This window comes from Chamaea fasciata, unplaced genomic scaffold (genome assembly GCF_029207755.1).
Source record: "Chamaea fasciata isolate MVZ Bird 193981 ecotype frontalis unplaced genomic scaffold, bChaFas1.0.hap1 SCAF_8, whole genome shotgun sequence".
Lineage (NCBI taxonomy): Eukaryota > Metazoa > Chordata > Aves > Passeriformes > Sylviidae > Chamaea > Chamaea fasciata.
The window spans coordinates 13473704-13538858 of record NW_027094093.1 but is presented as its reverse complement, the minus strand read 5'-3'; the positions used below and the strand labels follow the sequence as shown (position 1 = coordinate 13538858).

At 42.6% G+C, this 65155-nt stretch overlaps 1 protein-coding gene across 4 annotated transcripts; it reads right to left on the bottom strand.

The window, feature by feature from the left end:
- Positions 1–18132: 18132 nt before the first annotated feature.
- Positions 18133–64248, bottom strand: INO80D (INO80 complex subunit D). Of its 4 annotated transcripts, none has more exons than XM_066189739.1 (13): positions 63901–64247; positions 62532–62601; positions 54668–54763; positions 54314–54560; positions 48015–48763; positions 44644–44752; positions 38425–38649; positions 36387–36496; positions 34394–34527; positions 32707–32924; positions 32169–32326; positions 30012–31204; positions 18133–23962 (listed from the first exon to the last, which is right to left on the bottom strand). In XM_066189739.1, exons 4-12 carry the CDS (start codon positions 54529–54531, stop codon positions 30036–30038), a joined length of 3090 nt encoding a protein of 1029 aa, XP_066045836.1. In that variant the 5' UTR covers positions 54532–54560; positions 54668–54763; positions 62532–62601; positions 63901–64247; the 3' UTR covers positions 18133–23962; positions 30012–30035. The 4 variants fall into 4 exon arrangements, with proteins under 4 accessions (XP_066045836.1, XP_066045838.1, XP_066045840.1 ...); XM_066189741.1 differs by having other exon boundaries at positions 18133–19463; XM_066189743.1 differs by lacking the exon at positions 54668–54763 and having other exon boundaries at positions 63901–64248.
- Between the last annotated feature and the right edge of the window lie 907 nt (positions 64249–65155).

Sequence of the window (65155 nt, the reverse complement as noted above, 5' to 3'; positions counted from 1 at the left end):
TGGTGCCAGAAATCCCAGCAAGAGCCACATTAGTGGCTGGTCTTTCCACTGCCAGGAGCTGTGCCGTCTGCAGGAGAAGACTTCCATTTCAGAAAGCACCTGATGGCCTCCAAGCTAATTTTCCCTGCTCCCAGAGATAAAGGCAGCCACAGATGTGGTTGGAACTTTGATTATTTTTTTTTAAATCATTTGAGAAATCATCTTGCCAGAGAACAGTTGGAAATGATAGTCCTAAGCAGCTCAGAGGCAGCTCAGCTGGCAGACTTCAAAATAAGGCCATTGTATTAAGCATTTAAACTGGAAAAATTAATGGTTTGGCAGTGAGACACTAGATCAAAAACTGACGCTGTCCTGGGGTTTTGCAAGCAGTCAAGGACCAAGGGCATGAGGTGGGGCTGAGCTGGCCCAGCATGCTGCTCAGGTCTGCAGAATGAGGGCTGAGCCAGGTAGGGTGTCCCTGCCACGGGCAGCTCCGACCACAGCCAGCAGCACCCCATGTCACTTTGCCTTGCTGCATCCTGATTCCCTTCACCTGTCTCCAGGGTCACCAGCATTCTCTCACCCGGAAGCACATTCAGACATGAAGTGGGAGAGGATCCTGCCTAGCAGGTCGGGGATCTCAATCCATGCTGCAAAATCTGGATCTTGATGCTGTTGTTTCTGGGGTGTGTGCTGGCTGCAGGGGCAGCAGCAGGCAGCTATAGGCACCTGAGAAACCAAGCATGTGAGGCAGTGGTTTGGGCAGACCGCAGGGGACTACTTCTTCCTTTCCTTCAATTCCTAGTGGGGAAATAGAAAGGCAAGTGTAATCAATTTGGCATGTATCTATTTACTATGAGCACATACAAAAGACTCATAACAGATCTCCTCCCCCACCTTTGGCAGCCAGCCTACATGTTGGCAAGCAAAAGATGTTATCTTAAAGATTCACTGCAATACCCTGAGTCATGCTGGAAGTTTGAATCCACCAGGAAGCCTGCTGAAGTCAAGGTCCTAGTGCAGGGACGCTGCCTCCTTTTGTATTGCTCACAGCGATGTCCACCGGGTCGAATGCTCCGCACCAGCAGCACTGAGAGGGGTCAGAGAGAGCAGCACTTCACCCGTCTGCTCCAAAGAATGGGAGAGATGAGCGTCCAGTCCTGGCCCAGGGACCAAGATTACAACAGCACCGTTCCACCGAAGGTCTGCCTCAGCCAACTGGGCTTTAATTGGAACTCCAGCTAAACCTCACCTTCCTTTGCACGGCCCCTGGGGGCAAGTGAGGTTGCTGAGGCGGCTGCCTTGGGGCGCCAGGCTGTGGGAGACACTGCAAGCCGGGGTATGTGACAGAGGAGCAAAGGCAGCAGAGCTAAACTGATTTACATCAGCCGAGGAACTACCGCACGGTTGGGCGACAGAGCATAGCCACTCAAGGGAAGAACAGCAAATTCAAAGCCCAGCATTAACACAACGCTCAGCTGAGCAACTCAAGGGCTCCGAGGAGAAGAAATTCAAACCATGCAGCTGCCTTAAATCAGGTGGATTTGGAAGCTGAGAGTTTTTTCATGTCCCCATCAGGCAAATTCGGACTTATGCAGCAGAAACTTGAACTTTTCTGGGGGAGGAGGACTCCTCCCAAATTTTCTGTAAAAGCAGGTATTTGTTTTCACTGTTCAGTGACAGTCACTTTTCAGAGTAACCAGAGTTCAGCAGAAAAAAAGTCCTATGGCCTCTGCAGATGATGGGATACTGCATACCTCAGTAGTCCTCAGTAAACAGCAGAGCCTGGACCACAAAACATGTTTTAACCAAACTGTGCAGCAACAAGTTTTAGCCATCCCCGGACAGAAAACCAGCAAAGCAAAATGCTGCTTCACTGAAATCCATTTGAAGGAAAGGGGGCTCGCAGGGGGTTCTGCAATCTGCAATGGCAGAGGCCCCAGATGTACATCAAAACCACATTTTGGGGAGAGGCGGACACAAAATATATCACATTATGGTCATCTGCAAACTACCAGATGGAATTAGCACATTTGTGGCAGCTGTTAGTTATTGCAGGGAGATGTATAGATCTGAAGGCTAAAGGATCAGATAAAATCATTTCATATGAACTTCTGCAAGACACAGGCCACAGAAACACAAGCCCATAATTTCTGTCTGACCCCAGGCTTGTCTCTTAGAGAGACCTTCAGTCTGGATTTGAAGATACCGAAGGATGGAAACTTTTCCATCCTTCCAAATACATTAGTAGGGAATCTTAGCATTAAGGGAGACACCCTGTTTCCAGCTGTTTTCATCTTTCAGGCATTGTATATTGTTATGTTTTTTTCCTCCAAATTAAACGGCCCTGTGCTCCCAGAAGGCTTATTTCTAAATAAGTACTTAGAGATGATGATCCAGTCACCTCTTAACCTTTCCTTTGTTATGCTAAATTAGTTTAAACTTCCTTCATGGCTCCCTTCAGAGAAAGTTTTCCAGCCTCTGAACCTTCTTCTCTCCCAAGGCAACCCCTGGCAACCCCTCCGGCCCCACTGCCACACCAAAGGAGCTACTTAATTGAGCAGGAAGCCAAAGCTGATTAAGTAAATCACTCTGGAAGGTAAGGAAATACGCTGTTGGACACACCCCTGGTGTCCTGAAGCTTCCACAAAATTCCTTTTCCCAGACTGGATACGCTGATACCCGACCATCATCCCTCCATGAGTGCCCTGCCAGTGGCCCCCTGCCTGGTGCCCCTGCCGCTGCCATCACCCCAGCCCCATGGCCCTGGCTTTCCAGCACCAAGGGCACCGGGAGATGCTGTGCACAGCCAAATCTGTTAAGCAATTAATTAACAGTGATAATTAACCTCCTCGATTACTTTTATGCCTTCCCAACAAAACTCTGGGGTGTTTTTGTTTACTTGCTGTGTGGCAACTGCTTGATGGATTTATACAAAGTAAATTAATAAATAGGAAGTACCCATGGAAAGAAATAATTGGAAGGACTTAATGTCACTGATTAAATTATCCATTCCAAAAGGAAGCGTTTCAGCAAAGCTTTTTTCTTCTCTCCTACATCGGCACATCAGGAGCTCAGTGCTTGCCAGGCCACCTCTCCCCGCGCCGACACATCTCTCCTTGAAGCCCATCTCCGCCACAGCGCTTCAAAGGCACGTGGCGGTGGCTGACAGCGAGGATGACATTTGTCACGCTGACCTTCACCACCGCATCATTCCCCCTGCTGTCCCGACACCCGTCCTCTGCCCACACCTCCGTGGCTGCCCCCCAGAGCTCCACACTGACATTTCCAGCTCCCCAGCGCAGGGACTGTCCGGCTTTAGCAGGAGAGCGCTGGGCGCAGCCTCGGGCCTGGCCGGGCCGCGGGGAGGGCGAGGCTCCTCGGGCTCTGGGGCTGGCACGGCCGGGCCCCGCGGGCTCTGGGGCTGGCACGGCCGGGCCCCCGCGGGCTCTGGGGCTGGCACGGCCGGGCCCCGCGGGCTCTGGGGCTGGCAGAGCTGGGGCCCCGCGGGCTCTGGGGCTGGCAGAGCTGGGGCCCCGCGGGCTCTGGGGCTGGCACGGCCGGGCCCCGCGGGCTCTGGGGCTGGCACGGCCGGGCCCCGCGGGCTCTGGGGCTGGCACGGCCGGGCCCCGCGGGCTCTGGGGCTGGCACGGCCGGGCACGGCGGGGACAGAGCGGGGCCCGCTCGGTGTGTGAGCCCCGAGCTCCATCTAGCGGGGCCGGCAGGGGCCGCGTCGGGCCCGTCTGTAGAGCCCCGCGCTGCCGGCGACACCGCTGCCTCCGGGGACACCGCTGCCTGCGGGGACACCGCTGCCTCCGGGGACACCGCTGCCTGCGGGGGCTGCCACCCCCCGCCCAGAGCCCCCGCCGCCGCTCGGCTGCCCAGAGGGCCCGTGTCCGTGCAGGGAAGACCAGAGCCAGCAGAAGGCTCGGGGAGTTATCTCTAAGATGAGCCCGTAATGACAGGCAAAGCGAGCCCGTGCTGCCGAAAGGAGCGGGGAACTCGGCCGGGGAGAGTGCTTTGCGGTGGCAAGGGGCTGTCCCCGCAACACGCGGCCCCAGAAGGAATGGCGTCTAAAGGACCATCCACAAATATCCCCCCGGGCACACACACAGGATGCAACAGTGCATCCCGTAGGGCCTTCCCGGGCAGAGCAGGCACGGGGGCTGGTGTGGCAAGGTGTGATAACATCAACCCCAGATGGCTGCTGTGCCTGGGGCAGAGCAAGCACATCCCAGGGTCAGAGTTTAGCCAAGGAATTCAGTGGGGTGAGGAATGTTTGCATCTTCCCCCCTTTTCTAAACCCCAGTGCTTCATTGACATAAAGCCGGCACTGGTAACAGCTGCAGGCTTTCTAAACCACTCTCTACCTCTCTTCTCTTTGGCTCTTTCTTTCAAAGATTCCTCACTAAAAGACTCACGGAAAAGTTCACAGGTTGCTTTCATGAGTAAGTTACTCATAATCTGCTGGCTGTTCAAGCATAGTTCCCTAGACTTTTTAGATTTTAATTTCTCTGTAAACTTGGAGAAGGGATGCAGACAGATTCAAGGCTTAGGTGATATTTTCAGACACTGCTCTGCTCCAGAAATCACGAGGTTTGAGCTTTGCACCCCGTTCTCCATGGAAAATTAACACGTCCCTTCCACCAAAGAGAGAAGATCAGATGGTCACTTCTAGCATTACTTTTTGCCCAAACGCACAGTACTTGGTGTTCCTGTGGAGTCCTGAGAGCACACTTGGCAGGGGGTGAAATGAGCTGCTGCCCAAACCTAGTGTCCAGGTGGTGTTCAAAGCCCATACTCCAGCTGAGAGGGAGGTGGATCAGCCCTTCTTTTGGCTAGGTCTCCTTTCCCCACCATTTACCAGTGCTTAAAGAAAACAAGGTTGCAGCACAGAACATCGTGAGATTTGCCCTAAAAAAAATTAAAGAAACCAACAAAAGTTTACTTACCCTCTTTATTTAAGTCAATGGGGCAAGAGTTCAGTTTTTTTCTCTGCAACATTGGGAGCAGCCACCTTTCTCTTTTTTAAGGAAGAGCAGAGTTTGTCACTGAGGCTTTAGGGAAAGTTCAGCTCCTAGGACTGGTAACAGAGGCACCCTGCTTCCTACAGGATGGAGAAAAGCTGCAACCACCCTCTGTGTTTCTCCAGTTTTGTGCTGACATTTTTATTTTGTGTTGCTCCTTACTAGCTCAGGGCCAGCCTGGCCCACTGGCAGCTGATGACATTTCCAGTCATCATCATCGACATTTTTCCAGTTGAGCTGAGATTAAGCCAGTGTCTTCTCGTAAGGACTTGTACATTAGAGGACTGAAAGAGCGCTAACAGCTTCATCAACGACCCAGGCTTTCTCGTGGTCTCCTAGTACCTCTGCCATCGTGCCTGCTGTGTTTCAGAGCTGGTGCCACCTGCACCTGGAAAGGTTCAGGGAGAGTTGATGGCCCAGCCAGCAGGGTGCTGTGCTGTGCTGGCACACAGACCTCGGGCACTGCCAACACCGACACCGTGGCTGGCTGTTTCCACCTGGCGAAACAAATGAGTCCAGACATCACCCACCTCTTCTGCCAGAAAAAACAGAATAAATTGTAAATCAGGGTCTGCAAAAGCTTTGCCAGCAATGCTCCTGCCTGTGCCCTGGCTGCCCACCTGTTGCAACAGGGTTGGCTCTGACCCTCTCTAGGAATAACTTTGGGCACCTGATTCCCAAATTGTATTCAATGGCCCAGGGCAGAAGTCCATACAGAGGATACCAAATGGTCTTACTCAGCTTTTCTGCACCTGAAAACATCACCACTTTAAACTCTTTTGGTTCTGACTTTCCCAGGATATATCAAGAACTTGACTCAAAAGAACACAGCCTGCAGCCCTGTGAGACACCAAGCCTTGGGTATATAAAAGTGTATGGAGAAACACATTTCTTCATGTATTGAAACTTGATTTTATGTAGCCTGGACATTGCCTTATGGAGGAAAGGACAAGACAGGTAAAAAATGGCAGTCTGTTTTATGGATGTGTGCACACACACCCCACAACACACCTTGCTCAATTCATTCTGAGAAATCCCCTGTGAAGGCGCTCACATTGGCACTTTGGCAGGGGAAGCTGTGGCTTGCTCAAATATGTGTCCACAGATGCACAGCTAACAAACTAGGTACTGGCATTTAGGAGGGCAGAAAAAATGGCATGTGTGTCTTGGCAGGTGTCTGTATTAACAAATAACAGTAATCATAATAACAAAAATTACAATAATCATAAGAAACAGTAATAAAGGACCCTGCATGCTGCCAGCTGGACTGAACTGCCTGTGCAGAGCAGTCCACAAGCTCTCTCCACTCAGAAAGCAGAGATGTCACATTATCAAACAGTTCCTTATCTGGAGAGAGCCAATGAGCGTGGGCTGCTTCCCCTGGTCTCTTTACCCCCAACAAAATCTTCCACTAGCAGTGCACAAATCACTTACATCATAGGCATTCACCAGAAATCAAAGCCCTGGCAAGTTATTATTGCCCTGACACTCTTCCCCAGAGGAGGTTAATGCTGAGTTCTTTATCCCTTCTGTACTCCTGCTTTCCCTGACAACCTTGATTTTTTTGCATTTGCAGGCAGTTCTGCTCTATTTGACACAGCTCGCTCGCCTGTCTAATGACTTCACATCGTCCGTCTGTCCTGCGGAGAAACCGCCCCCACGGCAGCTCACTCTGCCTGTCCCACCTGCATGCTCAACCTGATGTTTCCTCAGCAATTCGGCTTTGGAAACACATTTCCTTCTTATCCAGTGCAAGGGATGAGCTGAAGCTGTGAATGCCAGCCTTGCACAGCATGCCAACAGCTGGACTATGAGGAAGTGGCAGCCTCAGCCCTTTCTGAGAGGTGAGGAGATGAGGGCAGGTCAAGGAGGGCAGCTGGCACCCCCTGGCAGGCACAGGACTGATCTGCAGATGCAGAAGGAACTGCAGGCACTTCTTCAGCTATACCCCTATGGGATGGAGGGCAGAGGAGCTTGGGAGTCAGGCATCTGCTCCTGCAATTGAATGTTAGAATTAAAATTAGGATTTGCCATGTGTTGTACTTCATGTGTCCCTGGGGCTTCTGGCTCCTGGCTGGGAAGCAGAGAGCCCAAGAGATAGGTCAGTACCATGAGCCTTGCCACCCAACCACAAAGCAACCTGGCAGCTGAGGTGCCTAAAATATCATTTGGTTTCCTAAGAAGAAAGTTTCTATTTCCCCAGGAAGACCCCTGGGCTACACCCCAGCAGCCCCATGGGCAGTATTTCAGGGCTGCCATGGGCAAGGCTTCAACAATCTGCTGCCTTGGCCGGCTGTGCACCCCTGCCCCAGCCCACTGCTGAAGCTCCCGTTGTCACTGCCTGTCTCTGAGGGGCACAAAGGTCCAGGGACCAAGCTCCATCCATATTCCCCCAGTGTGACATCCCACTGGATGGGCTGTGAGGGTGTTGGAGTTGCCTGAGCTCCTGCCAGCCTAGGAGCATTGTAGGAGAGCTCTGCCTGCTGACCCAAGCCCCAGGACACGACAGAAGCCGCGTGTGCTGACAGAGAGCATGGCAATGGCCTTCCTGTGTGCTGTCGGGATGAGGGTTTGGAGCTGTTATGTTTTTGGTATACAGTGAGATCAAAATATGAGCTTTCAAAATGACTTGAGAATAGCTGGAGGGAAACAACAGAGAGGGAGTGCACAGCACATCCCTGCTTGATTTAACTGCTTGCACACCACTGCCCTTCTGCAAAGCCCAGGCAATGTAGCCCTGGTGGGCTCCAGAAAATTGCACCCTTAGCTGAGGAACGTGCGTCCTCTTCATAGAGGACCAAGGCTGTTCTGGGCTCAGCGAGGGCCAGGCAGGTCCCCTGGGCCTTAATCTCCCCTTCTGGCTCTGGTACAGGGGCTCAGCTGGGCTAGGGTACCCTGGAATGAAGTGATCTTGAGTCCTCAGCAATTATCAGGTGTGCTGAAGAGAACCATAGAGAGTTGTTCCCAAAGCCACTGGAGGACAGGGGGAGAGCAGGAGCTGCTGTTTTGGCAGGGATCACCAACATTACATGCACGATGCTGGACATGCTGAGGAGCCATGCACAGCACACTGTACACAGCCACAAACAGCCTGCCTGCCTGTCAGCCAGGCAGGTATTCCGAGCAAATTCCAGCTGTTTACATGCTTAAGATATGCACATACATGAGGCACAGGCCTCAGACACCAAAATACCTCATTGTACTTGCAAATGAAGCATCTCAGTATTTAAGTGCACAGAATTTGCAGGTGCCATTAATTTTCCCCACAGTTTGGTGTCTGGTGTTAACTGGAAGCAAGAGAGTTGTCAACAGGAGAGCACACCTGCAGTTTGGAGGCTGCCTTAAAATCAGTGACAAAACAGCTACAAAAGCCAGAATCAAACTCGGGCAAGCTGATGAAGCCTGCAGAAGAGCCATCCCAGCAGGACAGGGCAGCTGTTGTCACCTGTGGAGCCAGGCAGGCACAGTTGCTGTGTCCCTAAAAGGACCATGAGACCCATATACCTGACAGCCTGTTAGCGCTGAAGCTGCTGCCAGCCAGTCTGGTCTCTCTCCTGAAGAAGAGCCCAGGTGATAAATACCCAACAGGAGCTTTTTCATCACAAAAGAGGAAAGAAATAATCAGCAAGTGATACGCTCTTCTAGTAAAGCTTCTTTCCCATCAGACTCTCATGGGTAACTGCCAAAAATTGTTCAGAGTGGAAGATGAGACAAGGAAAAGCTTAGAGAGGTTCATTGCACCTGAAAATGAGATACATGTTCAGGGCAGCGGTTAGGAAAGGAGTGGCATCAACATTGTCTGCAGGTTTCCAGCAAATTCATGCATCTTACCCAGCGTCACCAGCAAAGGGCTGGTAAAGGAAGTGGACACTTCATGGTAAAACATGCAATTCTTGGTGGGATATGGTGAAAAGAAAGAGCCAGGAGCCTCTTACTTCCCAAGGGAGGCTGGGGCGAGTCATGTGCTGGCATTCACCTAGAGCCAATGGAAACTGAAAACAAGGAGGATCACTCGGCTTGCGAGTGGGATTTCTGCAGCAGATGGATGACTGGCTGCATCAGGACAGCCCCTAGGAGAGGTGAGATGGATGGCAGTCATGACTCTTGTGCAGGTGAAGTGAAGCAGTTTTGAAAAAAAATGGGTTTAGTAAGGTCTAGGATTCAAATGCAGGGTTTTCATTAAGTATAAATAGTCCCTCATGTTGGAATAGTATTTTCTTCTTGTGAACTAGTCTGGATTTCAGTCTTGGCTGCCTCCTCCATCACATGGCATGGCAACACCTCACAGTCACATGCTTCCTCTTCAAGATATTCCCAAGAGGTAGGAAAGTGCAATTAGCAGCCTACAGCATCAAGAAGCACGTGCAGGAGCACAGGACATTTCTGGTTTAGCCATGGGATGACCAAATATCTCAGCATGGGGCCACTCTCCCCCTGGCCCTGAGCCTCAGAGGACACCACAAAGCACTGGGGAAAGTTTCTGAGCAAACCAGCAATAATGAGGGCTGTGCTGGCTCCTCCAGCTGCTGAAGTGGAGGAGGCTCAGGGAGCATGAGGGGTCAGAAAGGGGAAGCCCATCTTCTTACATGCACAATAATAGTGCAGAGGAGGAAGGAAAACAGTGTTCAGACACTGAGGTTTGGTCTCATCTGTATTTGGTCATAAGTGAAAGCTCTCCTAACAGCTCTCTGTAAAATAATCTCTGGTGTTTCCTGTGGATAGGTTAAATGACTCTCAGATTAGAAAGTGCTGAGCAGTGCTCCTGGTAGTTTATCTTTGCTAATGCTTCCTTTAAGATCCTATTCCAGGTAATGCAAGTGATGACTCTTTTTATAAAACTTGGCCATAGAAGTTAAGTTAGCACAGGACAGGTAGTACAAGCTCACCTATGGAGATTGCCATGAGCCTGCAAAGCCATGTGTTACCTTTCAGAGAGGGGCCTGTAAACCAAGTGTATTTTAAAACTTCACAATTGGTGTTATAAATTGTGTGCTGACACTCAGCCTCCAGTGGCAGACATAAGAAAAGTCCCAAATAAAAGGTCCTCCCTAGGAAGGATATGATAGATGATAGAGAAGCCTCAAGGAAAAAAAGGTGTTTGCAGAGATGCAGGAGCTTCACCCAGTGAGTCTGGAGCTGACAAAATACAGGTTGTCAGGATAATTGAAGAAAAACAATTTCTTAAAGAGTAATGAGCTAAAATGAAAGAAATGTATTTCCTCAGCTCTGGAAATAGGATATACTGTTTCACATAGTGGAAGAGCCTAGTAAGACATTTTGACATACATACATATATTGAAGAGCTGCAGCCTCTTTAGGAAATTAAGTAATGAGAGTGAATAAGAATAAAGGGAAGTGCCTCTTCAGAGCAAATGAAAAGACTCCAGATGTATACGTGGCTGTGACTGCTTCATATTGTTTGGGACTTTCAGTCCTGAAAACAAGAGAGACAATCCTAATGAAGTATGTAAGTCTTCACCTGAAAGCTACAAAGACAGAATCAAATCTAATGTTAAAGCTCAAATACAGAAAGGAAATGCAAGAGGAAATGAAAAGTGAAAAAGAACCTCCTCTTGAAAAAACTAATAAAGATATTCCACTTCCCCATGCTCTCCCTTATCTCACATCACTTGGGGAGCATTGATTCTGCTCACATGTGAGCTTCTGCACAGACTACGCCACACATTTCAGGATGTAATTTCTTGGTTTGAAAAGAACAATTGGAACTGAGAGCCCTGTCATGCTTGTCAGCATCCCCAGCTCTACAGGTCACACACACACTGTCACTGTCATTGTCACCAGGTGCTCCCTGGCAGCTCTGTCATGGCCACTCTGGAATAAACCCAGCACAGAACAGGAACTACCTTGGGTTGATTATTAAAAACTCAGGCTACACTTACATTTCAAAAACCTCTTACAGTGGTCTGCTGCTCCTTACAGAGTCTGGGCAATGAAATGAAATCAGGAATGCAAAACTAAAGGTGACGGACCAAGCAGGTCTAGTCCTCCTCCATGGCAATCTGCAACATCTTTGCCCAGCCCATGGCCATCCACGTGGTTTCTCATAAATAGCTTCTTCCAGGACCTGGCACCATGTGCAGCACTACCCACACACTTGCTGGGACCTCACTTCTGAGGTCCCTTCAAACAGCCCTGTCAGATTGGCACAGCTCTGGTCTGGAGGACACAGCTCCATTTGGGTGTAGTTCAGGCATGGAAGGACTAAGCAGGAGAGCCCCTGCCAGCAAGGCTCATTCAGCCTGAATCTCAAACAAGAATATCCTACAGCCCTGCCTTAGCTGTAGCCAAGTCTGTGATGACAGCACTCTGCACTCTTCCACCACTGCACAATTCCTGCAGGAACAAGCAGACTGCTCCCACCTGGATGGAGAGCAACTCAGCAGGCACTGAACCCCCAGGCCCTGCCCGGCAGCTGGGGCAAACACTCTCATCTCTGCAGATAACACTGCTAACATCAGATTACGTCCTTTGAGACACCAGGGCTCTGCTCCACCACATGCTCTTGGTGTGACTGCAGAGGAGAGCACCACTGCCTTCATTCTGCACCTCCGCCCTAAAGAACAGCATTTCTCTCCTGCACAGATGATGACAGTAGGATCATTAGAAGGATGCCATGCACTCAGGCCATTAGCAAGGAACAATCCCATGGTAAATAATTAGCAAATTACCTGTTTGAAAACAAATGGAGAAAACTTAATTTTTGATTGTTAACAGTCTGGCATCTTTCACATTAAAATTACAGCCAATAAGCAATTTCACATTGAAGTCCTTGCACAGTAATATTTTCCTTTGCCAGGCCATTTTCCCAGAGTAAACAAAAACCTCTGAGAATGCTTATCTTAGTATAAAACCTTGCAAGAAAAATAAACAGAATTATGTCCAAAATGAAAATTAAAATAGCATCTGTTGGTTTTACAGCACTGGGAAAGCCATAAAACTTAATACTCCAAGTGCAAGAGGTTGAAGCTCTTTGCTGTCATTAGTGTATCCCTTCTATCGAACACCATCTTCCACTGCAAATCAAGTCCCAAACAGCTGGTGGAAAAACAAGAGGCAGAAGGAAGACAAGGCTGAATTGTGAAGTATATGGATGATTTGTTCTTACGGCATTAGAGATGACCAAAGTAAAAAGACGAGTTTCTTTTATAGTTCTGATGTGTTTTAAGAATTTTGCACCACAGGCTACATTTCAATTACAGGACCAGAGTGTAACAACAGATGGGACATGATGTGTAAAACCCACCAGTTTTCCAGACAGGAAGTCTCACACCAGGATGGCCACCCATATAGGACAGGGTAAGTAATGTGGGCTGGGGGCCTGATAAGGCAGAAAGAGAACTAAAAATATCTCTCTGTCACAGCTGCATGGACTGCAAACTGGAGATTTGGACAAGAGAGAACTGCAAGAGTTGGATCCACTGGGATGCTGGGATCTAAGACAGCAAAATCTGCAGTTTGTCCACCAGAGACAGTCACTGAGCAGCACAAAGGCAGAACAAAGACAAGGAGGCAGATGTGGAGAGAGTATACAAGGTGATGGTGAAGCCAGCTGTGCTGCCAGGTGTCACAGGGATGCTGAGGTGCATGGGATAATGGGCAGCCTCTGAGATGGACTTCCAAAGTCCATGCAGACACCAGAACAGAAAGACAACTGAAAGAGAGGCTTTTTGCGTCACTCACTGATTCTGAACATACCGTGTTAAATTGAGTCACTGGCTCTTTTCTGCCTATATCCTCCATCATTTTCTGTACAGTTTAGATTATATTGCAAACAATGCATAGACTAGAAGATCTGTGCATTGTTTGTCTCATTCATACTCAGCTTAGACCAGCCTGATGGGGATTTTGGCATTGGTTAAGAGCACCAGTCATAAAATCCACCAAGAAGCAAGAAGAGACAGATAGAAAGTGGATATTAATTGTGGACAAATATCCCGTGTTACTGAGGTGAAATAAAGGAAAAGAGTGCCTGCAAGTATTCAATTAATTGCGAGTTAAGCTGCCACCCAGCAGCCCTGTTCTCTGTCACCTGGCAAAGGCAGATGGCATCAGTGCTGCCTGTGGGCAAAGTGTGCCCAAAGCCAGGGACATACTCAAAGAGGGCCAGCACGATCTCTGTGAAACACTTTACTCCCCATAGCACAGAGCTGTGTGAAAGCAGCCAGCATCACAGCAAACCAGGATGAGCAAGACTGGTGGCTTTTAAAGCATTTTTAATGGGAAATGGTGTCTGATAAAGACATCATCTTTTTGGCATGTCATCACAGAAAACTTGCTACAGGCAGCCAGCTTACCAGGACAAGCGAAATATCAAAGAAGCTTTACTGATTTTTTCTAAGATTGTTTGTCAACATCCTCATCCCCATCACCTTTGAAAGGACCAACTGAGACCTTGCCTGATTCTAATTTCATAATTAGGGATATTCGGAATAGCTCTGCCAAGCAAGGTCTCATACCTGGGCAGAGCTGGTAGAGATAAAAGAGATGAGTGAAGAGGATGAGGTTTGAAAAGAACAATTCTGAGTTCTAGAAATCTAATTTTGCTTACCGGAATCTCTTCAGCAACGATTTTAGTTGCAGTCCGAGGGGAAAGGAGATGGAGAGGACAAGACAGAAACATTGTACAGAATGAGCAAAACACTGGGAAAAAAGGAGGAGAATAAAACAACCTAAAAGCTATATTAAACAGTAGGACCCAAGGGAGAACAGAAAAAAAAAATGAGATTATTAACAGAGGAAACTGGCTGGCTCCACTGAGCAAACGTAAGTAAACAGAAAAATTAAATTCTGCAGGATTAAACAAGGCATTAAACTAGTTGGGGAAAAAAAAAGAAAAAAAAAAGAAAAAAAAAAAGGAAAAAAAAAAGAAAAAAAACCCCAACAAAAACCCAATAATCACATGCTCTCAGAAATAAGTCAAATGGTTTTACTGACTTGAACACTCAACTGGACTAAAAAAGCTTTTTACTAAAGCAACCATAGCAAATGAATGCAAATTGCTGAGAACACAAATTATAGAAGAATGCACATTTAAGGAGGTATCCTCTGCTGATGCTAATACTTGTCAATTGATTCAGACAGCAAGTTTAAATGTCTGCAGTCACAGGCAACAGGAACATGCAGAGAAGAACCCTATGTGTCTTGGATTTCACCCATCCATAAATTTCCGGGCACTTAAAGAATCACCCCTTAAACCTCTCTAGCCATCCAGCTGGGTTCTTCCTAATGGGGTGATGGCAAAGAACATTTTCCCCAAGCAAACGGAAAATAAAATCCAACAAAGGTTATCTTTAAGACCTGCCAACACTGGTTGAAAGAACTTGAATGCCCCTGGAACTCAGGCAGCCCTCCTAACCCTGAAAGGGACTGGCACCACCATGGAGAGATACAGGGAAGCTGTAACCATGTACCACATGTCCCATGTGGAAATGGCAACAACAGTCACTTTGGGAAATTCTGTGAGCAATTCCAAGGTCTGGTTGTTCTGCACAAATTCCACTGGCACAAATGAGGACCAGCTCTGCCAATGTGGCAGTATTATAACTGAGACTCACAGCTTGAAATCAAACCTTGGCAGAGTAGTGGCCCAGATCTGACATAAATCAGCCTCTCTGTTCTTGCTGATGCTTTGGCACAAGTTGGCTGAGGAAGAGTTGTTGCTACCCCTTCAGCTAGAGTATGCATTCCCCATGCATTCCTTCCTGAGCACTGCCACTCTCAGCACATGCAAAGCCTTGGTGCAAGAAAGCCACAGGTGGAGAAGAAAGGTTTCAACACACTTAAAACCCTACAAAAACAGGATAGTTTTCATCTGTGAAGTTCTTTTTAGCATGAGATGTATGCTGTTATGCTGTAGATGCTCTGACACAGGACTAGACAGCCACGGAAGGGTGCCATATCAGATGCCAGCTGCGTTCCTGACGCAAACCTTTGCCCTCCCTGGGGTCACAGCACAGGCTCATGGCACTGGGTCTGCAGTTGGGAAGACCCTCTCCCTTCCCTGTCACCAGAGCACTTTCTCTCCTGCTGCAAAGGGCCATCACTACATCCAGCACAGTTGCAATGGGGAAACTGCACGTGTTTGAAGTCCATGACACCCTCCCAGGAAACATGGGCGTGCTGAACACAAGGGAGCTGTGAAAAGCGCTGTTCAATGTGGCAGCATTTAGGGCTGTTTCAGCTGCCAAGCCAGCGTCAGCTGCCTGGCAGGCACCACAGTAGGGCCCCACAAATCAGATTTGCAGAAGTGCCCTGGGGCTGGCTGATTACAAAGAGGTTTTTCCACCAGAGTTGTATAGTGTGAAAGTAAACACTTTGAGCAGGCAGGAACCTGAAGCTGGTGCACAAGCTGAGCAGAAACAATCAGAGCCAGACTGAGTTTACTTTGCAGGACTCTCCTCCGCACTAAGGAGGAGATGTTGGCTACCACAAATGAGGTGTGGGCGGTGAACAAGACCTGAGTCTCTTGGTGCTAAGGACATCTGTCAAGGGAGGTATTGGATATAGACACAGAACTTCTGTACCACTGTTCCCCTACAGAAGCACAAGAATTCACCTGAATATCAAAGGCACTTTGCTTTCAGGGACATTTCCAGCACAATACTTCAATTTTTTTTCCTTAAATTCAGTGGTACCAAGACTCTTCACTGGCGCCTTCCACAATTTATAAATTAGCAATAACAATAAAACAATCCAGCCGTTTCTGGGCTGAACCTCACGCCAGCTAACATGACAATCACCTCTTAGCCCCTTGAAACAAGCATCCTGTATCTCTAGTTCAGACTTGAGAGCTGCAGGGAGTACTAGCCCTGTGCTTGGGGTATAGGCTCCAGGGGATGCTGTGGAAGATGGTCCCCATTATTTCCTGCAGATGGGACAATTGCCTGTCACGATGGTGGGAGAAAGGTTCCTTTGCAGGAAGCCAGCTCCCAAATTTAATGAAGGTTTCTCCTTCCAACTGCTTCACTGAATACCAGAGAAACACTTGCTCTTGTAACAAAATGTCACTTGCTTTTCAAGTACAAAATAAATGAGCTTTCCTGAGAAAATAATTGCCAGCTATTAAAAAGCTACTGTTGGAGCTTGAGAGAACTATTAAAATACAAAGAGAAATGTACCACATTCTTCCTGAATTGATACTTCAAACAAAACCTATTTTTGTTTTGAAATGTGGCACTAGAACAATGACCAGTTGCTTTTGTAAAGTTTCAGACTGAGACCCATGTAATCATTTTCTAAGAGCAGCATTCCTGTGTTGTTCATGAAAATAGTGGGGAAAAAAATCCACAGGTCAGTCAGTCTCTGCCTCAGGCAGCAGAGGAGTCTCAATCCATCTCTCAAGTCCACAGTGGGGAATGTCCCACTCAGGACCACAGTGGACACATCTGCTTCTGCCAGGGAGTCATCCCCAGGGAAAAGCCCCCATTTTCCTAACTTCCACCTTCTCAGTCCTCATTACAGCCTCAAATCTTACACCAAACAGCAATTTACTGTTGCTGTTTTCCTAAAAGCAGATTTTAAACAAGTATTTTCTCCGTAAGAATCAAATCCTCCTCTTGCCATTTTAGTGCTACTTGAGATGGAGCATTTTGAAGGAATCAGCTTTATAATATCCACATGCACAGCCAGACTTGCATCAGTAACAGCTCAAGACTGTCTCATCTCTCTTACCCCTAGAGCGTCCAATTGCCTCAGGCCCGTAACCTTGAGAATTCCCTAGAAAGGACAAGCTTGGGGTAGATTTTCTCAAGCCATATTGCACTGAACTTACACTGCTGCACTCTCCTTTTGTTGACTTTAAGCATCTGTTCTTTTCTGTCATCGCTCTGTCTTGATAAAGGTCTGGGTGCGACACTTTCAGTGTACTCCCATCTCCTGGGAACACGAGGTATTAAAGCAGAGTTTCATCTTTGCCACGAAACCTTTGCAGCACATGTTGGCATGAAAGACTACACCATTCACTGACACTACTTACCCCTCGGCCTGAATTACAACCAGGTACTGTGAAATGCTGCCCTAATTACACTGTCTAGAATAGCTGGGCCACTGTTCATTAAAAGAGAAGTCAAATCACTGAATCTCTCATCAATCTCTGCTGGTTGTTATTCCGATGACCAGGTCAGCATTGAGACTGCTAATGAAAAACAGCACCCAGGAGATGGCCTCACCAAGGACACAACTGCTCCCCCACAAGTCACAACCTCAAACACACTGGAGATGGAGACGAGCAAAGCAAACACCACTGGAAGCACAAACCCTCATGTCAGAAAGCAGAGGCAAAAGACTTCACAAAACAAATTGTGAGAAGGAGATGCAGCAGTCATCTACTTACCGCAAAGTGTCCAAGGGCTAGTTCTGTCTAAAGAGAGGACATCCTTCAAGGTACTGTGGAAACACCACTCTGGAAGCTCAACCCCAGCACTGGAAGGGCAGTGGCAGCCAAGTCAGTCCTGTTGGCACCAGCTGCAGCAGGGTGGCACAAACAGCAGCTCTATCTGAACGAGCTGGTGGCAATTCCCAGTGTCTGACCAATATAGGTAATATCCATGCCTTGGCCTCGCAAGCTGGCCTGAGAGCTGTCCAGAGCCCCACAGCACCACCATTTCTCATCCACATGCTAATCACCAAATAATGCCAAACTCCAACTTAACCAGTTTCGTTGATGAAGCAGGTATATATTTTTTAAATCTCAGAAAACATAACATACATGAGAAAATTCTATTCTATACCCCTTAAATTAGACTTCCTCAAACCGGAAAGCAGAATGAAGAAGATCTGGTCTCCAGACCAGTGATCCAGAGCTAGAAAGCACTATAATTAGAATCAGGACTGAGACTGAAGACCCCAGGTTGTTTGCAAAACTAATTAGCTAATGTCATTAGAAAGCAACAGAGAATAAGCAAGAGCTGACTCAGACTCTACAGCAATCTAAGCAAAGGACAGTTTAATAACTGTACTTACGATATGTACTTACGATATGTTTTAACAAAACAAAAAAAACCCTAAACACTTCATGGAGTAGATTTCATCCTGGGCAATATCCATACATCTTGGACTTGGCAAAATGGCTTGGAGAAGAGGGCTTCATCATAGTAAACACAGCTACTTCACAGCAAGATTTATTAATACATCCAAAAGAAAGAAAGAAAATCATTTTGTCACACTATATACAGATAATACATACAGTGTTTTATACACATATTACATCAGTTTTTACACAAGAAAAATATACATAAAAATGTAAACTTTTGTATACAAAAACCCTTAAACAAATTAAACAAGGACCAGATAACAAAAGGAGACCAATCTATTATCATTTAATTGATTTTTTTTTTTAAATGGTAATACAGTACATTCATTGAGAAGTATGAGGAACATGTGAGCCAACCTTTCCTATTTAAAGGGAAAGTACAAACACAAGCTTTCCTCCCCGCCCCTGGAATGCTGTCCGTGAGCCTCCAGCACTAGAAGCAATGGTGTGAGTTGCCATTGCTGCCAGGGACCCTGCAGGGAGGGACCCTTCTTCTCAGGCACCTGCATGCACCACACTCTCCCAAAGCGACACATCCACAGAAGCGAGCTGGGCTGGGCTGTTTGTGCGTATTAGCCAGTCTGCCAGCTAATACCATGAGACGGGACGCGGCAGTGCCCGTTTGTATGTTCCCTTTAAGCAGTCATTAAGTGGATTAGCGTTGCTGGAGGAAGTTGCTTATTTTTCCCAATGTATGGTATGCTGAACACATGTGTCAGGGATGAGAGGGAAGAAGGAAGGGGTGTAAGAGACTGCTAATCCTTGCTACCATGCAGTTACTTCAAAATCAGGTACGTTTGCAAGCTACAATTCACTGGTTCAAAATACACTGCCTCACCTTTGCTTTCCCACTGCAACTTGTTTACATTTTAAACTCTAGTGACCGAACAACTGTATGAGGCTCTTTGTTACAAGGCTGTTTCTGATATCAAAGCATGATCAAGCTACCTTTAAAATGACACCAAACACAAACTTCTCGGAGACAGCCTTAAAAAGAGAGAGCATTCCCTCTAAGCACTTCAGATTGTCCATTTGCCACCTTCTTTTATTAAGTCTAGGATAAATATATTTACCCTTAACTGCAAAAAGGATATTGGTTGAGCTTCTGACATCTGTTTTGCTCCACTTGTAGATAAACATTTTTGGGAATTGGAGGGAAAAAAACCCCAAAAACAAACCCAAATTTTAAAACCTCAGGCATAAAATAAGAAGGGAATGATTTAACATGTTGGTGAAAAAAACAGTTGCAGAAACTTGAACTTGTTGGAAACAAACAGACGATAGATTCCAATGAAGGCTTCTCACATTAAATAAGTTAGACGGGTTACAGACATCTTCAATAAAAACATCCATCCTCCACAAAGTATGTTAAAATGAAACACAATAGTGATGCACTGGTATTTCTCCTAAAAAGGACAGAAGGACATGAAATCTCCTTAGTGATATCAGTACTATTGAATGTAGGAGGTGAACAATGATTTACGAAAGTATTGAGGGAAAAAGAAAACCATGAATCATTAATTATAATTGGACAAAAGGGGGATAGGGCAGAATGCAATTACTGTATGCCTCAGAAACACCTGAAGGAAATAAACACTTAGAAACTTGTGTTTTCATTTCTTTCACCTAAACAATGGTGAGAGTAAGGGCTTGCCTGCTTGCTTTTGTTTTTTTGTTTCTTTTTTTTTCCTTTTCCTTTTTAAAATAACAACCCTTCTAGTAAAAATTCAAAAGACAATTACAAATGGCTTTAGATAATTAAAAGTCTCCTTTTTAAAATAAAACTTTGATAACACATTTCTCCATTTCTTCTATATAATGCAGCTTCAGTGAAAATAAGTAACAAGGGACAGCAATTTGCAAAAAAAAAGGTGTGGAAAAAAACTGCCAACCAAGTTTCGTAACATATACATATGTATATGCAGGACACCTACACTCTATATACATATTTAATATAGGTATGCATGAGTATATATCAGGAGATAACCAACAGGTACATTCTCCACATACATAAACTGAAACAGCATAGTAGGCGTGTGCGTATCAATCTCTATTATCCACACGCAGTACACAGACATACCCATACACACGCCCCAACATATGTATCATAGAAGTTGTGTATGACTGCATGAAAGCTCAGATGGAACAGCACACCAGTTACCTTTTTCTAACAGAAATGCAAGGAAGACAAAATTCCATGGCTGAATTGTGGCCAAGAAAAATTGTGTCATAGCCATATTGAAAACATGGAATCCAGTATGGCTCGATGACAGAACTGGAGCAGCATTCTCCTCTGAAACTGAAGCCTAAGTTACACAGCACTTCAATGTGACTGAGCAGGTTGCTGACAGGTGCTTTCTGCTAAAAGGATATAGAAGCTCCATTTAGCCAGAAAACAGAAAATAAAACACTTAAGCCCATAATTTACTTGCAGAAGCAAGATCACCCAATACACAATTAGATGCAAAGTGCTAGCATGTTAATGGTCAACTCTGCAGTCCATTTTAAAATGTTTTATGGTAAAGTGTAACAAACTGTGTTTCTTTTGATATGTTTTATGACAACCCCATGGCTCAGAACAAAGTACAGGGCTGCCTTCTGCTTAGTGCCTGTGTTATGGGAAACACAAATCAAACTTCTTTTTTCTCTCTACCGCTGAAAATTGGAAGGTAGTATTTGGTGGGTGCAGTTTTCTCATTTTGACCACTTAAATATAATGCTGGGTTAACCTTTTAATAAGCTAGGAAGCTTTGCATCAGGTTCCATGAAAAGTTTGTATTCATCTGCAAATCAAGCACAGTCCTACTGAATCACAATTGAAGCTGGGGAAGTTTGCATAAGTTCAAGCAGGTGCTCAGGGCCCAATTCAGCCACCACTCCAGTCACCAAAAGAATTTCCTTCATGCATAAGCAGAGCTGGAGTGGGCCATTTAAGCTGATTGCTGCTAGCAAGAGAAACTGCAGAGATGCAGGGACAAGGAGCTGGAATGGAGGCAATGGAGCAGAGAAGCAGAAGAAGTTGGCATTTTGCAAGAGGCCTCAATGAGACTAAATATAAAACAAAAGCAGAGACATAGCAAGGAAACTCCACTGCGAGGGCTTAGGTAACACAAACCAATGGTGGCCGAGCTCAGATCAGTCTCTGAGTCATTCAGACCCCTCAGAAGAATTTAAAACAACTTATCTGGCACAAGTGCTTACCTGTAACACATATGCTACGTGGATAGTCCCTCTCTTTAGCTCACACACTCACTCACGTTACAGCTAATGTACAGGTGTGTGATACAAGTTATATTCCATTTATCAATCCGTATGCATGTATATATAGATTTAGATTGATTGCATTCATACATATTTATTGTACACCATGAGGGCAAGTCCACATTCAGCAAAATGCTATCTCATATGCAGATATAACTCTCTGTACAGGTATACACAAAAATGGGTCTATTCTCCTCCATAAAGGCATTAAGATTTATGCTCCTAATTCCCATTACCACCAAGTAAGCAGAAGGAAAGGCCTCTGACAACTTCCATCTCCCTACCCTTTCGCCTGTATGCATATGTGCCAGAAACAAATTGTGGGGAGAAGGAAAGGAAAGGGGGAGGGATGCCTGAGGGAGTATCAATATAATGATATGGAGGGGAATACTAAAAAAAAAAAATTGCAAAAAAATCAGATTTCTGTTCAATATTGGAAGCTCTGTTTTTCTAAAAAGGTTTTTAAAGTCACCAGGATCATCATGCTTAGAAGTGATACTGTATGAATAAATAACGATTAGGTTACTTTCTCCAGCCTAAATAGAATAGTATGAAGAGTAAGCAAATCTGAAGAATGTTTCTGACTTCTCACAATTTCAAGTGAGAGCTCTCATAAAGAAATCTTCCTTCTCCAATGACAAAAAAAGGATAAGTGGTCACAATCAAATTCAGAATTTCACAGCCTAAATGAAACTCCCTTGACTGAATGCGTATTTTGTTCTGCAATCCCACAGCAGCAGTTTGGGGGCAAAATTGATATACACAAATATCCTCAGAAGAGAAAAAAAAAAAAAACTGCTTTGAAGACAAGATCCTTTTATGGAATGGAGACCACTGCACAAACAGTACCCCTTACAATATAATTGGAAAACACAAGTATGCTGATTGACAACATCTTCCAAGTCAGACCATAGGAGATTTGGGTATTAATTTGCAAAGATACAGCAATTCTCATGCCTCTTCATCCCACTGAATGCAAACCTTCCCGTTCAGTTTGTCCTGAAAAACTCGTTTCTTCCATCACTCCTCCTCCCCTATTTGTTTTATTTAAAGGCTGTCTTTGGGAGCTTGGTATTTTCATGGCATTTTAAACAGGGCTCAAAGCAACTCATTTGAAAAACAGTAAAATTGACATGATATCAGAGTTAGCCTTATAACAGAAGATTATATAGTAGAGAGTTTCAGTTATTTATACAACAGTGAGGACATAACAACCCCCTACTAAATAATCACATTTCTACAATACATTCCATCACCTCTTGACTACTTTTCTCTTTACAAAACTATGACCTACATACAATATACACATTCATATCGCACATACATCCCCCCCCAATGCATATTTTTTGTGTGTATATATAATACATACATGCACACAAGCAGTCTAATTCTATTTATAAGTCACAGTGGGAATTCCTTTGTGAGGAAAGGAGGGGAAAATTCCTGAATAAGACACTGTAGATTCCTAATGTTCCAACTTTTCAAATTCCAACTCACAGAGCTAACTGGAAATAAATACATTTAAAAAAAAGAAAAGGTCTTACAAACTTGGTTCACAACTCCCAGCTACAGTAGTTGGATTTTTAAATTTGATCTATTTACCCTGTAACTAAATTTCTAATCATAGGTACAAACCACGGATAAATTATTGCAGAATGTAACACTCAAAATTTAAAAAGAGTTATAGGAACAGTAATATAAGGGTTAAAAAGAGTTCTATACTTGTTGATACAGGATACCATTTTATTTTATTTATATATATATCTATATATAGATATAGATATCTGCAAGGTAGCAAAGAATAGCTGTACACCTTGACACGGCAAAGATCCAGTGTAAAAAGGTGCTTCACTAGTTTGTTTTTCCAAAAAAGCTTGTATATAATTTTATAGCTATTAAAAACACATATGCAACATAATTCATTACACTCAATACAGCTTTAGTATAAAACTTATAATTTATGAGGTGATGTTAATAGCATAAATTAATATACCATTTCTCTTAAAATCTACAATAAGTATTCTGAAAGCTCATTGGGGAAGGGTATCTTTAAATAAAAAGTTTAAAGCTGAGCGTGATGAAAAAGATTCTGTATGTTGAACTTGAGATGAGAGCCCCGAGAAGAGAAAGAGTCCGTAAGCCAGACACCGTTGACTGTGAAACTGAACAAAGATTTCTCCTCCTTGCACTCTCACTTAGGTGACGCTCTACCTTAAATTATTATTTACTTTTAAAACTATTTACTTTTTTCTTTTTTTCTTTTTTTTTTCTTTTTTTTTCTTTTTTTTTTTTTTTTTGTTAACTGCCCTTATTTCCACAAGGAATCCCTGAGACATACCCAAAACTGTACAGTGAAGGTCATCACTGTTCAGAGAAACTGGTTCAACCCTTTCTGGTAGGATGCAGCTATTTTGCATGAGAATCAAAATGTCCATCACTTCAGAATGCATCTGTTTGCACCAGAACCAACTACACTGTTTAAGATGCAGGTTAGAGAGTCATTTCAGGGTAAATCAGTCCACTCCAAGGTAGAAGCCAATGCCATCGCAGTTAGCTACATCAGAGCAATCTGCACCAAAGTTAAAGTTTTCCAGAGGGTATCTGGGAACGTTACCTATCCAGAGTTCATCTCCGTGGGCACCAGCTGACAACGACAGAAAGCAGGTTAAACATTAGCATTACTGGACCAAGTTCAAAATGCCTATGTGCTCGACACGCAGGTAACTCTGGACATCTCACTGTGTGTGTGTCGGGGGGACTAGCAAGAAGAGTAGGAAGAATGCGTTTTTCTACAGCAAGTAAGTACAGTTTTATGGTCAAAAGGCCAAGTTTCATCCTATTCACTTCCAGACTGAATTCTATGACCTAGAGTAGACTGAAAAGGTGTCAACACTTACTTCAAGGAGACAGATAAAGAAAGCCTTCTCTAACCATTGCTGTCAACTTACAGCCATGCTCACTGTGTCCTTTCATGCTTCTACTACCTCATTCCACAGCAGCTAGAGAAGGAGCAGAGTAAAACAGGGGAAAACAAAAAACTCAACAACCATAAGAAGTACCAGATAGCAAAGGGAAAATAGTCGCTACTGTTTGGGTTTTTTTCTTAAAAAGAGGCTGAAGACACAAGTGAGAAAATAGTTTTAAGATGCATATTTTCTAACTCCTTCTCCTCCCCCAAACTTTTCTTTCCCAACAACAGTGTTTCTGTTTAGTTTTAAAGACAAGACTGAAACTTTAACTGATCAGAACTAAGGTCTCTTATGACCAGACCTCTCCTGAAGTCCAAGTTTAAGTTTAGTGAACACAGATTTCTGTCACCAACACTCCTTACTTTTATTTGGGCTTGAGCGTATTAAGAAAGGGTAATTTAAATTTTAATGCGTGACTTTCAACTGATACACATCTCAAAAGAAAAGGAACTTCTGAGAAGGTAAATTCTTGCTAAAAAAGCCTGTATATTCACTGCTAGCATGTGCACTCCCATGATCAGTGTACCCTCAGCATCTAGTTCGTGACATATTAGCATGCTGTGAAACATCTCCCTACTCACTGATCTGAGAAATACTTTGATCTATTGCACTGTCATTTTAGCATCCAAATTTGTTATGAATTGCAGAAATCTCTCCTCCTTTTCATTTTACAGTCAAATTCGCTCAGAACTGCAAACGACTTACCAGCTGGCATAACTTACACTGGAGAAGTGTCTGAGAATAGGAAAATAGAAGCAAGAATGATGAAGAATGTAGAGTGGAAGGAAATAAAGGAGGTATTAGAAGTAGCCCACAAATCCCCTTCATTAAATGTTACACAAAAGATCAGAAAGACCTTGTGATCAGAAGGTGAGAAAGACCTAAAGATCCAGCCAGCACACTAGCCCCAAACTATTCCTTCAGTTACTATTTCTGCCACCACTGGACCTTGCAAGAGGTCTGCACAGGAGACCCCTTCACATGTAAAAATACAAAAGAAAAAATACCCCAGTTCCACCAGGGAAGCCACACAAATATCTCACTGCCAAAGATCACTGCAGGTAACTTTTCTATTGTTTGTTGGCTGAAAGCACCTCCTGCCACCGTCCTGCGCCCTGCAAGTCTTGAAAGGTTAACTGCAGGTAGCTGGCTCTTCTGAAGACTTTTCCCTCCTCTCTGTCCAAAAGCTCATACTGTAGGAGAATTCATGAGCGGATTTAGCTCACTGCAGCACAAAGACAGGGAGAAATACCCTTGGAGGCCTGACAATGCCTACAGGGATACACAGCAGCAAGGAGGGTGCAGGGGCTCAGGGAGCAGCTGGAGCTCAGAAGCAGTGTAGGTAACCACCAGGGCCAGCTTCTTAGGGAAGAAAACTGCCCAGTGTTTATTGTAGACCTTTGCAGGACTCTCTTGGCAAGCAGATTCAGTCCCAGACTGTATTTAGATGTCGTTACAGCAAGACAAAGCTACAAACTGAATTTGGCTACTGGTTTACAGGTTCAGTCCTGGATCTTTTGCCTTGGCCATGCCCCTAAAGCCAGTGGCAGCTCGCAATAGAATAACCCAATTTTTTAATAGTCATCTTCCTTTTATTAAAAAAAAAACCAAAAACAAAAAACAAACAAAAATCACCAAAATAAAACACCACTCCCCTTGGCTTCTCTTTAAGTAAAATTTCTCTTTGAAAATTTCTTCTCTCTGATTTTTGCCTAGCAGGCGATAAGCTTCTCAGGGCTTTCAATGCTTTCCAAATGAGAACTGCAAATCCCCATTTTCAGTTAGAAATCTACCTGTTGCTATTTTCTCCACAGTGCCTGAGGCAGACCTGCAACTGTGCTACCTCTCAGAATTATCAATTTAAAGCCCGTATGCTCAGCCGCAGAGAGAAGCATGCTACTAACGAGAAGGAATCTAAGCAAGAATCTGGAGATGTGGAAGGCAGGAGGAGACAAAGTTCTTGTATCATAATTATGAAGCCAAAGAACAAATCAACTTTGAGGTATCTAAGTGCACAGGGCTCCCCTCAAAGCTGGTGTGAGGTCTTTCTAGGTGAAAGGAAACATCAAAGCATGTCTTAAAGAATGCCTTATGCACCAGGAGAGCATGAAGCTATTCCTGATAAGCCTCTGTACATTGTCAAAATTCATCTTGTGTTAAGGACTTTTGACCAGAGACAAATTGAGGTGCTATTATTGCCAAAACTAAGTAAATGTTATTCTATTCTATGTCTAATTTTTTTCATTCTTTAAAACTCTAATCTCATGTGAAGAAATTAACTTTTAGGTTCAACTAGCCTTATTCCATTTGTCAACACATAAAGGGCACAACAGGTATTGAGCATCTGAAATTGCTACTCTGGCTCTTTGGTGAAGGGGTGACAAGAATGTTAATTGCTGTATGAGCCAATACTCAAAAACATTTGTGAGGGAGCATGGATTCTACTTGGGAACCACATAAATAACAGCCTCAAGGACCACCTTAACCAGGCCAACAGGACTTCCCAGAAGAAGAGGTGTGAAATATCTCTCACTACACGTACCTCTCAATTAGATCTCTTGCATCCAACAGTAAGACACTGATGCACTGAAGTCAACAGGTTGTGTGGCTGTAGACACCCATCTGGAATGATCCACCTTGTAAAGCTAAGATCAAGACCCGTAACTGCTTGGTAGCCATGTAACCATGAAATTGGTAGTAGTGAAAAAATGAGAGGTGAACCAGGAAAAGGCAAGAGTGGTGGCCCGCTTCAGAACACCATGGCAGACAGGACAGAGGGATTCCTATTTCAACTGTATACAAACTGAAGTTTATTTTTGAAAGTGCAGCTTTATTGCAAACTTAGTTTGCTCATGGAAAAATATTACGCAGTCAGTTTTCAGGGAAGTCGTCAAGCGATACACAAAAATTGAAATCTAAGTGGGGGAAGAGACTTGATGTCCTAAGCTACTTCAAAGAAATGCAGGTACATAAATGCCATTGATTCCAAACAGTAATCATGGACCTGCATAGCTCTGACAGCTTTTGAAATTCCGTCTAAATCAATGCACAGATTAGGAGCTGGGTTCTGTTCTGAGTTAGACCAGTACAAACTCACCGTGACCTCAGACCGGAAAGCACCTCTGTAATTTATACCAACGCAACCTAGCAGAGCTTGGCTCTCACTTCCTATCCTCTCTTCCCCCCCAGCACTTGCTAAGAAAGAGAAATATGATGTGGGGCAAATGTACTCTGGACTAGCTGCAGCTTCATTAGAAGTTTGATGGGCACAAGAACCATTTCAAGACCAAAGTCCTGAAACCAATACATAGAAATCAACACCCTCTAAAATTACAAGAATACACAAGCAGATGAAAGGATTAACCATTTGGTATACTAGTTCTCCACTCTTTTTCAGTCAAACATCCCAGCACATTGAAGAAGGTATGTGAACACAACAAAAATCACCTGCAAATCAAACAGTTGTCTCCTCAATAAAGTATGGGTAACATAATACAAAAATAAATAAAAGCCTTGTCAGATTTGCCTCATTCACAATATCACTGGGCATTCCTCAATCAGCAGGACAATCACAAGCAGGATTTCATAGGCTTCAATTAAACTTTTTATGTGATTTAAAAACATTTAAGTGTTACAAACATGTTTAAATCACCACTTGAAATATTCGGCTTATATTATTAAGATCTATTTTACCAAGTATGAAATAATGACTTCATAACAACAGAAGCATGAAAATAATTTTTGTTTCTTCCACCCACATACACTTGCAATTTCAGAAAAGGACATATGCATCATCCATACTCTTTTATATTTAAAGAGGACAGATCATTCAAGGAAAGAGGGATAGTATGATTGCTACAATAGTAAGAAGACACAAGACCTATCCCATTTAAACTCTGTTCCTTAGGAAGATGGAAGGAGAGGTTTGGGTCAGATATTTTGGCGTGTGCCTGACTGCTAACAAAATTAATTCCTATAGCAACTAAACTTCATTCAGTGATCCTTTGCTCAGAAAGTTTATTAGGCCTCTCTGTTACATGTGCTTGGTTCTCTTAATTTCCTGAAATGGACTAGAATACACACAGGTAGGACTTTTTACTGTAAGGTAGAATAAAATCCATCATCTACAGTACAAGACTGAAATGTAGAATTTTCTATTTTCTCTCATCTGCATCTCTGAAACAAACCAACAAGAGCAGAGATTTGTATTAAACAGGAGCTACTTTTACAGTCAAAGTCAGTACAGTAGCAAGTTTGAGCCCTATAGAGTCATAAGCAAATTCCTTCTTGATAAGGAGATGAAAGTAAACACCTCAGAATTTCTCCTGCTATTACCTCTTCGTTTAAAAAACAACATTTAAAAAGAATAATTATTTTTAAAAATCTAAAACCTAGCTGACTCCTTTCTTTAGAAACTGCATTTACTACCAAAGAGTGAATACTGTCATTAGCAGGTGATCAGTACAAACAAAACCATCTTGCAGACAGAAGGAATGGTGACCTATTCCTTTACCTTAGTGACTTCTCTTTTGGTTAGCCATGACTGCTGATAGCTACCTGCTAGTTCCTTACATACTTTCAGCTTCCCAAACAGAGCATCAAACCCTACAAGTGTTGGAAAAACTATATGGCTCTCAGGGGATTAAAAACTGTCCAAGAAAGTCTCACTAGTTAGACATATTGTGAGAAATGTATCCATTTGAAACTTACAATGGGTCTGACCTAGCCTTGTGTGGATGGGCAGAAAACCAACCTAATTTTTCCTGTGTCAGCTGGCAAATTCCTGTCAGCCTGTCAGGCGAAGAGCTCTGGACAAAGACACACTTGAAAAGGCAAATCATCAATGCTACAAGGCCACTGTAATTCAGCAAGGAAGGGAATTTCTCACAGGAATCCTCTCTAATCCATGATCTATATTTCAATCCTTCTGTTTATCTTTCTTCTTTTTTCCCTGGGCTAACTTCATATCAGCCTTCAAATTTATGGGCAACCAATCAACTGATCCCTTTGCTACTCAGTGAATTAGAAATCCTGATAGTAAAAAAACCCCAAAAATCAGCATGCAGTAAGAACAGTGACCAGTTCTGGAAGGGGACAACTCCTACTTCTTCACCAAAAGAAGAAAAGGAATTGCTGCTCCCTGCACCCCAAACACACACACACACACAGAGGAGGTCAAGAGACTATTTCAAGAAACTGCCAAACTCATCCTTGAATCATGGTCTTGATTTAGGACTTTAGTGCACCACTCTCAAATCAATGTGTGCAGCCAAGTTTTCCATGCCAGATGCTACCTTTGGAAAAAGTGTAAATTAAAAAAATAAAATAAATAAATCAAGAGACTTCTGCCCACTGGAAAACTTTCTACCAGATGCTAATGGGATGGCAAGCACTGATCCGAACCCTAGGGAACAGTAACATGCATCAGTGATCTGAGGTATCTTCCCATTTCTAGGTCTTACTGCTGAGATCAATTACATCCAGTAACTGTGCTGTATCCTTAAGGAATTATTGGGGAACAGTGAACCTGCCTGCAATAAATGAGCACCGGTGCCTAACAAGCACATGTGAATGCTACAGCAAGGTTCACAGAGGGCTAACCCTGGTCAGTACTGAAGGAGGGGTTTTCTTCTCAACCCCCTCTTAAAAAAAAGGGAAGAGAAGACAGACAAAATAAAGAGAAAGGAAAAAAGGAAAGGAAGAAAACACAGGTCCCCCATCTACCTGCAGGGAGCCAGGCAGACAAGCTCAGTTGGAGGTGGTGAAGGGCGCGGATGCGTTATTGGTACTGGTAGCGGTGGCACCGGTCACTGCGAAGCCCGTGGGAGGAGCTATGGAGCTGTGGCTGGGCTGCAGGTCCTTGGGAATGCCACTGTGGGAGCTCAGCTGGTGCCCAAAGGCTGCGCTGAACTGAGGGAGCTGTTGTTTAGGGGAGGTGGAGCCCATGAGTTCAGCGGAGGCAGGACCCATGCCACTGAAACTGGTCTGCGGTAACCCCGGAAGCACACTGGAGCTGTTGGGGGTCACAGTGGCGAAGGCAGGCTGTGTGGTCTCTGAGTGCGAGGTGGTAGGTGGTGTGGACAGGGAGGTGGACAGGAGGTGTCCATCTGCACCAAGAAGGTTGCTAAACGGAGAGGGGTCCCCAAGATTGACAGGAAGATTTCCCCAGTGAGTTCTGGGGTTGACCACCCCGCTAAGTGGCACATCCAGCTGAGTTGGGAGCAAGTGCTGTGCCATCATGGGCATCTCTGCTGAGAAGGTAGCTGCCAAGTTATCACCAGAGAAGGATGTGGTGTGAGGGGATGTGATATGGTCACTGTAGGGAGACGGCACATGCTCACTATCATAATGGCTTCCATGGGGTGAGGAGTGTGAATGGTCACTGCTGTATTGCTGTCGTGAGGTGATCAGGTCATCTGCCTTGCTCAGCAGCTGGGCAGGGTGGGGCCTCTGGGAGGCATGGCTGCCATCATGAAGTCCATGAAACTGTCCCGGGAAGGCTCTCTCCCCAAGGCCACTCTGGCTTATCAGAGTGGCAGAAGTAAGGCCAACGTTGGCTGGGGCTGAGAACTGCCCCTGGATCTGCCCTGCCAGGGGCGTAGGTGGGTTGGACAAGGTAGCAGAACGGAGCAAGTTCTCATCCAGCTCCAGACCGGAGAAATTATCATGTACTATACGCCCATTCAACAGCTCCCCCAGATCCGTGTTAACCTCTCGACTCAAGGACTGCATTCCTGGAGCTCCAGCACCTGTAGAGAACACCCCTATCGCTCTATCTGACAGCTCCTGAACTGGCACACCATCTGTCTGTGTAAGTACTCCAATGGTACTCAGGCACTCAAGAGAAGTTACAGCCTGTAGGGCCCGTTCCAGTTCTTCTGCCTCTTCTGTGGTCGGAAGAAGATCTCCATTTTTACCTGCAGAAACAGGGACACCACCAGTTAGTGCACTGCTCCCAGGTGAGCCTGGCCCTGACACTCAAAGGATGAAGATGTACAGACAGTTCAGTACAGAGCTGCATTGTATGATAACCTTCCAGCATGGCTGGCAGTACACAGGAAGTATCATTCATCAGCGTTCACTAGCTAAGCAAGGTAAGAAAACCATGAAATTACACCTTCCTCTTCAATGGAAATCCCCCTCTCCCCCTTCTCTTCCACACTTCAATAGGAGATGCCTCTTAAACTTCCTAGACTTAAAGTGAAAATGCTTAAGTAAGATCTTCTTCAATGCTGCAATAACACATGGTCCACAATCCCTCTTTCTACTTACCACATTACAGCCTGGACCTAAAATTTACACAGACAGTATAATTCAGGTTAATTTCAATTCAAACAGTCTGATGTCATGTTATATCAGAAAATGACCAAAGAAATCACGTACCAGGCTGTTCTAATTTCTTTGTTATATGTTATAGGTAGTGAGCTTTAGAATGCAGAAATTCAAGCACATTTCTGATCAAACACTAGTTTCAAAAACGTATTTAAAGATTTTATTCTCATTCTCTTCTCTTTTTATCAAAGGCCAACATTGACTGTGATTCCAGCCCCACTCGATGGCAGGAAGATGCCATTACTGAGAACACTCTTGATTAAACTATAACCCTGACAGGCAGTAAAAATGTAAAATGAATTATTAAAATACTAAACCAATTACGATTTTCAGAGCAGTAATTATATGAGCAAGCAGAGAACTATGCACACAGCCTTCTTCAAGTCTGCTTTACTTCAGAGCTCACAAACAACAGAGCAAATGCATACTTCCTTCTCTAGAATTTATTATCTCTGTAGAAAAGCAAGCAACTCTGCAAAATGCAGTTTAGAAACACTCACTTCTTCAGTTCACTGACTGTGTTCATGCTAGCATAAAATAAAATGGTACCTTCAAAGAAATCAAAATCTTGCAAGTCATCGGGCAGCCGCGGCAGGACATCAGAGAAGTCCTCCTGATTCAATTCCAAGTCATGTGGAATGTCTGTGATTTCATTGGCGATATCATCAGGCAGCTCATCGGCACTGAGCTCTGGTGTGGAGGGGCTCCTGGACAGAAAGGAACATTAGTCCCTGGTGTTCAACTCTGCTTGCTCCAAAAGACAAATATCAGTGCATATCCATCTACAATGGATGTTTCCCCACACTTTTTTTTTTTTTTTTCTTGTCATTATCCAGGAAAAAGAAATGCATTTAGGTAGTTCCTTTAGGAAGCTTACACTTAGGCTACTCATTAATTACGTAAGAGGCAATATCAGGAGCAAGATATTTTACCCATCAAACCCAATAATTGCTCAAATCCGAAATGACCCACTCTAAAGGTTTTTTCAACATTTAGCCCTGCTCCAGATGCTGCTTGGCATCTTTGCACAGTGCTCACTGGCAGTGCTCAGGCCAGCAGTGGGAAACTGGGCAGGAAAGGCACTGACCGAATGTGGGGTATCTCTACTGGCAGTGAGACACTGGCAGGCATGGTGAGGTTCCCTTGGGGCACTGCAGGAGGAATGGGTTTCTGGGGCCGGCGTGGCCCTCGCCTTCTCTTCTTCTTGTGTTTTTTGGTAAGTGCAGGTGGCTTCGTTTTCTTCCTGGGTTTCCTCTGCTGCTGGTGCTGAACTTTACGAGAGCTGTCTCCTCTCAAGAAATTATCCTTTGGGAGCAAAACAATACCAATGGGAGCATATTAAAAACAAGTATTACTTTCCTTGCTTTTTTCACCCTGGTCATTCCACAGACACGTGGAATGTAATGTAAGAGTGACTGTTAGCTTACATGCAGACACAGTTTTAAAAATTGAGCTGTTTCCTTCCTCATTGATCCCAATAGAAAAAATAACATAAACCAAAATTTGAGGTATTGTAAATAGGAGATTGTGCAGTGTCACTTTAAAAATTATCAAAGCAAACCCTAACTAAATACTGCAAAACTGTAACCTTTAGCAGCACTCCTGTAAGTATTAAAGACAAAAGACTGTTGTGAGGTGGCGTTAATGTGGATAATGTGCAGCAGCTGAAGCCAGAATCCTCAAGTGCACACTGACATAACAGAGGGACAGCACCGAGGAGACAAAATTAATACTGCTGGACTAGGATAAGGATGTGAGTAAACAGTTATGGCCTCATTGCTTCTGCACAGCAATCACTGACACATTAAAAAATAAATGAAACCATCATCAGTCTTCAGCTGCCATCATACTGGGAATGGCAGAGGATTATATTTGCTACAGAAGTAAACCTTGAGGGACATACTGGAGATTGCCTAGAAGAGGGGGAAACCCCATACAGATCTGTGTAGCACAAACCCTCACATTTTAATCCAAAAATTTCCATAATTCACAGTTATTGGAGAGGCTGGACAAAAACAGTAACAAAAAATTTTCAATAACCCAACAAAACAAAACAAAAAAGGCAGTTTTACACTTAATTGAAGGCAGGGCAAGAAGCCTTGAAGGAGGGGCAGGGCAGAAGTGGGTTTGTGAATTATCCTAAAGGTTTTGTTCTGGAAGACTGGTGTCATAAAAGGAGAGCAGAGGACATCAACTTCTTTTCTCTGTTCTCTCAACTTGAGGTAGGCCACTGCTTTTTCTCTGGGATCCATGGATCCCTGAAGGAGGTTAAAGATAAATTCTAATAGTTACTAAAGTGTAAATAAAGTATCAAACCCATTATTTGCATCCTTTTAATTGCTATCTACATTTTCTTTAGGAATTACGTCAGGAAGTACTGACACCGCTTAAGATGCAGTGTCCTTAATACCAAATTCATATTATATTCAGATCCAAGGACCAGTTGTAAGCCCAAATATAATGACCACAGGATCCCTCACAATGATCTTCTATATCTCAATTCAAGACAATAATCAAATTTCCTCCAGTGAAGAATATTGCCATGTATGCTTTATTATATCCTCAAAACTATGAACTATGTAAAAGATTTTCACAACATACTTTATACTAATTGGGAATGTTTGGTAAGTTTTACCCTTTTAAGAAAAATAGCAGCAAACAAATTCCTAAGTTCATAAACTTGCTAGTTGTCAAGGAAAATTTCATAGGAAGACTGGGGTTAAAATTCCTGATGCTCCCAATACACATAAATACAATGATGGCTTTGTACTTACCATTTTTTTGGCATGTTCTTCGCACAGAGGTGTCTGATGTGTAATGTCAAAAACTGGCACAGAGCACTGTTGACCATCTGCAAACTTGGCTGTGCAACTCGAGAAGAGCTGCTGAGAACGGTTCAATAAGATATCTGTGCATTTCTGCATCAGGAATAACACAAGACAGTGGTGGAGGAACGCCCTTTGATTTATCAATCTGATAAAGATCAGAGCCTTCAACTCCCTCTGTCCATAGATACTATTTTTAATGAGTGCCTTAAGTTTGCTATTTAAGTTCAAAGCTAGGTAAAGCTCAAACCCAACTTTTAAAGTGAAAAAACTGCATTCATGCAGAATCTCTAATGATTTTATTATATACTGAGATAGTTTTATAAAAGCAGCCATTTCACTAATGAGTTCTTAGCAAAAAGAAGCCTTTTCCTGCAGCCTTAATCAATAGATCAATAGTAGCAGTTGGAACAGTGTAGTCAACAGGACTATTTCCTTACAGACTAATGACAATCCATACTGAAACATTAAAGAAAGAGTATTTCTTAATTCAATCTTTTAAGGTACATTCTTGGCATTTATCTTTAGAGCACAGACAAAGAAGTTTCAAGATCCTTCCTGCTCCTCTGAAAAAAAAAGATGTGCAAGCAGACAGAAAGGTCAAGTAAATCCACACATAAGCTTGCTGAGATTTCCTTCAGAAAAATCCTTAGCAGGAGTAAAAATGTTTCCAGACTTACAGCAAATCAAACAGATATTTCATTGTGTGTTTTTTCAAACAACATTAGAAGCACTCCTTCCATCTTGAATGGTTCTCAGACCCCAACATCACTATGTATGTTTATAAAACGTTAAAACAAACAAACAAAAAAAAGACAAAATTAAAAACCTGCAGAACAATCCAGATAGCAGATTGGATGGATGGGGTCAGAACCAAGAACTTGTTCATTTTAGAGAAGAAAGTGCAGAGAGGGAAAAATGGGCATACATGCTATTGACTATCCTGCTCACACAGCAACAAGCGAGACCACTTAAAATTAAAAATATACCCAAGCAAAAAAAAAAAAAATCCCATCAGAATCATGAAGCAAATCCCAAAAACAGCTGTACGCCATGGTGCTCTCTCATAGAGGTTTTGAACTGCTCTGCAGATTGCTTTTAAGTGCACTGCAAAAAATCAAGCAATAAAAACAAGGCATCTACAAAACTAAAAGATTGGAAAGGTGCTGCAGTCTGATAGTAGCTGAACACATCAGCACTAGTCACTTTTAATACCGAAACCAAAAAGAGTCACACCAACAAAAGCACCAACAATTCTTCAGCTATAAACAAAAAAGGTAAAGTCTGCAGAATTTTTAAGTATTACAGGTCAAAAGTCTGCCTTTTTATAGTCTTCAGAACCAAAATCTAATCACATCTAATGCGCTTGCTTCTTTCTGCCATCTTCAGCCATTCACTTTTAACATCCTTTCCAGGCTTTGCTTGCGATTCCAAGCACGGGGAACCCCTCCTCACCATGACTATGAGGTTCTGTGACTTCTTCTACTCTGCTTCTTTAAACAATGCAAAGTATGAATTCCATCTTTCTGGTCAGTGTAAGCCATCTTTTTATACTATGCATAAAAACCTTTTTTCCACTAAACTGTCACAGGAAGGTGGCCTGTTGGAACCTACCAAGAGCCAAGAAGCTGAAAATCACATGGTTTGTACCAAATCATTATGAAGGATGATCATTTTGTAAAGGTTTCTTGCACACACTAAATACAGCTCACAAAGTAAAATGATGTTCCTATTACGGATACCAGCAGCAGACTACTTATCCTCACTACAGACCCAAATCACACAGCCAAATTAAAAGCAAAGGAGTTGATTACACACTAACAATTAGGTATTTCTTTGTGAAAACTTAGTTATCATGCAAATATCTAACAAACAAACAAAAATCTTCCTAAACCAGAACAGCTTCCATGCCTGAATGGAACTCCCAGAGTTAAGAGGATACGCTGAAAACAGTGCCTGGTGAATGGAAGGGCCTTGTTAGTGCACTGCTCTCCCTTCGAAGTTCCACTGCAGGTTGTTGGTTCTGCATCTCTCTGCCTTGCTTGGCTTGTGCTGAAAAGAAAAGTATGAAAGAGTTTACAGACAAACCCCCAGTCTCGGGTGGTTACTCAACACAATTATTATACTGAAGGTGGCACAGTAGGATGAAAAATTGTAACACACATGTGTGTGTCATGATCCAGATGGGTGCACATTACTATCAGGCTCTACACAGGGACACTGAATAGATGTCAATGACAGGTGAAGGTGTGACTGTAGTAACAGGATTATTTCTTATTTCACAGGGCCTTAATTGTAATGAGAGGTGCTATGTGCTACTACCATGTAAATATTACAACACCTTGCAACAGAAAGGGCAGCAGTAGGTGAGTGTCAACACAGGTGACCCTCAAAATGAGGTCAGTCTTTAGAATTCAATGTACTGAGTATGCCTAGATGGGAGTTAAGTGCACTTCCAAGCCTGTTCATAAATCAAAACATGCCGAGCATCCCCAGAGCTTACATGCAAGCATGTGCTCAGACAAACTTAGACTGAGCTCTGGAGTGGCAGAGCCTGAGCGTGCTCAACATGGATAAAAGCTCTCCTTCATCAACGTGCTACAGCCCAATCCACCAGCAGGTGCCCGGAGCTGGGCGCTTCCCCAGCACAGCCTCTGTGCTTTGAGCCTGAGCTGCAAGCAGGCCACCAGACAGCAGTGTGGACGAGTGCTCAAGCGTTACACAGCTCGCTCGGGGTCAGCCTGCTCTCCAGGCATGTCACCTTCATGGAGATAAAGCTGGCGATTCCAGGGCTGACTTGCACCTCTGTACACGTTGTTTTCTAGGTTGACAAAAAGCTGTCTGTAGCCTGACTGTTTTCCTTCAGCCATTTCTGTCATCAACTGCACTTTGACTGAGCAAAGTTTTAGTTAGCAGCATTACTCCTGAGAAAAATTTTGTATCTGAAAAGATTCTGTGGTTACTTAAATTGACTAGAGCAGTGATGACAGGCATACCTGGCTTTGCTGGTCTACCCAAAATAATGTAAACTTTTTTTGCTTAATAAAAGGCAAAAATAATAGGGGAAAAAAAACAGCAAGAGCTTGTCAGTTCAGGTGAACTTCTGCTGTAGTTTAAGCTTGGAGACATTTACACACAACTTCATAAACTACTAATGGACTTCTACATTACACCTCAGAGCAGCTTTTCAGAATCAGTCCACCTCCCCAACAATGAACCCTCCAACTGTCATGAACCACATCCCACTGTCCAGGAACAAAAGCATCCCATTAAACAGAATATACTCTCAGTATCTAGCTCCAATCTGCATCTCATACTATCCACTACACCCCACAATCACACATCCTGTAAAGCAAAACCACAACAGCAAAAGGATGCTTCTGATACCCTAAACGTAACACCACGGTTCAGACTTAGTCTGTTCCTGAACTAATATGAATCAACCAACTCTCCATATGCTGAGAGCCGAAGGGATGTTGACATTATCTAGAAAGAATTCCCACAGAAGATAACCTTCAAAGTTGTTAGAAGTTATGTATTTTGTTGCCAAGTTTTATTTAATGTTAGATTGAGTTAAATCTAACAAAAAGCATGAGCTTAAATTTGGTTTGCTGGGAAGATAATTAAGAGGAGGTAAAGACTTTTCTAAAAAAGCTGTCTGAGAAACAAAATCGGAATTGAAGCAGTGAACTACAGACCAGACTGCACACCCTTCTACTGACACAGTAAAGGACCAAGTATTTGGGTCCTGCTGAACAAAACATCCGGATTTTAAAACATAAAGCTGGAGAAGGCCTGTCTTCATGGAAAACACCGTATGTCACGTTTATTTTACTCCACTGACAGGCATTTGTGTGTCATGTTTTTTCTGCCTTGTGCATGACTACAGTTTCAGAGTTCATCATTTCAGCTGCTGGACGCTCAGCCCATGTGTACCCTCGCCCAGCCCCAGGCTCCTGCAGTCACAGGGCAGCTCTAACCTGGTACAAGCACAGGTAGCCCTCCGGAGTTCCTGTAGGAGCTGCCCCGCGCGCTCCGGCTCTCTGCTGGCCGCCTGCAGCAAGGCTTTCCGGAGCGTGTGCCGGCATTTCTTCTGGCGAGATTCTGCCCGCTCCAGGCGGCAGAGGTGCTTGTATTTCTGCTGAAAGTAAGTGCAAAGTCTGGTCACCCTGGAACTCCTGTCATCTGCATTGTCATCATCGGACCTGAACAAGGGAAAACAAAAACATACATGTTTTAAGTTACTACTTATTTCTTTTTCCCCACTAAGCTAATTTGTCATTCTAATAGAATTGTTAAGTTCGCATCCATCTTCTAGCCACAAAAACATCCAAATGCTGAAATCAGGCAGTGTTATTTGAGAAATAGCAAGAGCAGGATCCCTTTTAAATTCTAAAGGTATTTGCTGTTCTTAGTATGTCATTATTAGAGATTACATCAATTTATCATCGTTTGACACATTTAAATGTCTAGAGCCTGCTGTTCAAAAAGAAATCTATACTGTTAACCTTTATTTACTGTAAATGTCTCAGCAAATGAGACCAATGCTTAAATCAAAGCGCAATTAATGGAGAGGACAAGAGTGGGGAATTGTGTAGTGGAAATTTATTGAGGAATGATCATGCTGGAGAAGACGGTCAAATTCTAACAAGTACCTAAACTGCTGACTTCTTCCAATTCTTATTACTCTGCCAGGCAGTGTATTTCTTTTTAAACCAAAATACACACTAACACAGCTAACAGCTGATACTGATTTCCCCTTGCTGCAGAGCTGCAGTTGAGTTACAGTACAGCAGTAGAAAAGAAATTCAGATTTAACTCCAATATACTGAGGGAAAAATCAGACCAGGGCTAAGCAATGACCCGATGAAGGACTAATCCAACTCTTTGCTGGCTTAAGAAAGCCCTTCTCCATTTATCTTGGCTCTCTGAATGCCCATGCACATATCAACAAGACTATCAAACCATGTCAACACATTCAGTTAAATGAAGTAAAAATTATGAAACAGAAAATCATCACTGGAACTTGTTAAAACAACAAGGGCCATGAAGCTACCCAGAAGTTCTCCACAACAAGCACTAGTTTGCAGAATGAGTTTTTTGTTCATGAAGCAACAAAATACATGTGCTGAATCTAAGCAGACTGTTCAGTTTTTCCTCTAATTTTTTTCTTATAGAACAGAAACTTTTTGCCAACTTTCCTATCTGTAACACAAAGAAAGGGCAGGGGAGAGAAGAGCAATCCAAACAAATGAAGTATATCAAAAGCTGGCTATGTTCAGAGCCTGTGGGACTGAATGAGCTGACACCCAAACCTGTGCACAGCAAAGGAGGCCACCACTGAGATGCAAGAGATGTGAAATAGGAGCCATGATATTTGCTAAATAAAGTAAGATCCAGAAACACAGACGGCAGATCTGTCCCTGAAAGGCAACATGGTGAAGACCTACTTTCTTTTCTGGAAACTCTGACTCTATTTAGACACAGGCCAAATGGAAGAGACTGCAGCCATCTCCACTAAGGCTCTCCACAAAAATTCCGCAGCAGCAAGCACTGCCTTTGACACAAATGCAAGTTTTTGTGAAGTGTTATGTAAAGTCAACCATACTATGTACTTTGTCTGTTAAAACAGATTACAGCTTATTTTCTAGAAGCATAAATGACAATTAATTAACCTCTGCAATTACACGCTTAGCAGCAAATATAACCTGTTAACAATATTTAACATATGCAATGCTTAGAATATTTTGACATTGAAAATAAAAAGAAAATACACTTTTAAGATCTCTTAGGAAAGAATGTTTACTGGGGAAAACTACCTGTTTAGAAAAAATTGACCGTGGGCTATTTAACGTAGATTTTCCTTTGCCAATATATTACTAAAAGAGGAAAACATGGATAGTATATATATTTATTGGTAGGTTTAATATCTTAGATATTTCCTTACTACTCTGGGCCAAGACTTTTAAGCAAAGTTACTGATTTAATTTTAAATATGGTTAAAAATTAAGAATAACAAGAGTATTTCTTAGGGGAAAGAAGTTTCTTTTGTGTGGAAAGAGTGTTTGTAAATGTACATTTCTCTGTATTTGAGACTTTTTACTTTTCTCACATTGAAAGAGTCAGAAAAAATGTCACTGTATGCTAAAATATTTTTGATCTTCAGTTCATGAGATCTCTTTTAAAAATAGATGAAGACATACATCAAAGGTACAGAAAGAAATCACGCCTGCAGTGGGCAAGGCCTTATTTTGAGCCAAAATTTCTAAGAGCCAGTTTCTAAAAGCCTGTTCAGAACTTTGTTCCCAGGCCAGTAAGATTAGCCAAAACATTTATACATTCAAAGAAACCTAAAAATATCGAAATAAAACCTTTTTTCTTCAGTAGGCATGAAAACCAAAGATTCTTTTACTGTTGCTCTTTCATAAACAAGTTTGCCAAATTCTATTTAGTTTATTCTCCTAAGCTGCTGCATATAGAACTTCTGAAGTTCAACCTAACGTGCGGCATTTTATTTTTACAAAGATTTCTGAAAGTGCACACGAGCCATTTGATAATCCAAAATGCTTTCTCCCAACCCTTCCCTTTCAGACTGTCATGTGAAACATCAGGGGGATTATTGCTGAGTGTTCATGAAGAAAACAAAGACAGCACGAAGCAGCAGAAAGGAAGAGCAAAAGGGTAGCACAAGCAGTCAGGCACCACCAGGGAATGAGGAGAACATGCTCTCTATTCTGAGACGCCCCAGCAACTATACTTCAAATCCCTTTTTTACACAGCATTTTGAAGAACCTTCCCTTCTTTCTTTTAGTTATTCTACTTATTGGGAGTTATTAAATCCAACTTTTGACAACACGGTGTTGATATTTAATCCTTTGAGTGAGTTGGTATGAGGAGGGACTCACACTCCTTTTTCAAACTTGCTACTTGAAATGTTTGCTTTAGCTATATTTCAGTGTTGGAAGTGAAGAAATACTTTGTTATAAAGTCATTTGTTTTCCAGCACTTTCTAAGATACCAGACTCAGTAATCAAATAATCTAGGGGGAAGTTTCAGTCATCTGCAGCAGGGAACAGCCCCTTCTTTCTCTCCAAATTGCTGCTCCCACAAGGGATTCCTCCCACCCCAGCAACCTTCTCTGCCAGCACCCAGCCTGCACTGTGCCCACTGCCAACTCCTGTGCTATTTGAACTCAAACACTTGTGCCTGTCTCGAAGCACTGCATCCCGAAATCCTGGGAGTATAGGAACACAATTTTTCAAAATTAAAGCACAGAATAATAAAAGCAAACATTTGGCCCGCGTTTCCACAGATGATTGCAACAATATGAATTTTACAGATTAAAAGGCCAGAAGGCAAGTGAACCAAAAAATGTATTATTGTTGTCATGGTTTAACCCCATCCAACAACGGAGTACCACAGTGCTGCATGGTCCCTCTCCCTGCATGCTTGCGCTCCCTGCTCCCACCACTGGGATGGGGAGGGGAATCAGAAAAAAACCACCTTGTGGGTTGAGCTAAGAATAGCTTATTAATGGAAACAAAGTAAAATATTCTACTACTATTTACTGTAATAAAAAAAAAAGAAAACAAAAGAAAAACAAGTGGTGCCCTATACAGTTGCTCGCCACTCACTGACTGACATTCAAGGCCACCTCAAGCAGCAATCGGCTCCCCCAGTTTATGTCCTGGCCATGATGTTCTACGCTGTGGAGTATCCCCTTGGCCAGCTGGGGTCAGCTGTCCCAGCTGTGCTCCCTCATGGCTTCTGGTGCACACCCTCTCTGGCAGAGCATGGGAAACTGAAGTATTCTTGACTTAGGGCTAGCACTACTTAGCAACAACAGCCAAACCATCAGAGCGTTATCAACACTGCTCTTGTACAGAGCCCAAAACATAGCACTGTGCCAGCTGCTAAGAAGAAAATGAGCACTATCCCAGCCAAAACCAGGACATCTGGTTAAGACATTAATTTTCAACAAATCTGGTAAATTTTTGAGAGTTTAAGAGCAGCAAGACTATCACACAAGAAGTTCAACAGAGGTTACCCCCACAATCACACAAGCAGAAATGCTGAGAACCAGCTGTCTAGTAAAGCAGAAATTAACTGTTCACTTTCTTTCAACAGTCTATTCTGAGAAGCATTCCTTCCACTGTCTTCCATGTAGTCAAAAGGAAAAAGACAGACTGCAGTTAGCTGGTGGGCACCACAAGCTCAGATACAAATGAACAGAGAAAAAAGAGCTTTAATTTTACTATGAAAATCAGCAAGTAAATCCCCTAAGTTTAGGTATGTGATTTCAAAAACTAAAAGTTTTGGGAAATAATCTTCATTGGTTTTCTGGTAAAATAAGTCCCCAGAATTCAGAGCTGTAACAAGTGACTGGCTGACTTAAGAAGTCATCAGTCTGTACCACCAGATTAGCAAGACAGAGACATTCTGACAAATCAAATCTCCCCAGAAACAGCCTGAACTAATTCATCTTCAGCAGCAGGCAGACCACACTGCAGAAGTGACAAAGTGAAACATTTCAGGTAATAAAAACCTCTACAGAAGATTGCAGAATAGGAACAAAAGTTTTAGAAGGCTGACATCAAGGGAATGCTTATCCATGATCAAAATTAGCAAGGCCGCTGAAGAGCTAACACTGAGCAGGCTGATGGAAATACAAAAGCAGCCAGTTGCATCCCAAAATTTATCCATCACGGATAGTTAAGACAGCATTTAACTGAGGTGCACAGAATGCTAGAATGGAACAGAAAATGTCAAGATGAGGTATTATTTTCTCTCAGTATGTGAAAAGAGTAGGAAGAATCCAAAGGAAGTTAAGACAAATAGAAGACAAAACACACGGAGATGACCTTTATAAGTTGACAAAAAAATAGGGATCTATGGAAGAATCAAATCAAATGTCAAAGAGAGAAGAGTGTAAGGGAAGTTATTTAATAGATATATCTGCTGTGAAAAATTATGTATGATTTAGAAGTCTGAAAGTCTCTTCACATTTTCCCAAAACATTTGATTTATAAATTGCCTTTTAAGTTAGAAGTAATGTTTGTGAAAGCTCAGTCTGAAACTGCTGATGCCCTAAAAAATGACAGTCATTTGTAACAAAAAAAGACCCCTTTATTTTAAAAAAGTGAAGTCTACACTCTGCTTAATAGCTTTGATTCACTGAAGGCTCTTAATATTTAGCATCCTGGTGACAGAGATACAGCTTTGTTGTTCACCTTGAGGACAATCTTCAGAGATGGCAGGAAATCCTAATAAGTTTCAGAATTTTCAGAATGTAACAATAAAATAAGGTTTCATTAACATCATTATTCTAAGTGTGATAGTTGAAAAACAAAAAAAAAAAAAATAGGGGAAAGTTGTAATATCAAAAAGTCCAGTTGCACAGTGAATGAGAGTCATGTTCCAGAAACTATAATTAAATTCTAGTGAGACCCCAATTTCCTTGTTAGTAACATACAACAGTTTTGTTACAATACTACACCTGGGATGCTTTGTTTTAACTGTGCACCTTCAAATTTTCATTAATAGACCTATATTATCATATCCTGCTGTAAGTTTAGATTTGTGACTTAGCAGTATATAAAGACCATCATAAGCCTTTCTGCACCAGCAGCTAATTCGTGCTCTAAGGAACCAGCAGCTAAATCCTTTTGATCTCATAACTTCCTTCCAATGCTCACAAGTATTGAGAGAGGTTTAGTCAACACTTAATTATTAAAAGAAATACCCTGGCCTTTAAAAAAGCACATTAGAACAGTAGCCTGCATAATTATTACAAGAATTAATGAGTAAAATGTAGCAAGTTTACTGACAAAGTTATTCACAACCAGTAGGAAAGACAACCCCGTTCAATTCAAATTCAGGACCTCCAATCATCAAAGCACACAAGTTCATTAATAAATCCCACTAAACTCAATTAAATTCAGGCAAACAAGCTTAAATCCTTTCCTGATGCATCCTTCTGATAGCAGACTGCACAAAGGTCTCTAAGTTAGCTGAAAACTGGGACAAAAGGTGACAAGCTGTTCCATAGCTATTACAAACAAATGAGTTCAAACAATCCTTTGTTTCAGCAAAACACTTTGACAAGTGCTTAGGTTCCACTGACTCCACTTGAAGTGAAGCTCACATTTACATGATTTATTCCATCATGGCCAGCATGAATACTAAAGAATCATACTCACTCAGGTCTCTCATAGCCGAGGCTTTCTCGGATAGACCATGCAACCTGGTAAGGGGAGGTTTGCTCTGAATCCTCCAACTCTTCTCCACTGTCTTCAGACCAATCCAGCCCTAAGAGAATTGAAAACATGGAAATTGGATGAAAAGATCATCTACCTTATATAAGCTTCTGAGTAACCTTTGGGACAAAAGATTAATGTATAGCATAGTTGCAAACATAATTACATTCGATTAAATCATGCAGTATTCTCAATTATACAGGAAAAGCTACAGTAACAGCTCCATTACAGTGTGCAAATAGCATCAACTGATTTTTGTCATACCTGAGTCTTCCTTTTAAAATCCTTACTGGCTTCTTTATCCATAAACAGTGGAAGCAAAATCACCCACTATCTTACTCACAGAGAAATACTAGTTTTCATAAGCAAGTACGAGGTAAGAGAGAAGTCCCTGTCATGAAGAACTGACTACTTGGTAAATTTTAATACTATATGATCTAAATAGGCCAATTTCATTTCTGTTTATACTCTGACCTCTTCCCTGTGCCAAGACATTAAAAGAATATGAAAACTGTAAGACACAGCAGCATGGACAAAGACAGACACACAGCTACCCAGGATGTTCCTCTGCTCAGTCTCTGTAATTGCCTGCCAAAAGCACATATTAGCCTGAAGAAAGAGCTAAAGAGAGAGATGCAAACACTCCTGCACTTGCACCAAGCAGCATATTTCACTTAATGATGATGCAGCATGATACACAGGGTGTGCTCCAGCAGCCTCAGTTAGTCAACCTACACACAGCTGTTGAACAGGACAGCCAGAAAGAGGCCAGTAAGTTCTCAGGTGGAACATTTTATCTGGAACTTTGTCTTTTGTAGTCTTTCCTACTCTCTCTCCCACATCCAGTGAAATTCTTGCCCCTTTCTTGCAGCAGGTGGGATAAAATCCCACTGCTGCATTTACAAGCTAGCATTTTTTGCTTTTTCATTTTCTTGTGTTCTCCTTGAAAATGGATAGAGTTAAGGAGCATTTCATTTTTGCTAAAACTAAACTGAACGGCTATATCTGAGATGATTCTGAAGTCAGATGCCTTGAATCTAGGAAATGCATCAGTACTTGGTCAAGCACTTTCAGAGTTAGAGACACACACGCATGCTTGGAATACAACCACCAGGTAACTCTTCATCATACAGAACCAGCACTTTAACATGAACCACAGATATCAGAAACCCAAATTTTCAGGAACTTCAGCATCCTAAAAAATCCTTTTTTGTTTTTATTTTTTAAGACATACATTTGAACTAAATTAAGATACCTTAAGACGCGATAAAATGTCAGAATTATACTTTCAACTTAAATGTTTCTTTTTCCTGTTGTCTCTTCCATAAAGGAAAGAAAAAACTTAATCATGCCATAAAGATGTTCACAATTGACAACCACATAAGAAACTGTTTACCCAAAGTTTAAAAACAAAATCAAAAATTGAGTTGTTTTACTTCTCCTGGGCACTGCAGAAAGGAAGGAACAAAATCTAATCCAGATTCAGCTATACTAACAGTGAAGGCTGCACTTACATTAATATCCTATTACATGGCTCTGATGTTGGTACACATAAAACTGGCTTAATATTTTGAAAGATTCTGTGCAGTCATCTCTAGTGTTGCTCAAATATAGAAAAGAAATCCTGAAATTCCCTGAACTGGTATACCTAGTCTTCAATATTAAGGCTTATAAGGAATAAATAACAAATAAATTTTCCACTCTCACATAATTAATAGGTAAATTCCTTTACTTTGCCAAATATAAACTGTTCTAAATGCATCCACATAGTTATGCACCTGTCTAACTGTACATATATAAGTCTAACTATTTTTTATTTTTATTATGCCTCTTTTTTTAGGAAAACATATTCTCTTCACCACTTGAGAATGCAGAACATTAAGCACAGAAGGGGTCTCTCAGCAGTCTTTCAAAACACAGGTCACTTTCTAAGCTATTGAGGTCTGTGACACTCAGAAATGCCTCTGGAGTTGCCATTTCTCTAAAGACCTGCACTACATATAGGACCATCAAAGCTGTTTTCTGAAGAACAATTTCCTTCAGAGACATGCTATGGGACGCGAATTACCTCCTGAACAAATAGTCAAACTATCCCATGAGTGCCAAAGGGCAGATCTTAACAGCAAATTAAGAAAGTTAATTGAAATAGCAAAAATTACAGATGTTTGCAATTAAATACGACATTACATAGGGAACATCCGGATTTATCTGAAGTCTTTTTTTTTTATTTCAAGCATCACAAATGGTGTTCCTAACTTAAGTCACACAGACTCATATTTCCTTTTCCCTGCCAGTATTTTACTTGTTAGAAATGTACAACCTAAAACTAAGCAGAAAAGTAACATGGGAGGGTGAGGAAGATAAAAAGGGCAGATGTCCTTTCTAACTGTAAATATAGACCTTGCCTAGGTCTATATTCACAATAAGACAAATTAGCCACGAGGTCAGTTGCTTTTTCAAAGCTTAAAGAGCACTACTATCATAGTACCCATTTGGTTATATTTGCCTATATTTTTACAAGCAGCTATTGATTATAATACGCAAGGGAAAGACTATTCCTGCACAGTATGCAGACAAGACTCCACCCTTCCAACTACCTTCTGTAACAGTGCTGCTCTCCTGAAGTGGTCTTTTCCTTTTGTTCATCCATGTTTTACTTATAAATACTGCCCAGTCAAGAAAAATTTGCATGTGTTCCAATTTTCTAATTACAGAAATCACAGAATCACAGAATGTGTAGGTTAGAAGAGACCTTCAAGATCATTGAGTCCAACCCATGCCCTAACACCACAACTAGATCACGGCATCAAGTGCCACATCCAGTCTTTTAAAAAACTAAACTAAACTAAAATAAAATCGTCAGCTGGAATTTCGAATCTGCAGAGATTGATGGCCCAAACTGCTAAACTTTTCTTATATTCATTATGTCACATGCTCTTATCACACACCTAATGTTTCAATCTAACTTTGTCCTCTCATGTAGGTATCTCTAGTGTCACCTTTACTACTCGAGTTCCAAACCTTCTCCATGAGGTCTCTATAATCCAAACAATGTTTTCCACACCTCAGTTTGATTTCTCAAATGGTTAACAGAACACTAAGAATAACAACCAAAATGCCATAAACCATTTATGGGGTCCAGGCATTCCCTTCATAGATGACAGGGCTAAAGAAAATGCCAAGAGATTACCTAGCTCAGGGTTATTTTGGAAGGACCACACAGGAATTCAGGACAGGGCGAGGAAGACAGTCCCATTTAGTCTTTTGGTCTCAGGTTAAAAAATATGTCTGCAGTGCACCTGTTACCTACTCACCTAAGTGAGGAAACAGATCAGTGTCCAGCTGCTGTTTTCGAGTGCACAGTTTCACCAGTCTCTGGAGCCGGCTCATGCAGGACGAGTGTGGAGAGAAGGCTGTGGCTTTCATGAGGACCCGGTCAGTCCTTGGCGGGTCCGTGACAGGAGCCCTGGCGGGTGGCAGGAGAGGCAGAGGTCTCTTGTTAGACAACTGCCGTGCTTGTGCTATAGTGTGTGTGGTGGGTGCCACTCCCTGCATTGGTAGGCTGGTGTTCAGAGGTTGAGGTGACTTGCAGACTATGCCCTGCGGTAGCCCTGTCGGCTTTAACGAAGCTGATGAAGGTGGCAGATGGGAGTGCTGCTGCTGCAGAGGCTGCTGCTGCAAAGGTGCAGGAATGGGGCTAAAGTGCTCTTGGCGAACTTTTAAAATCTCTGTCTCTCTCTGGCGCTGCCGGTTTTGAGCCAACTTGCTCTGCAACTTTTTCTTCACTGTTGCCCCTTTCTTTAGGTCATCATCCTCCTCATTGAAAGCAAAGGGGTCTTCTAATTCTGCCTCCAGGTAGTGGAGAGGAAGCCTTGCCCCTGGAGGGGAGAGGGACATCCCATCCAGTCCGTTGGGCATCTTCAAGGCCAGGGTGGGCACTGTCAGACTGAAGGCCATAGCATCCATCTGATGCCTGACCTTTACCTCCTCTATAGGATCATTCTTTTTCTTCCTCTCCTTTTTGGGTATAAAGCCAAGTACCTGCAGGTGGCTGTTGCAGTACCTTTGAAAAGTAAAAGCAGTCAGTTATTAACTAAACTTCCAAAAGTAAAATCTGAAGACAAGACATCACTTAGGAGAACCCCCCACACACATCTCAAGCAAATATAAACTGAAACACAACAGGTTTTATAAGAATTGTACAAACCGCTTCTAATACAACAGGTAACTGTGGTGCCCCCAAACCAGTAGGAAAAAAAACTTACACAAGTGACTATTTCTAATCTTAACATAAAAGATTCTTCATTCATTATTCATAGGAGAATCACATACAATCATTCAAAATCTTAACTCTCTAAGAGCGTAAACAGTCAGAATCTAAAGTGAACAAAACAAATGGACAGTCTGATACATAAAGCAGCAAGAACATAAGCCATTAACTTATCAGTTCAAAAGCTCTTTTAAAAAAGTACATTGAAGACTATTTCCTTTCATTTGCCCATTCCTTCAGGGGAAGTAGTTAACATTTTCGTCAATGCAAACATTAATTATTATTATTATTATTATTATTATTATTATTATTACTACTACTACTACTACTACTACTACTACTATTATTAATTCCACTGTAGTAGGGAGCAGCTTCTTGTAAGGACAATCTCAGTAGATATCTATCTGCTATGATCACTATTTCCACTTACTGAACAAGTAGCATAAATACTTAAATTCCATTTAAGAAGTTTAACATGATGAATTTTGAAGCCAGAGGATTAGCTGAATATTCTTCAACAAAAATCTAGTCTGAAACAAATCCTCTGCTGTTAGAAAGATTTTATCAAATGCCAGAAATGTGTATACATACAATCCACAAGCATGGATTTTAAGTTCTAATATGGAAAATTTTCAAAGTCATGCTACTAAAAAAAAAAAAAAAAAAAAAAGTCTTTGAAAATCTGTTATGAAAGTAAAAATAATTACAATTTATGTCACAGATAACATACTAAAAAGTAAGCAATTAACTTTTGTTCAATTGGAGCCAGCATGTGACAGAACTTTAGGAACCATGGTGTGATCCTTTTCCTGCATGCCACAGGCAGGCACTCCTGCCTCTGTAGAACCCACCAACAACAAAAATTTCCCCTTGCAGAATCCCATCTGTAACTTACAGCTCAGAGATGACTAAAGATACAAGAAAAGAATGGTGTCTGCATCAAGGTAATTATGGACAAGATAATGAAATACCCACGAAGATATTCTTTAAAATCTGATCAGTATGAATCTGAGAACAGTAACTTTTGTTGAAACAATAGGTTAAAATTATATTATTTCTGGTCTTCATAGAGCAAAAAGTGGCAGAAAAGCCCAAAACAACCCCCCGCAAAAGGTTTAGCCCTTAGTCTAGCCACTTTCAACTCATCCACCCATTTCTAAAGAAACAATGTGTGAACAGCTCTAAAGGGTCCTTAAAAGGGAAAAAAGAGAAAGCAAATTCCTATATGCTCTTTACTGGTCTCCATATATGTAGCTTCTTGAGAGACCCACACTCCTAAGGTTTCACAAATCTGAAAAGGCTGAAAAGCACTGCTACTTATTATTGCCTAAATAATTTCTTCATCACATTATGTTGTAAGTAATAAATAAACTTAGATGAGGCAAGCTAAAAGCCAACAACTTGTGCAGTCCTTATTAGAACACACTGGAATACTGTAAATTCATACCGAGAGATGCACTTCTAAAAATAAAATTACATAATGAGGGCTCAATAAAGCTTCCCTTAAAGTCAACAAGCACTGTTTCCATATTTAAAATTAAGCCCTTTTTAAATATTTTGTTTGAACAGTTACTACGGCACTTTTAGTAGGACAGAAGAAAAAAACAATAAACAGACTAAACAAACACAAGGGGATTATTTTCCCTCTAATGACAATAAAAAGAGTGTTTTGCTCAACACAAATGCTTCCCTTACATTGTTCAGAACTTAAAATATTGTCATCCTGTGCTTGTGCTGATGCGAGGAAGTAGAACTGCATAGTCTGTTTTCATTGCAATAACAGTAAAAAAAGAAATAGAAAAGGTGAGTAAGTCTGTGGAAAGGTAATAGGCTTGCTAAAATTCTCAGAGTTTTAGGGCTTCTCTTGTTCATTTAACTCTAACAGAATCATTTTTATATGGCAGAGAATACAGCTTTGGCTCTTACAGCTGACCATACTGCAACACTGAGAGCCAACTGGCTCCTCTGGACACAAACCCACGGATGCCAGGCTACAGCATTCAGATTCCAGTAGACCCTGACTTGGCTCTGTGCTTTAGGCTCTGTCAACTGCCTCTCCCCCCCAGTATAACCAAGGCTGTTACACCTTGGCCTAACAGGAGCAAGAAGAAACCAGGAAGAGCAGTTCTCTCTTCTCTGGGTAAAGAAGACTGCACACAACCAGTTTTGGCTAGGCACAGTTCTCATTACCACCACTTCTGCCTTGACCCTGTCAGGCTCTTGCTAGCCCTGTGCACAGTCAAAGGGGCATGCACCCACATTTCCCCACCCTGCACATCCCAGAATGGCTTTTTAGTTGGCCCTGGCCTGAACTGGCTCTGACTTCACACAATGCTGCAGAGTCTGCACAAGCAGTTCAAGTTCCACGGAAGTCAGATTACTGGGAAGACAGGAGTCTGCAAGTAGCACAGTGCTTTTCACATAGGCCTGAGCATGAAAGCCATTAGGGCCAAGCTGACCCTACAAGAGCCAATTCTAATAAGACTGTCTTAGAGGCCCAGTTTGTCACTTCTGTAACCTGTCAGTGAATTATGCTCAGTTGATAGTATCACAATAAGTGTCTAACACAGGTTTTTTTCCCCTTCCTCATTGAGCACCAAAGGCACTATTCTGTGCAGGTAAGGTCAAATGAAGTCCACACATGGGGTGGGTTGATATCCATTAAAATTATCTAACATGAAGCACATGAAATGTGATGGGCTCTGAAGACTTCAGCTGGACAGTTTCCTGCATCCACTGAGAAGGCAAGAATTCAGACAGTGAGGTTTTCTACCTACAAATGCATTCTGCCTCTTAGTACACCCCGGTCTGATATCAATTTCCATCACTTACTTAAAAGAAGACCCAAACAAACTGGGGAGCAGCTTGTATATTAACAAAATATTTACAGATTCTCTTAAGTGAGGAGAATTCAAGACAAAATAGTGTTTAACCCAACTAAATTGTAGTAAACCTATATTTAGAAATCAAGTTGCATTTCATTATCTTTGTGTGTATCTAGTTAAGAAAGAAGTAGGAGATGTATTCAGAGAAAACAGCGATATAAAACCCATGTGTGCATCATCCCACATACATATATACCTTAAAAAAACAAGGTGAATAGAAAAATCAGACTTCAAAAAAGGCAATGAACTCACACACTATTAATAGATTTAATTTGTAGAATGTTATTGGTTATTAATAAATCTAATAATCTAGCATCATATTAACCAGCTTTGTGGCTGGTAGCATCTCATTTGTCTGGGGTTAAGTGATAATTCTTCTTAATTATTTGTGGACAGACTATGAAGCTTTTGGCATATAATGCACGCATCTTCCTGAAATACATTTTTTTAACAATCTCTAAAAGTATGAAAGAAGATAGCTGTCAGAGCATCATACAGCCTGCTTCTGATCATGTACAGTTACGTGTCTAAAACTGACAAAATGACCATCTGACAGTAATTCTGTACACAGAAAATGAAAAGCTATGAGTGAAGAACTCAGACACTGCAAACATCTTTATATTGAACAGAGTGTGAAAAAAGTCTTCTAAGAAACAGATACAGGTTTGCCTGCCAAAAAAAAAGAAGTTTAGAACAGCCACAGTCTTATCACTAGCATTCATTAAATGTTATTGTTAAAATTAAACTCTGCCCTGAGAAACAGTCTTTTAAAATATTCTTTCAAAATATCACATCCTCTCATTTGAAATTAAAAGTTTTTCTCTTTCAGACACCTGCTGTCCTCTTCAAGTACTGTAATGTGACACTCGACATGCAATTGAATTATTCTAATATAACATACACCAGATGTCATGACCACACTTCACTTTAACTTGAGAAAAATCAAAAAGAACAAAGTGTGAACTCAATTCAAGGTGTAAAGAAAAATCACAAATTCCATGGGAACATATGAGATGTAAAAAAGTCATTAAGTACTATTACTTCTATTGTTTTTCAGTATGACCCCTGGTAAACAGGAACTCTCTCAGTCAGCTCTTGCATCTGAAATTACAGCATACCATTTGTGCTAACAATTTCTATGATCATTTCTGAGCTTATTTCCAAAGAGCCTCAATTGTACAGTAGCAAAGAAACACTCACTGACTGTCAAATTACAGCTTAAAGTTATTCATCTTGTGCCATTTGAGCATTTGCCCTACAGCTTTTGACAAACATTCATGTTTTTTCTCACTTCATCAGTCTCCTCAGCTGAAATGGCAGGTGAAGTGCAAGTTAATTTAGAGCACAGTCCAACTGTTGTTTCAGACAAGAGAGGGAGCTGTGAGCTGAGAAGGAAGTTATATGTAGGGCACAGTGGGAACACTGCTAATAATGCAAAAGGTTAGTGAATGGCAGCTAATAATGTGAAAGGTCAGTGAACAGTGGCTTGATTTTTTTTTTTTGGCATATTTTGTTCATATTTTAGGTTTAAAAAGGCATTTCTAAGAGAACAGGTCTCAGATAGTTAACACACACGTTAATTAAACACTGTGTTACTGGCAAAACCTGCAATGACAGCTCTGAAAAACAAAGTCATTTATAGATGGCAGCCAAGATTAGACAAATTCTGCTATTTCAACCTAAGCAGCACCAATGAGACTGGTGTTCAGGAAGTTTTAAAGAGCAAGGAAGAATGCCCTTGTGGTTACAGTATGGGCTGCAATTCAGGAAACCTGCTTTTAATTCTCAGCTCTCAACAACTTCAAGGACTATATTTTGCAAGGAATTTAATACCTGGGCATTCTGGGCATCTTCATTTGGGCAGGGAGTGGGAGAGAAATAAGGGAAGCAAAGAAGAAAGGGAGTATGTGGCACTTTTCCAGCCGGCTCATCTGTTATCAAGTAATATTTATTCCAGTAAAACAACACTACAGACCAGTACCAAATCACCAACACTGAATTGTAATTCTGGATTTGTCTCTATGTGTCACTGCTCCCCATGTCCAGAAGAGAAGCATTTTCAACTCTTTGTCCTGAAAAAGCAGATGGAAGTGTGCTTTTGGCACTGCTGGCTAAACAAGCAGGCCTTTCTAAGAGCATGTACTGTGAGTGACAAAGCAAATGAGTTAGAACAGCTGATATTGTGTAGCAGGTTTGATCCACAGTTTATAGTGAACTTGAGAAAAGCAGTGAACTCTCCCATAAACTTCCTTGGGATTAAGTTACTGCCCTCTCACTGAGTACTTGACTCCCACAGAAAATAAAATAAAATTTACTGGTCTTAAAACAAAATCCTCAAAGGAACATCCTGGAACACAATTCACTCAGGCCAGCTCCTCCCTCATCCTGAAACCAGGCAGCAACTGAAATAAAACATCCCAGCTGCTTCCCACTTCGCAGAGAGGAAACCACAACTCACCTACGGTCCTCCGACTTGGGGATGGGGTTGGTGCAGCGTTGGCTGTTGTACTTGGCCACATATTCACATTGCTTGAAGGGGGCAGTCTTGTCCTCCAGAACGTGTCTGATACAGAAGGCGTAGCCGTTAAGTCGCCTCTGCTTGCACAGTTTGGGGCTATATGAGCACAAGGGCTTATTGTCAACCTCAGAGAAGTGTATGTGTTTGCCTTCATACATCACGTGACTCTATTCCTTGTGAACATCAGCTGAAAGAACCAAAATATTGAGACAAATCACATAAGGGAAGAAAAACTGCATTCAGTTCTAGGTTGTGTGCTTCATTTTGGCCAGAAAGAAGGACCCAAAATAATACCTGATTTTAAATCTTCTGTACCATGTCAATGTTATGAGAGAGCCCCAAGGACACCACTATCCTGGAATGATGATGAACCAAGATGAAGCAGATTGTCTAAGGAAAATATCAAAAGGGTCAATGTCAGTCAGAATAAAACAGCTATTGCTATAGTAAGTAAACGGGTACATGAACCAAGCCTGTGGATCAGCTAGCACTCAATAAAACAACAGCACAATAGTTTGCAATCAGCAGTCACAGATCGTTGGAAAACACGAAAGAAATTACTGGGGGAAAGAAAATTCTACTGCCACAACACTTAAATCACTTTAACAGAACTTCACTCATCTACCAGAAAGTGATTAGAAGCTACAAGTTGAAAAAGGTTAAGTGTCAGATTAGATCACTTGCTTTCATAAATCAAGCTGAAAGATGTTTAACCCATTTGGTTGCAGTGGGTTTACTTCAAGGTATCTTTGCTTACAAAACCACCACAGACTGTCTTTGCTCTGCGAAATTATTTTGCCAGTCACTGCAACAAAGCTTTTTTTTTTTTTTTTTGAGAAAAGCTTTCTTTACCACATCTGATGACCAGTCCTTCAGATCTTGTAGCTCCTTACAATTTCTGCAAGCATCCATATGCAGTCTTTCCTGAGGTTATCATGGTTCTTCAAAGTTTATCCTACCTTACTGTACTTATTTTAGTGAAATGCAGGCATTAGTATCAGTCAGTACTCCCATCAATGCCAGAAGGGCTGAAATGTCAATTCAGCAAGAGGCTGGATGGTTTTCCATTAAAAGTAGGTTCCTACAGTGCAAATCCATGCAGACATAAGGTACTTTTTCAGTTCCCCACATTATGGAGGTCTTCGGCAATCATCTTTTTAAAAAAAACAAACAAAACCCCCAAACCATCCCAAAGCAGTTTCAAAAAAACTAACAGTACATACATTCTGCAGCTACTGTGATACACTAAGCTTAACCTGCCCAAGGTAGGTTTTATTCAGAAAGGTCATCCTGAAGCACTGGAATGAACTCTTTTGAACACTGTGTATTCATTCAGTACGCAGTTCAGTTCCATATGTTTTATACACCAAGGGAAGGAATGTTCATAGAGGTGAGAGTCAGGAAATATGCAATAAATTAGAAGCATGTGACAAATGTACAGATTACCACCTCAATGAAATTACTTGTTTCCGAGGCCCAAAACGGCAAGGGCAGAATTACAAGGAGGAAGACTTAGCAGGAAAGATGTACTTTCCTCTTGTGAAGGTGCAAGCCTCCACTTTCTGCTGTATAAAATTACCATGAGAAAATGACAAAGCACTATGGCACTGGGGGATCTAGAAAAACAATTTTAAGTCACCAGGGCAAAACAAAACACCCTATCCCACAGAGTAAACAGCATAAATCTGCCCTTCATTAGCATATTTCTAGCTGTAGAAGCAGAAAGACAGAAGAGTACTAAAGATTTAAAAGCACACTTAAAATTCTTGGAACAGCTGTACATGCACACACACAGCATACAGAGGCCGTGAATGGAGACAGGTGCTACAGGATGTAACTACTGCAAGCAATCTGAACAATCATTTGACAATAACGGTAACTTTGTATTTCCTCTTGACACACATTTTCCCTTTCCATGCACACAGGGAAGCAGCCACCCCAGAGGCAGGGGCCTCGTGCTTTGCTTACACCAGAAAGCCACAAGGTAAGCACGGACACCTAGTTCAGTTCAATCACCTTTCCCAACTTTTCTCAAGGCATAGAAACACATACACTATATATATATATATATATATATACACACACACTTGAAACCAACCAGTCACTGGAGTATGACTTTCCACAAAACATCAGTCTTAAGAACAAGAAAGTTCATTGTTGACTGTGCCCTTCAAAAAGACAGAATGGGAAGAGGGAACAATCTCTTCTTTAGCATGTTAAGGACCAAATATTCCTTTCAGTCACCTTGGCTCAGGCAGATACTGACATACCCTTCAGTAGTATTCAGCAACAACACGAAGGAAAAACGTAAGTCTCATGGGAACACAACCCATTACAGGAGTTGTGGTCAGTGTTTGTAACCCATATGTTTGAGAGATGGACTCTTCTATTACGACAACTATGGCAGCAAAAGTAATCAAATGAGTCTTAATTACTTGCATCTCACACACACAACACTGACTGAAAGCCGTTTGCTGGAGAGTCTGCTTCTCTCAGTTCATCAAAGCTTGTATTAGGTGCCATACTGAACTGGACATAAAACTTGAAAGACCAAGTGTATCTTGCAGCTGGGGTGACCCACATGTTGCTTTCTATTTTCTTCTGATTTATCACCTTCTTTTAAACTACTACCATCATACTTTGCAGAGTTTCTGATGGATCACTAATTTTCCCCTCTTTTGCACAACCCAGCTGTAATTCTTTCCTGAAGAGACCAAAGAAAAAGAGTTCCTGAGGATGGTTCCAAAGTAAACAGTGAGAAATGCATACCTTGTGTGCCTCCACTGAGCTTCTGTAAAGAAACTGCTCCACAGTTCCCAGCCACTATAATCCTAGATTTGTTCTGGTGGCCGCAGTCTTATTTTTGGATTTAACTCATAATTAAGTCTTATTTTTACATTTAACTGGACTGTGTCAAGGCAGGCATGGTATTTCACTTCTCACTTGTCTGAGAGATACGGGGCACAAGGACAATGCCACATGAAACATTCACACAAAAATATTGACAATAATCCCCAGGGAAACAAACGAGCATGACCGTGAGTTTTTGGGTCTAAAACTATATAAAATATATACACTCAGAGAAGCTCATGCAAATATAATCATGTTAAAAATCCTGACAGTAATCAATTAGTGCAACTAATTCCTTGCAAACAGTGCAAGGAACAATAAAGCCAATAAATATAGTAGCCAACCAATGTTATATTAAAAAAACCAACACAGCAATTTTCTCAAACTTGCAATTATATCTTTATTAGCAGATTCTTAAACAGACACCCCAAAAGACATATCACTATGTGGATAACACTGCCAAGATCAGAGACTGATGGACTTAATCTAAAAAGAGCTTTTTTTTTTTTCTTTCACTTCCATGGCATACCATATAAGTGCATGTGTGCGTGTGTGTGTGTGTGTGCAAATATATATATAAAAATAACGAAGACACTTAAATCTCTTCGTTCTGATTTCATCTGATGCAGTGTATTATTTTTAACAATTTACCGGAGTTCTTAACAGAGCTTTTGGCTGCTATGTAAAAGTAGCGCAAGCATGGAATAGGCCCATGTCACTTAACTGAGAAGAACTGAAACTACACTTAGCTAAATAGTGGGTGGGGGAGAAATTATTTTTGTCCCACAGGATTCAGTAAGAGATGACGGAAACATGGACTTCCCCTGGAAAAAGCAAATGCTTAAGCAGCTGTACTTCATATAAAAATATCAGAATTCAAAACTTCCTGGAAGCTGTTTTCGGCTTTGCATTTATACTCTACATTGAAGATGTAGGAAGGTTCAACAGAAAAAAAAATTATGCCTGCATTTGCTCAAACTAACTTTAGCCACAACCTGTGAATGAGAAACCAGAAGCTGCTTCTTGAGGAACCTAGATTTTCCCTCAACAACTGATTCTAAATAAAAGATTTTGAGTTAGTCAGAAACAACAGGGCAAAGAACAGAAGGGAATCCCAAAACGCATGCCCTTGCCAAATGATGTAATGACTGAGGTTTAAGAAATCATGGTAGGGAGTAAGGTAAATACAGAGCAGTCATACCAGATTACACAATACTGCAACTAGGGGTACCTGATGAAGTTAGTAAGAGATTGACTCAAAACGTATCAAGGAAGTATTTCTTCATTTTTACTACTCACAGGTAGTAAACTGCTGGAGCCTGCTGTCACATGAGACTGTGGAAGCAGACAGTACCATCAGGTTCAAAGAGACAACAGAGAAGTTCATAGACAACGGGGATATAAGTGATGCACCTGCTAGCATGACCAATTTAACAAATATGGGTGATGGAAGAGTAAGAGAAGAGAGCACAAAAAAAGTGTCTGGGCTTTCATGCCCTTCCTAAGTAGCATCACTTATTCCCACTGCCTAAGACAGAACATTAGGTTGGATCCATGCTAATCTGACCCAGAGGGTATTTTTCACGTTCTTATGAGGTTATCACTAATATTTGTAACTTCGTAACACATTCACTTCTCCCCTTGTCCCATTTTTATTCTTGAGCAGCTGACTGGAAGAAAATCTCCTCCCTCTGGCTAAAGTCCTATCTGGACATGTGAAGAAGGGTAACAAACTTACCACCCCAGCAAGGCTTTATAGCAAGGACAGGCAGAACACAGAGTAAAGTCACACTCTGAGACATGAGCACTTAGAAGCAGAGCTATTTGTCCTGCTGAGTGCAGCCACTGGTAGTCCACAAGATAACTGAAGGTGGTTTGCACAATGACTACAAAAAGAGAAATGAAAGATTTCAATACACAGAGGTACACATCTGTCCAACTGCCAATACCTACTATTACCCTCTGGAACAAGCCAGCTCCCAACTGATTTTAGTACTGGCTTTTCAGTGCAGGCATAATCAGCTCTCTTGTAGGACATCCTTGCACATCAGCTCCAAAGACAGCACAGTCGTAGCTCTGCACTCCACATACCCTCTTTCCAAAAGAGCTAAACAGTCCTTCAGAAAAGCTGGAAAAGAGTGTAGCAGCAAACTTTGGAGGACGATCTTTACTAAAACCATAGTCAAGTACCAGCATTATGTCACACAGAAATCTGGTACCTGACATCATGAGTAGCCTACAGGGAAGTTAATGGCTCACTAACTAATAGAAAGCCCAAAGCACTAGAGCCTCAAAACTCAGATGGGTAGTTTTGTGCAAATGCTGTGCTGAAAATATTAGAGTATTTTAAATCATGTGGGTTGATACATTCTTAAACATATGCTCAGAACTTGACATTCAATGTACGTAAGACCCTTTTAGGCAATGGAATCCCCAAATGCATTGTAAATTGCAAGGCAATTATATGCTGGTGGTTAAAAGATGTATAATTAAGAGGACTGAGCTTAGAGCTTCACACACTGCATCCAAACAAAATCCACAACTACAGAGGTCTTTAACATGAAATTTAGGCTAGTATTAGCAAATGCAAACAGCACAGTAAATTGCTTGGTGTGTTCGTGACCTCTCACAGACAAGGTACAATCATCTCCATACATTCCCAAAACCATCAGCTTGGGGCCAGATCTACAAGAATCTCAGTTTGTCCACAAGCACAAATAAGATAAATAGTACTTTTGTCATTTCCTCTTGACTAAGAAAGAACAAGTACCTGCCACTGTTAGACCCATTTCCTGAAAACGAGTAAACACACGGAGTGCAAGATGTTTGGAAACATGGAATTTCATCCACTCCAAGATGAACAGAAGCCATAAAACTCACGACAAAAAGACATGCACTTAAAGCTATTTTATAGCAAAACTTTCCAACCAGTATTAGTAAAAAGTGTACTTCTAAGTAGGAATCTAAAACATTCTTTTTTTCTATTTCATAGCAACTAATACCTCTCTTTGAAATGTTTTGTTCTATCAAGAGATGCTGTACCACATCTAATTGTGATCAACAGCAACACACAAAGTTGTAACTTCTGTCCCTACGCTGTGATCTAACTGTAAGTTTGGCTTAGTTCTAGTCTTTTAGCAGCTCAATTCTCTACTACACTCAGCTACCAAACCAAGAATGCTGTAATTGTGGAAACAAGAGTCTTTTTGTCAGTAAATGCATACAAATTGAGACAGAAAACACTGGGAAGCAACCGAAGTCAATTACAAGAGTTCCTGTACAGAACACTTTTATTAACTGCAGTACAGTCCTTACTCAGGAAGGCCTCTGAAGTGCAGGTACTGCAACACACATGCACGTACCCTGACAGACCAAGGCATTTAACATGTTAAGATCTTACAAGGTATTTTTAGTTTCCACCTGGAATCAGATTTTGGACTACTTTTTTTCATATGTTAAGATCTACCTAGGAATAAAGAAGCAGTATTGCCCTCATTCTGCCTTTTTAGAAAGCTTTTTACTTCAGCTCTGGCAAAAGGCAGTTTACATTGCATAAGGATGTCCAATATATTAACAGAAAATCAGTAGAATGTTTTAGGCAATACTGGTAAAACAGATGATGTTTTAGAATTTAACACAATAAATACAAAATTAAACTTAAGCATTATTCCTAATAATAGCAACAGCGAGAGAACTTACAGACTAGTAACTAGTTACAAACAAGAGCAGAAAACATAACTAAGAGGAGGAAAAAGGAAGTCTTTGCTCACAAACTGAACAGGTTCTTTTTGTTTTCCTACACCAAATGAACTTAAACAGGAATTTTCATCTCAGCTGATTCACTCATCTGTACCTCATAGTACCTCAGAGAAAACCTGACAAAGATAGCCCAAACCCTAAAAAACAACAAACATTTAAGACTCTACGAATTTTAGAAATTTCAGATGATTTCTAAAGAAAAAAAAAAAACAACTTATGTAGGAAAATTTTTAACGACTGCCAAGAGTACATTCCTGTAGATTTCAAAAAAGTAATTTCCTAAACATGGCTATTGCTGACCGAAGGTTCAGGATTGGCTCTGTATCTTGAAAGTCTTTTGAACAAGGATTTCTCTGTTTGAGCAGAAGGTCTCAGGCCCTAGTCCCGCTATCACATCCTCGCAGGGAGGTTGTCACGCATGCTTATTTCAACGTAGTTATAAGCAGCCCTGGGTTTTGCCAGGATGAGCAGGGCTGCAAAGAGGTGGCCTTCAGATACAGCAACAAATGGACCCATAGGACATTGCAACATGGCAGAAACGTACTTTAAAAGCATTATCTCAAAATACCAAAAGCAAGATCTTGAGATAAAGCAGAGATTAAACATACTACAACATGCCCTGCACCTGTACTTGGGAAAAAAAAAATGTGTCCAAGTCTTTAATTTATTCATATAATAGATAACCTGCCCCTCCATATGACGTTAAACATAATACCTTTGTCTTATTTTTAGTCCCAATACTACAAAGACAAATAAGCTTATTTTCTCACAATATAATATCATTCTTGCTTCAGTAGGAATACTCAATAAATAAACCAATATAGCCCCTCACAGAGGAGCCCTTCAGCAGGTATAAGCTATTGGAGTTTCAGTGTGGTCTTAGAATAAATCCGTACCTCCTGATGATTTACCATACCATAAGAACAGGGCATACACAGTTCTGTAGGACCAGACCCTACACACAAATTCATTCACTCATCACAAAAATACTGAACATCAAAATAACCCTCAGTACATAAATTTTGTGTTGCTTTCGGTAAATAACATAGCTTCACAATTAATTAAACTTGTGTGATCTTTGTATAGATTACAAACAATGCAAAAGGCTGAATGTCACCAGGCTGTAAGTGACAGCTTCATACAGAACACGAGCGCTCCAGTCCAGCCAACAGCAGTGGTACCTGGTGGGTACGGCCCGAGCATGTAACACTGCCAGTACAGGGGACCCCACAGGGGAGGGCACCTGTCTACAGGGGAACAGTGAATTGCCCTAATTTTGTCAATTTTATTTTTAAGTCTCCCAATCCTCAAAAAACTGAAAGGCCTTAAAATAAACCTGCATTGCACTTTGTTGAGTAACAAAGTTAGAACTAACTCCGTGTATTTTAATCAGATGGTATAAGGCTTTAAGGTGAGTGCCACTGTCACTTGCAAAATTCATTTGAGGTTACTTGTACAAACCCATTATCGTTTTGACCTAAAAAGACACACTGAGGAACATTTGACCAAAATGTGCCACCTCCCGCATTAGAAACTGGAGCTATTTCACCTGTGCGGGGTGAAGCGCGTTGGTAGGTCTTCCAGTGCACTCACTTCACAACTACCAGGCGTTCTTTTCCCTGAAAGAAAGTATCCTTTCATTTTCAGTCCCGGGGGGCAGCAGCACCTCACACAGACTCCCCGCAGCCCGCAGGGACAGTTTGGGTGCCCAGTGGGACACGACAGGGGCCAGACATAGACCGTGCCGTGTAGGGGCTACGAGGCGACCCCCTCCCCTGGCTGAGGTGACAGCGGGCTGTGCCTCCTGTCCCACCAAGGGCTCCTGGGGCCGTGGGGCGGCCGAGGGACCCCAGGCCGGGCCCAGCAGGGCTCAAGCAGCCGGCGGCCCCGGCATGTGCCGGGGAGCGAAGGTGCAGCCGAGGCAGCCCCTGGCCCCTGCCCCTCGTTCCCTGCTCCGGGGGCCGGCCCGGGGCCCCACGTGCCGCCAGCTTTGGAAGGGGGGGGGACGGGGGGGGGACACACTCCGAGGGCTTCCCCGCACCCCCAGAGCCACCCCCCACTCCCTCCCAAAAAGTTGTGCGGCAAATCCAGCCGCCGCCGCCCCGGCCGAAGGGGGTCGCCGGCGGGGGGGAAAGGGGGTACGGGACGGGCGGGGGGAAACCTGCGGCCGCATTCCGAGGTGCCCCCGCCCCGCCGGCACCGTCCCCACGGCCGCGGGCGGGGGGTGGGCGGCGGCGGCGGCGGGGGGATAAAGCACCCCGAAAACGCCGCGAAACTTTCCAGGCCGCGGCCGGCGCAGCCCCGCGGGACCGGCACCGCCTCCGCCGCGGCGGCCCCGCACCGGGCAGGGGGACGGGGTGCCCCCCCCACCCCGCCACCGCTCATTAAAAGTCATTTCGGCAAATTAATGCCGCCCCCGTCCCCCCGTCCCGCGGGCCCCTCGCCCCGCGCGGGGGGCGGGGGGGTTTGGGGGGGGGGAAGAGCGGCCCCAGCCGCGGCGCCCCCACCGCCTCCCCCCGGCCGCCCGGCCCCGGCGGCGGCGGGGCTCGGCCCGCTCTGGGCCCGGGGCCCGGCGCGGGGGGCCCGGCGGGGCGGGGAGCGGAGCGGCCGGGCCGCGCCGCGCCGAGGCCTAGCGCCCGCCCGCCCCCGTTCTCCCCCGCCGCCCTTCACCTCCTGGGCGAAGGCGCCGCGCCCCGACCCTCCCGCTGGGCTCCGGCGGCCGTCTCACCCCCCTCCGGCGCTCCTCCTGGCGCCCGAAAGCTTCAAAAACCCCCCTGGCTCCCCGCACCCCCTACTGCGGCCTACGCCGCTCCGGCCGATCCCCGGCCTCGCGTAGCCCGCCTCCCCGCCCACCCTGCACCCTCCGCACCGCCTGCCGCGCTACGCGAGCCCGGGGATGCAGGCCGGGCCTGGCTTACCTTTCCAGCTGCTTTTTTTTCCCTCCTCTCTCTCCTCTCCCCCCTTTCCCTCTGTTGGGCTGACAGATCAGAGTTTCCTCCCCAGCAGAGGGACTGGGAATGTGCTCGGGCTTCTGTGCTGAGGAGCTGCTGCCCCCCTGTCTCTGAGAAGATCCTGCTTTTTGTGGGGAAGAAGCTTTGGGGGCTCTTTATTATTTTAAAACTACAAAGTGCTCAGAGGGTAGGTGATTATTAAGGGGAATCCCTGAATATATTCTCCAGCAAAGAAGGCAGGGCTGCTGGGGCTGCTCAAGAAGAGAGCCAGCAGCCTCCTATAGCACCACTACAGGCACCGAGAGGACATAACATCAGAGAGCAGCTCCACTGCCCTCCAAAACAACAACTTTCCTACCATCTTGGAGGTAGTAGAGAGGGAGAGAGGGAGGGGGAAAAAAGTACAGAAGGTTTTTATAAAGTGTCAATTTGGAGGAGGGAGCCAAATGGCCAAAACAAAATATTTTATCATTTGTGCGAATTTTTATTTTAAATAAAAATAAAATACAAAGGCTCGTGGCTGAAGAATTTTTCTTTTTTTTAATAACCTGTAAAGATCCACTCTCTGGAAAAAAAAATTAAAGGAGGTACGGTAAAAAAATATATTTTTAGTAACTTCGTTCTTCTTAAAACAATGTCTTTTTTTTTTCTATATTTCTAAAGTTGTTAACTTTTTTTGTGATTGTGTGATGGTTCTAAAAATTAGTGTGTAATTGTGAAAGTTCGTGTAACTTTTTTTTTTGGTACTCGTAGTGCTAGTAAACAGCCGAGATTGATGTCGGGTAGTTTGGTGTAACTGTACCATAACGTCTTTCTCTCTCTCAAGGCATTGTAAATAAAATTGGATATACAGGTAGGAAAAAAACCCGTATTATTTTAATTTTTACTTTTTTATTTCTTTCTAGAGTAGGCTATGTAGAGAAACAATGGCGGGTTTAATGCGAGTGAGAGGAACCCATGATAGATACCTGAGAAATTGTGCTGTCATAGATTTAGCCTTGTCTGCCCTTCAGGATGGGATGTGAAAAACAGAACTCATAGCAAGAAATTTGGGGGCAACCGTTGAGTTTTGTTTTTAATGTTTTCAAAACACTTTGCAGCCTTCTAAAAATCTGTTTCGGTTCTTTTGAAGTTACTGTTTTGATTTGGGGGCTTTGTTCTTGGTATTTATGAATGTATTTCCTAACTTGCTTACAGAGTTGAGAAATGCTATGAATTTATA

Bases quoted from the DNA above. Each gene is read 5' to 3' on its own strand.
- INO80D (XM_066189743.1), bottom strand. From the start codon at position 54,531: ATGTATGAAGGCAAACACATACACTTCTCTGAGGTTGACAATAAGCCC. The intron at 44,753-48,014 runs GTGAGTAGGTAA...CAATTCTCTTAG, and splicing joins TGATCTGTTTCCTCACTTAG to GGCTGGATTGGTCTGAAGAC. The intron at 36,497-38,424 runs GTTAGAGCTGCC...TTTTCTTTTCAG, and splicing joins GCTACCTGTGCTTGTACCAG to CACAAGCCAAGCAAGGCAGA.